The sequence below is a fragment of the Anser brachyrhynchus genome (assembly GCF_964034855.1).
Source record: "Anser brachyrhynchus genome assembly, chromosome: 2".
Taxonomy (NCBI): Eukaryota; Metazoa; Chordata; class Aves; order Anseriformes; family Anatidae; genus Anser; species Anser brachyrhynchus.
The window spans coordinates 140,385,378-140,456,846 of NC_137695.1; the positions used below are offsets into that span (position 1 = coordinate 140,385,378).

A 71,469-nucleotide genomic window follows, 5' to 3' on the forward strand; every position below is an offset into this window, starting at 1 on the left:
GCAAAATACTGACTAAACAGTCATTCATTTCAAGTGAAATACATCAGTGGTAGAATTAGACTGTAGTACTATACCATAAATAACTAACAATGTAAGTTCCCAAGGTGAACTTTATAGTTAGTGATTGTGATCTCTGGATGTTTTAACCTTGAAACACCGAAGTAGTAGCTGGAAAATTCAACAGCTATTTGAATGCCTACAACAATGATGGTGGGTGGAAAATAGAAAGAAAACAGGTGCAGAGATGAGCCATGGTCTAGAAGATTGCCTTACAATGATGGACTATAAAGAAGCTCTGAAGTGTTGTTTGTCTAATAAAAGGCGTTTTGGTTATTTGCTTTCATGATACCTAATCAAAATTATCACGATCAAGTGTTCTAAAACTTGAATACAGGTAATTCATATTAAGGGACCTTTTCTTAAATTACGTATAATTTATTATTGGAACATCTCTACCAACTCAAGTAATTAAATGAAGACTGGATAGATGCTCTGTAACTCCAGTAGTTTAAAATACAGATAAAGCCAGTGCTAGTCTAGTTCTCTGCCTTTGCAGAAAGCTGGAGTCGAGGATAACGACAACCTCTCCAAGCCTTAAAAATGTGTGTGCTAAATGGTCTTTTAGCTCTCCTCTTTCATTTAATGGATTTGTCATAACTTACATCAAAATGTGCATTACGCCAAGTTTTCAAGTCCCAAGATAAATTTAACATACTGAATTGTTTGATTTGTGATATAAAGTGCCTGAAATTTAACAATACAGTAATTTTTGTTAATCTTGTGTATGCTTTTTTTTTAATGTCTTATTTTGCTAACTTTTTACTGAAACTTGGGATAAAGTTTACATAGAGTACAAAATAAAGCTATACATGTATTCAGAAACAAAAATGTTGGAAGTTTCTGAAAACCGAATGGGGGTATGGACAAAGGGGTTGCTACTGCATTCCTATTGGTAACAGTTGAACTGTGGTACTAGCAGGTAACAAGAAAACATCTGCAGTATTTAAAATCTCTTAAAATCCTTTCACTTTTTTAAACTTAAAAAAAAAAATCAGATATGGAGCAGTAACAATGCAACATACTTTTTGTTTGACAATTGTTCAACTGATTTGTGGAGAGCTGAGGGTCTTTTTTTTTCTTTATTGGGTGAAAAATGCATTTGGTTTGAAGATGCTTGTAGCCACTTGAATTTCAGAAGCTAAAAAATAAAAAAATGAAAAGTTGAACTGCTTTAATAAAAATAAGTTTAACGTTCCACAAAGCACGGAAAAAATTCAGTAGCTGAGTAGCATGAGGAATCGCATTTCCCTTTGAAGTTTGACCACCCAGGTTCAAGATGCAATTTCAGAATGCTACACCTGGACAGGGAGCTGCTGCAGCCCTGCGCTGACGCTGGCTGCTTGCTGAATAGGTCTTTGAAGGTATCTGACCACTCCGGCTGTGTTTATGGGTAAAGATCTCTGCCAGTGTTAACCTCTGGTATTTGCAAAAATTTAGATGGCTGGCACCAGGGGTATTTCAGAGTCTCATGGGAATAAATGTTATTTCCTGTGTTTTACTCTTTTTGTGCTTATTCTTTCACTCTTATTTTTGTTCCTTATGGTACTTACATTTTTTTTAATGGACAAAAATTTAAGCATAGTTTTAAAAAAATGAAGAATTGGGCAACCTCTACCACACCTTCATGAGCTGTCTGCTTTGTGTCTCTGCAAGTGGAGCTAGGAGTACCTTTCTGATGTACATCTATCAAATCTGCTTCTGTATAATAACCGGATTTTGCTTCCAATTAAAAAGTATTTGAGATGCAAAGTGTAATTAAAAGATTAAAAACATGCCAGGACATTTATATCTGAATTCTTTGCTAATGTTGTACCTGTATTTCAACTTTGTTCATCAAAAGTAAATTTAAAATAAAAGTTTGCTTTACTTCAGGTCTTGCTGGTTAAAATAAACTAATGACAAACATGAGCTATCTTTATACCCACAACAATTTAACTTCATTAAATGGCTCACAGGTGGTTTCTCAGCACTAACAGAAGCTGGAAAGGAAGAGGTGACTGAAGCGAAGAACCATTTCTGCAAGAAGAGCTGTGTGGAAGACAGCACTTTTTGTGGAATGGAAGTGCTAAATGGGCATCAATACTGGGCATAAGTGAATCAAAGGGACAATGGTCGCCAGGCTAGAACATGCTCTCAAGCACAGCAGTATTGTCATGTAAGAACATCATGTGTTTTACGTGTTAGAGAGGAATATAATGATATTTTAGGACTGTCTGGACACATGAAGTGGGAAAAAAAAAAAAGGCAGGAAGAAATTTCACTTCCATTAAGTAAGTTTGTAAGTTACAGAGATGACGGTGGGATTGTTAAGACATGGCCACCAAAAGGATCTTAACAGGAAAAAATATGTTCTGGGAGGATGAACAAAGCATCCTTTTTCTATGAAGACGTTAGGCATCCCACTTTATCTTCCTAGTGCCTGATCATATAAAACTGGATCTGCCAGGTGAAGTCGCTGAGAAAATTAATATTAAATTGTTTAATTTGTTGATGTCTTAAGCTACCTGGAAAGCTGCATTCTCCCCAGACCTAACTCTAGTAGTATCATACCTACTATCAGACAGTACATGCCAGTCTTGAAGGACCCAGACAAAGATGGAGGATTCGAGGATGCTGAAGCAGGTGGAAAGGTTCCTTGGCTATGGGTTTGGGTCACCAATGTTGCCCACTGGACACAGGCCTCTCTTGGACTTGCTCTCTTTCCAGGTACCTACAGGCAGGGCTGCGACCTGGACTTCCAGCCGAAGAGCATTGGCTGCAGAGATTAACAGTCGAAGAGGGTATCGTTCATGAAATGTGAAGACATGACACTGTGAAAAGTGAGTGAGTGGATGCAATACAAATGCATTGGGCTGGTTCAAGGCAGGACTCACCTTGGAAATTACTTGGAGCTGCTTTTCCTAAAACGTGATTTCAGTAGGGAAGATCATCCTAAGAACAGACACTGAGAGAAGCTGCTAATCAGGCTGAGGTTTCCTAGGAAGAGAAGCAGAAAGTCACCGAGCCAGTAAGGCAAAACAAGAAAGGACAAGCAATGAAAAAACAAGGGAGAACTTTGCCTTTTAAAATAATATAACCTCAACAGCATTAGATATATTCAGGGCACACATACTGAAAGTTTCTGTACTTGACAGTGGGAAACTGTCTCACTCATTTGTGACATGTAGCTTTTTAATCAGCCAAGAGGTGCTGTAATTACAGCAAAGTTACAAGGACAGAAGCACAGAAACCACACAAGAAGCAGTTATGCCACAGAGAAGCATAGTTAGATGAGCACACACTGTAAAAAACATAAATCAAAGAAGGACTCAAAAAGACATTTTATTCACAGGAATTTGGTAGGTCTTCCACTGTTCTGGCCAGAACACAATTTCATCTCCATGTGAGACGATGATTTGGCGTTGTGCTTGACCATTTCCAGCACCATTTCACTAGTGCGATTAAGATGCAAGTCAACTAAGATTTGTAGTTTAGCATATGCAACAATTTTAATGCAAGACTTTATCTGTTGAAGTATCCTTGGGGCTAGCTATGGGACCCTGCTCATGGGAGGTTCAGGCTGGAAATGAAGAGACATTTCTCCTCAGAAGAAGCGGTCAGACTTTGGAACGGGTTGCCCAGGGAAGTGGTGGAGTCACCGTCCCTGGGGGTGTTCAAGGAAAGGTTGGACGTGGTGCTTAGGGACATGGTTTAGTGGGTGACATTGGTGGTAGGGGGATGGTTGGACCAGGTGGTCTTGGAGGTCTTTTCCAACCTTAATGATCCTATGATTCTATGGTGAAAATCTCTCACTGTGCCTGCCCCAGCAGCCCCTGTAACTCCACGTCCCATGGGGTCCATCAGTGAGCAGACGAGGTAGGTGCTGCCCAGCCGGCCCACAGCCCTGCCTGCAGCAAGCTGTGGTGTGTTGTCGCTGAGGCCAGGCTGCCTGGGGGTGGTGTGGATGTGAAAAGCCAGGCCTCAGGAATACCACAGGCTCCACCATCACATTCAACGGGCAGAGCCGTGGCAGCCCCCCCCCACGTTCAGAGCTGTCACTGCCGAGCTGTGGCACTGCCCCCTGCCCTCTGTCGTTTTGTGCAGCTCTTGAGCGTCCTGAACCAATTCATTTGTTTCTGTGGCTTAATCCTCTTCCATCCCCAGTCTTCTGTGTATGTTGTGTGTGTTAGTGATGGTGACTGTAGACCTCTGGTTTCTGTAAGCCATCCTGGAGCACTACGCAAACCTTTCTCGGCCCATAGCCCACACCCCAGCGTTGCCGTGCCTCCCCTGAGGTACCCCTTTTCACAGGGCTTGCTGGATACAAAAAGAAATAAACATTTCAAAGCTGAAGCACATTCCTTTAATCTCAGGATTATCACTAATTTGAGCTACCGTTTTTTGGAACTGGAAGGACAGAGCTATGGCAGGGCACTAGATGAACAGTGTAGCAAAACAAGATCATTCCTTTCACTGAAGAAGCCTTTGTGTCCGAATGGAGCGTGGTAGTTCACATCCTAATAACTGTTCACAAGTGCAGGACCCAAGAAAAGTCAGCTTTTCAGTTCCATAAAAGGCTTCACTATTCGTTGAGGATTCAGACAGGCAAATAATTTTTCTACCATTGACTAATTCACAACCACTCTAATGAACAAATGTTTCTCCTGAGCCTCAGCTCCCCCCTTACTGATGTCGATTCCCTGGAGGTCCATTTGTACCCTTCCTGTGCTCTCTATAATCACCATTGTTGTCAAGAGTTCAAGTGAGGACCGGGCTGAGTAATTTTCCCACTCCCCTATGGGCGTCGAAGCGGCTCTGCTTTGACCAGATGAGCTCCAGACGTCCCTTCCAAGCCAGACACCACTCCGACGGCTGCTACGATTGCGCTGTGCACTTGGTGGGCGGTTTTGCAGCAGGGCCTGCCGGACTTCTTCGGAGTCAGAGAGCTTCACCCAACAAGCAAGTGGAAACACGGGCTTTTCATCATAACGTTTACATGATGGATAAGTCTGGATGGCCGGAATTATCCTTTATCGGCAAGGCATTCAGTTCTCCCTAGGAGTTCTGTTGAAGTTTATCTATTTCTGTCTGACAATGTATGAGCTGTATTGAGTTTAATATATTCAATGCTTAAATTATTATTGTAAAAGCAACAGCTAGAGGGAAACACAACCATAAGTCAGCTGGCTACTTGGAGGAAAAAGGATCTGCTAATAGCTCCACCAGTTTCCAAAAGGACAAGCTTCCTGCAAGACATGCTCTGATATCTGACATATGTCCCATTCTTATTGGTAAAATGTATTAAAGGTTTATCTCGATTGAAAATTTAATTAATCCGAGTAGTAAAGAGTAAAGAGTAGTAATCTGAGTAGTAAAGAGCAAATCCTCTTTCTAGTATTTTCTATTGTGCAAGAATACAGTATTTTTTATGTGAAATAAGTGCTTATTCAGAAGAATGACCCACGTGAAGAATGAATGACTAACTAACTGTATGATTTTTATCTCACACTCAAAAAATGCCTTCCTCCTGTATAGGGACACAGGATTTTCCCTCAGTGGGCAAACCTCTGAAGGGTTAGTGTATGCTTTCATGACAGCTACTTGCCTCTTGTTTTTGATGAATGCTGTCATTTTGCTCAAACCTCTGCCTTTTTCTTTTTGGTTGTTACTCAGATGATCAATTTTATTTTTTTTTATTATCATATTTTATTTTATTTTATATTTTTTTCTCAGCTTGCATAGTGAACTGTTAGCATAATTCGACTTTTACCTGGAGGCAGGGAATCCCAGAAAGTAAAATATTGATACGACTTACACTTTTAAGCTTTTTGCAAAGACTGAAATAGGACATTACTGAGTATTATAATCCAATAAAAAAAAGAAAAAACTTCCTCAAACAATTTTTTAAAATTCCAGTGTTAATATGCATACCTGCAAAGTACTACTGTAACTACAATGCCACACTCACTGCATTTATTTAGAAGCTACTGGAAGATTTTTTAAATAAGTAAATCTGTGCGAGTAAAAGAGCAAAGTAGAGGGGAAGGAGTTTTAGATTACGGTAAAGTATTAAACACACTATATAAATAAAATGCATAAATTAAAAGGTGTTAAAAGGGATCGAGGAACTGATCCCATTGATTTTATGTAGTTCCAAAGTTGTGTGGGTTTTTCTGGAAGAATATGAGATATGTATTTCTTAGACCTGCCATAATTTTTCCTGAGAGCTCTTACTTCGGCTTTCTGCAGCAGCACAGACGGCTCTTTGTTTCCTCCATCAGACAGCCAGGCTGCACAGAGCCACTCGAGAAATACAGCAGCCTTCTCTGAGCTCAGCCTCTCACGCTGCCTTACAGCTTACCCCAAAACATCCGTAAGAAAGTTAACAAGAGCTAAATTATGAACTCCGCAATTAAAGGCACCAAAGGTAGATCAGCAAAGGTACTGGGTGTTGCAGTGCTGAGCACAGCAATGTTAACCCCGTGTGCTTTGCTGCTGAGCCCATGACACACACGAGCTCCCCACAGTAGCACGCAGCCAGGACTGCCACTCAGTGCCAGAATCCCCAGGCACAGCAGAACAGGGACACTTAGGAAGCAGTAAGAGTTAAAGGCAGATGAAAGGCCCAGGGCTTGGCACTTCCCATACTGGGCCCCTTTTGGCTCCGGATCCTCATCATTGAATTAATATTTAGACACCTACGCCTGGTTTTCCTGGTTGTGAAAAGCCAGAAGTAATGTAGTTCCTATCTGAGAAGAAAACATGTCTGAGTGGTTAAAGCTTCTCCTCCCTGTGTAAGGAGGTGATATGTTCCACCAGATCTGTTCGGGGCTCTTCCACCAGATTTGGGTCTACTTCACCAGACTTGTACTATGGACCTGGTCTGTCAGTCCCAGCCTCTGCACTAGCCATGGGCAATGGGTTTCCATTAGAAAATGCTCTTATTTTTTCCTACTGCAGTTGCAGTTGAAGAGGAATGAATGAGCACCATTTATTTACTGGTTCAAATAAAAAAAAAAAAACATGACTCTAACAAACAGTATTTATAAAGTCAAAGAATGTGCAAGAAAAGCAGAGCCCCAGCAACACAATGGGCAGGCCCTTGAATTTAAACCTTTTATAGATGGGTTGAGTGGAAACACTGGCATGTATGAGCACATCCTCCTCTCCAGACTGTGTGGCTGTTTTTTGGGTGCTGAGAGGCTATGTGAGGAGGGGAAAACAATATCAGTCGCAGCGGGAGGACCTCACACGTGGCACAAACCCAGTGTCATGAGCATCTACTACGTGCAGTGCACCAACAGTGACATGGTGAGCATGCCTGGGCTATGCAGCCTGCTTGTCTAGAAGATTTTGGTGACATTTAAATGACAGATGCATGTACCTCCATTGGTAAGGCTGCATATAAAAAATAAAGGCTGTATCATATGGACGCATACGTAAGATAATGGAATCATTGGTTGATATAAGATGGATCCTTGTTTAAAGATGGTCAGCCAAGTTTATTACAACAGCTCCTGTTGCCCTGGAAATATCTAAGGCAAAGCAGATAAGTATTTCTGATTCAATTTGAGGGTCTCACTGATATTTAGCAATAGTGACTGCCCTCAGAAGTATAAACAGCATTTAGATGTGTTGAAAGCACACAGCGTAAGCCTGTTAGACGACAAGAACTTAGACTGAACCAGGCTGGGGAGGATGTTGATATTTCTGTTTTCCAGATTGTAATTTGCCTTGCAAGTCAAATGGGTGCAAGGAACTGTGCTGTACATTTACCACAACTCAAAGCAGATGTCCTACCGTTCTTTGCTAGGACCTTTCTTACAGCACTCTTCCCCTGGAAAAGTGGGAAATTCACAAATTTCGCATTTGAAAGCTTCTAGCCTAGACCTAAACTCTAAGGGTGAGCAAACCCAGATGGGAAAATGCATACAGATGCATGTGCACATTTTGTTACCTAATAAGCAATGGCATTATGAAGGTCTACAGCACTGCTGTGCTGTGTGCTTCTGCTATTGCACACCTCATGAAGAAATACCCTCGGTGATACAAAAGTTCGGCAGTCTGGGAAGGGTCCGTGCTGATGCTGGGGATCCCTAGACACCTGGGCAACAATGCCATGCTTGTGCAAACAGGCAAGTTGCAGAGAAGTCACACGTTACCACCTTCACAGCAGCGCCACCGACCTGGCAAACCGAAGGTTTACCAGCAGTGTCCTGCCATTGCGCAAGAAACGTTCTGCACGTGCACGTTCATGGATATTCACTGGGGCTGCTGCTGTAATTAAGCACGTACATCATTCCATAAATCTCCCCACCTGGTTTAGGGCGGCATTATTATTGACTCGCTGCTTTACGAAGCATGTTGGGTGCAGTGCTGCTCTACTCCACCAGGCAGGGTGTACCTCCAGCTGTACCTCGGAAATACAGCTGGCGTCAGGCCCAGCGTTTGGGCCACTTGGGAGTAGGGCAGCTCGGGGTCTGCATCTCACCCTCCTGCTGCTGCTTGGAGTGGAAAGAATAACAGAATGGCCTGGGTTGGAAGGGACCTCAGAGATCATCCAGTTCCAAACCCCCTGCCATGGGCAGGGACATCTCCCACCAGACCAGGTTGCTCAGGGTCAGCCTGTGCCAGGGCCTCACCACCCTCTGACTGAAGAATTTCCTCATAAACTCTAATGTAAATCTCCCCTCTTTTAGTTTGAAGTGGAGATACCTGCTTGTTAGAGACAGGTATGTGAAGTGCTGCCATGTAAGGAGGCTTTGTGTACACAGGACTCTGGTTGTGCAGTGTGAAAGAGCGGATGGCTCAGCGTCTCGTAACGTGCATTCCTGCAGCAGAAATGTGTGGTTTTGACAAATACTTCACAAAAAAATGTATTGAGGCGTATCTCCCCCTTCTGGAAACCGCCTCTGCAAACCCCAGAGGCTGCAACACACCCGTTATCCTTCGAGTGCCTGGTGCTGCCGCTCTTAATGCTACCGGGCATACAGCATAGCGTATAGCCCGTATACTTCAGCGTATAGCCCATATACCGCTACGACCAAGAAAAGAGGCGTTATTTTAAACAAAAAACCAAAACTTTTATTGTGTCAAATCGACAAGGCTCAGCCGGGCGAGGCGAGGCGGGTGGATAAAAGCCTTCAGGTCTCGGTGCCCGGCAGGGTTTGGTGCCACCACTCCGCCCTCCCTCTGCAGCCCCCGGGTGTCCGCAGCGGGGCCGGTCCCGGCCGCAGCCCCCCGCGGGGCCCGAGGGGGCGGGAGCCCCCCGGCCCCTTGCCAATGGCTGCCGGGGGCCGGCGCTGCCTTGGCCGCTCCCGCTCGGTTCCCGGCCTCCCCGGGGAGGGAGCTGGGGCTGGGAGCCGTGAAAGGCTCCATTTATCCCCTCGCTGCCGCTCTCTCGCCATGCTCCGCGCCCCGCTGCTGCTCCTGGCGCTGCTGCTGGGCTCGGGCCCCCCGCCCGGCGGCTCCGAGCCCCCCCGGGGCAAGCAGAAGGCGCTGCGGCAGCGGGAGGTGGCGGCCGACACGGTGAGAGGGCGGCGGGGCAAAATGGCGGGGCCGGGGGCCTGAGGGGCCTCGGGCGGCGGGGGGGTGGCGAGGGGCGGCGGGGGGGCGCTGAGGGAAGGAGAGCGGCCGGCCCGGGGCGGGGGAGCCCTTCTGGGGGCTTTCTGTGGAGGATGAGGGTGGAGGCACCGGGTGGGCACCGGGGGGAGAGGCTGAGGCTAAGGGGAGGCTGCCCCGCAGGAATAAGGGGTGCGCTGTGAGCCGGGGGGGGTGCCCTCCGCACGCCACTGGGAAAGGGGCAAAATCTGTGGAGCCGTGTAATGTCAGCAGTAAGTGCTGCTTGGTCGCCGAGAGGAGAGGCTACTGAATGAGCGGTGAGCGACAGAAGCAGAAAGAAAGCGAAGAACTGCTCTTTAACAGCCACTGGGTACCGGGAAAAGTGTGTCTGGACGCGTACTCGTTCCGCTTTTCCGCGGAGCCTTTGGCACTTGCGTGCCTCTGCAATTCCACTGCAACCAGAAACCCGAATGTGTGCGCCGGGACTATCCCATCTCGGGGATAGAAAGAAAGGAGAGAGAATTTCCAGTCCCTGGAATGTGAAAAGCAGATGTGAAGCGATTTCCGTGAGCCGCTGGGCTGCCGTTCGCCTCCTGGAGAAAACCCACAACCTGGACGTTTCTTCCACGATCTCCGGCGAGACCCCCAGGGCGATGTGCCGAAACACCACCGGGAGCAAAGCTGCTTCCCTTGCACACCGTCACCCCTTCGTTTTCCCTGCGGCCATTGGATTGCGTGGAGAATAAGGAATGTGCACACGTGGAGGAGCTCGGGGTTTGTGTCTGAGCAGCCTTAGGGCCGCTCATTCGGGGCATTTCTCTTGCTTCGAGCTTTCGGGCACGGCAGACGGAGCAGCGCAGTGCGGGTGGGAGCTTCAGTGCCAGCTCCACACCGAGCGCCTCGGGAGCAGGATGAAGGCAGGAGCGAGATGGGAGCTGCTGCTCCTGCGGGCGTTTTCGTTTTAAAAGATTCTTTATGCACGTCCGGCTCAGGAAGGCATGAGCAATACTCCATCTGGCAAGCGCAGGCGGATCTAGTTGGACTGGAGACCAAAGCCGAGGCAATAATTCCTTTCGCTCACATCATTTTTTTTTCCTCAAGATGCTCTCGCTGGGAAGATTGACGGCTCCATCCCGGCCTTTGAGCCGGGCCTGCCCCCTCGTGGCCGGCTGGCACGGCTCGGCTCGGCACGGGAGAACGGCAGCAAGAGCAGAAAGCCCAGGCTGTACCAAGCGGGAATGCCTTCGCCTAATTCTCGTGATCTTTAGGCTGGCACGTACTTCGCCAAGCGGCCGTCCAGCCATCTGCCTTTTTGTTAAATGCCACCTTCGTGATTCAGACATCCCGCTGCTCCAGCACTGCATTCTGTGGTGACGGCAGCGAGGAAATCCCAGTGCCTGTTACTACTCTAGGGCTCATCTTTCTCCTTACTTCAGCCCCTCCTGTAGCTGCTGATTGTATCCATGGAATGGCTGCAGCCAAGCCTGAAGTGACCAGCACGATCATATGTGCGTCATCCATGTGTTTCACCAAAGCACATTAAAAAAAAAAATCCATAAACCCCAGAAGAAGAAAGCTCCCCAAGAGACAAAGGAGAAGGGATGGGGAACATGAGGTTCCTGGGGGGCCGACAGCTTGCAGGAGGGGCACAGTGACACGACCTGCTCCTTCTCTAGGGGGCTAAAAGGGGCTGAACAGACATCGGTACTAGGTGGGGCAGAGCTGACCAGAGAGCTGTCTGTGAAGGTTTGGGATGGGGTTGGCAGATGGGGAAGTGTGCTGGCAGCCACTGCTGTGGGGAGGGCCTGGGTGCCTCCAGATGCACAGCTCCTCAGGGAAAAAAGGGTGCCCCGTGCTGCACGAACCACCTGCCCAAGCAGGGCGAAGCCAAATCTTAAAAGGTATGAAGGCAACGTGTACTAGCGTGCAGCCTGGGATGGCAGCATTTGCCCTTTCCGGTACCATAATGGTTGGGGATTGCGAGCGTGCCACCATTTTGTGCATGTGCTTCCAATGCTGTGCGTGGGAAGCCTGGGCTCGGGTTATGGCAGCGTGCGGCTGCCCAAGCCCCCGCCAGCACCACCATGCTTCGTGCTGCACACAGCACGGAGCAGAGCAACGCATAGCAGGGCTCTTACAAGTCAACTGATCGTTTTTGTTTCGGCATTTGAATGTTTTCAACCTTCTGATGTTTTTCTATCAGGGTTTTTAATCCTTTGACTGAGACCATTTCTATTTTTAAGTTTGATTATCATTTCATAAAATAATTGGAGTCTTAATTTACAGCAAATTCTGCTGGCGTTGCTTATCTTTTACATTTTATTTTTCCTGCTTTTTCCTCTCCTGGAACCATTTTCTTGATGATCCAGAAATAACCCATTAGCTTGTGTCACAACAAGGTATTTTGTATTTTCGTTGTTGTTTGATTAACTTGGTTATCCTCAGAGTTAATGGATGGTGTCGTCAAGCTCTGCTCTGTTTTTCAGTACAATGGCATGTGCTTACAAGGCCCCAGCGGTGTTCCTGGACGGGATGGAAACCCAGGAACCAACGGGATCCCTGGGACACCGGGAATCCCAGGACGGGACGGGCTGAAGGGGGAAAAGGGAGAGTGCATGCGAGAGAGCGTCGAGGAGTCCTGGACACCCAACTTCAAGCAGTGTTCGTGGAGTGCACTTAATTACGGCATAGATCTTGGGAAAATAGCAGTAAGTTAACGTTACCTAGGACGCTGCACTTTGCCAACTTAGGCAGTACCACAGCAGTTTTAAAGTCTGACATTATGAGTAGGGTAGCACAAATAGTACACATTTCCTGTTGGAGCATTTTTTGACACATACATAAGGGTAAACTTCCCAGAGGTTATTTCAGATCCATCTCAACTGTGTTTATCAGCTGTGTGCCCAGTCGATAATTTCCATAATAACGTTTCAGAACGATGGAGCTGGTGTAAGTAGTTTTTAGCTATTACTCCAAAGAGGATCAACATTGTTCAGGAGCAGACCTAAGCGTTGTCCACATTAACCCAAATGTTCTGTCCACTGCTGCAGCCCCTGAGTACAAAACCTTCAAAAACAATGGTGCAAGGGTAGAAGAGGGGAGGAAATCCCACCTCCCAATTCCTACCTCCCAATATGAGCTATGAAGCAGTGCCCAGAGTGGTTGGACTGATTGAACTCCTACTGTTGTGGCTGGAGTGAGAACCAATTTATCTAGAAGTTCTGGTATCAGAGGCAGAAATTGCACTGTCCACGTATACAAGGACTTGAGTGCAGCTTTTGGACAGCTCATATCCCCTTACATAAATCCCAGAAGGTTACTAGGTTACCAATTTAACAGCAGGTATTGTCTAAATAAAATTAAGAATTTCCATAATTCCCCTTCTCCATTATCGGCTATGAGGTGCTGTTTCTGATTTGCATCTTTGCATCAGACACTATTGGTCATTTTTTTTTTTCTAAAGGGAAGGGAATAAAACTATTGGCCAAAACATTCTGAAAGCCATTCTAGGGAGTAGGTTCAAAATCAGAGTTTGCTACCAAAACTTTTTTGTCCCTCTTAGGAATGTACGTTTACAAAGATGCGCTCAAACAGCGCGCTCCGAGTTCTCTTCAGCGGATCACTTCGGCTAAAATGCAAAAATGCCTGTTGTCAGCGCTGGTACTTCACTTTCAATGGAGCGGAATGTGCTGGGCCACTTCCTATTGAAGCCATAATATATTTAGATCAAGGAAGTCCAGAACTGAATTCTACTATTAATATACACCGAACTTCTTCAGGTATGTATGCCAAGGCTGCACGAACAGCAGTGGATTACAGGCCAGTAGCAAATTTAGTTAATAAATGCATCTTAGGAAGAGGGGCCCAGTGTGAAGTTGATACCTTTTGCTGGTTGATACACTCTGAGAATTATTTATAAAACCAAAAGAGTTGCATTAATTTATCAGGTTTTAACACCATTGCATCAGAGGTTTAAGCTGTATTTTGCTCTCAGCTTAGAGCAAAGCTAAAGTATCATGAAGCCAGCAGCCCAGCTCTTTGCAAGGGGCCCTTTCTTCTCTGTAGTATTTCATGACTGCACGAAATCTAACATCGGTTGCTATGATAGGTTTTCATTCCCCCAGGGGTAGGACACGCTTGTTTTCATTAACCCACCTCCAATTAGTAGTGCTAGGGGAAAAAATAAGTGCTAAAAGGGAACTTTTGCAGTGCCGATCCAGGTACAGCTGTGGGCCTGCCCCACTGACTCTTGTCACTGCAAAAATGGTGGCTGGATGGGATTGAAGCCATATCCCAGCTGCAGATTTGTAAATCTGGACATTTAAAGTAGCAGCTACACCTCCTGTTCGGCTATCCTGAGGGTTGCTTTCCCCCAGCTTCATGTGCTGTAACAGACATCAGGGAGAAGCATGGATAAAGGTAGCACACAGCTCTGAAACTTGCGTTGCCAAGTAATACCCAGGTTTTATTTCTAAAAATGCTATTTAGATTTAACTACATAGCATGACCTTGCAATGAACTGCTGTTCTTAAGTACTTGTGTCCACTGCCAGTTCCAAAATACGGTGTGTTTGTGTCTGCTGAGGTAACGTGGTTTTTGTCTTTAACCAGTGGAAGGTCTGTGTGAGGGGATCAACGCCGGCTTGGTGGACATTGCCATCTGGGTCGGGACTTGCGCCGATTATCCAAGGGGAGATGCTTCTACTGGATGGAATTCAGTCTCCCGTATCATCATTGAAGAATTGCCAAAATAACCCTACCTTTTTGTAATCTCTATTTTTATTTTGTACAATTTTCTATACAAATTAGAGTTGGATGCAAGTTTTTGACTAAAAGGCACCAAACTCTTTCTTTTATAGTGTTTGTCTACCTTTTTCTTTTTGCACATTGCAGAGGTTTTTTATAATAATCATTTTAGAAAATAAATATAAAAAACCTTCATTAACTTTTATAATTCCTTTTTTGATATATGAAAATATACCAACACCATTTTAGGAGTTAACTGTAATTTTTTGTATCAAATAAATAAGACCTTTTACAAAAAAAAAATCCAGGCTATTTTATTAGTCAGCAAACTGTTCAAGGTATTTGACACGGTATTATAATACACAATTCTTTTCTTTTAGAACACTTCTAAGTTCCAGCCTTGGCTTTAGTCTTTGAAACGCATACCCAACACCTACTCCTATGAATGTGAATGTAGAAGCGGATGCTCTGCTAAGTCTTATATCTCTCAACAAACTTCTTGTGACTTAACTGTCACCTAGATGATGAGTGGTATTAAATATGTTCTGAAAAAATAAGTAGAAAGAAAATATCTAAGCTTTCCTTCCTTCCGTCCTCTGCTTGAGGCTAGGTTTCAGTGCAAACATTTATTATTGATCTCCACTGTCATCATGCAAAATCTGAGTAATTTTACAGTTACAAAACTTAGGTTTTATTTCTCCAATTAATAATTCTGAATTTAGCCTGTCAGATAGATACAATCACTTTGGTGTTAAAGCTAGATATGTTGTTTGGAAGATACACAAATAAAGCCGGCTGAAAAGCCTTGGCTTTCCAAAGAGTGTACTGCCAAACTGAAAGAATGATGTTGCAGATATTTGAATGCAGCCTCCAGACTGGACAAGAAGTAATGAGGAGTGACAACATTGATCATGGCACATCTTCTACCTAGTGCAGCGTTAACAGAAGCATTTTAGAGTACTCTCTTCCAAATGCTACAGATGATGTACTCAAGTCTTAAAAAAGAAAAAAAAGGTACAGATTCTAAGGGTAAATAATATCCACGTTTACATTGCAAAATCAATTTCACATTAACGAAATAAAAAAGAAAAAGCATGTATAACATGCAGAAATACACCCTGTCCAGAAACTAAAAGGAAAAACATTACACCTGAGATATTTATTTTAGCTTTTTAATACAAAATCCTGTTTTTTCTTCTGAGCTGGTTATAAGATTTTCCCAAGGCATGTCTCAAATTGATGGCTCATCCGCAGCTTTGTTAAAATGCTAGAGGAACACAACTGCAGCTAGCAGAGCATTCAGGTTCTCCCTGTTGCAAGCTTACATGCGATACTGCTGCAAGCCAGCAAATAGCACAGCTGGCATTTATGTCTCTGAAGAACTGCCACTGTTTTTATTGGCTGGCAAGAGGGGTTTTAGGGCATATGAACACAAACTAGTTACTGTAAGCTAAACTATGGCGTGAATTTAGAGGATGTCAGTTAACATACAGTCACTGATTGTGTACACACTTGGAGACTGTCTTTACATTTATCCTGAATCACACGCACCCCGCTCTGAGTCTGCAACATGCTAATCCAGGGCAGTCAGTGCACAACTTTTTTTATTTTCGTATGGTTTATTCCTATGTCTTCACAATGTATTTTGAATCCTGAATACTAGAAAACACAAACCCAAATAAAAAATTTCCAACGAAAGGCAAAAGAAGGCAGTAGCTGATAGGGCTCTATGCAGTAATTTGCATGGTAAACTTCCAGTAAATTTGATCTTCAGTTAAGTGTACAGGGAAGCTTTTATAATTAAACAAACAAACAAAATAAATAACAGATATAATGGTCACATGCCCTTTCAAGTGAGATAGCTTAATGTATTATCAACTGTAACAGTAGAAAGGATGGGATTAGGGAGGAAAAGGAGTAAATTATTTAAAAAGTTAAGCATACACAAAGTGTGATGTGGCAATAGTATCAACAGAAACAAGCAACAGGACTACAGAATTGAAATTCAAAATACTAAGCAGTTTCTGTAGTTTTCCAAATTTAGAAGTTAAACCAATTCCCTAATTCCTGCTTCTGGTTAGTCTTGTGTTAAACAGGAAACTTCTCTAAGAGATTATTCAAGTGTTTTGCTGAATAGTATTTTCTATTCTTTATGAAATTGATTATTTATCCCCACCTGTTGAATAACCTTTGCTAACTTATTTATTCCTTAGTTAAGTGCTACTTTCTAGATATTTATTCATACATTCATAATAACAGCAGAAGGCAGATGCTATGCTCAGTAATGTACTTCCTCAATGAAGAACTAAAAAAGAAAAAACAACACCTAAGTTTCCAAAAAGTACATATCCATGACAGCAATTACTGCCATAAAAATAAGCACTGTTATTCAAATTTACTGAGATGTACTGTAATTTTGCTTACTATTGTGTTAGCACTTGGTATATTCTTAGTCATTTCCTGAGACTAAATCAGAAGACATGAATGATTTTTAAGAAAGTCCTGTGCACAGTATTTTTAGACTACCTATGGATTTTTTTCAAAGAATATTATTCAAAATGAGTAGTCATATTTGTAGTTAAAGTTGCTTGAAAACTGTATCACTATGGGATTACTAGGAAAAACCATACATATATTTTTTTAAAGTAAGCCTACTTTCAAATATTCATTTACTTAGTAATATTTGGTCAGATGCAACAGTGACAGAGACGGAACATCTTGGTCAGAGTGGGGAGGGAAGAGAGAGAAAACGAATGAAGTAAGTTGCCAGCGATGCACACAACGGACTTTGGTTTGGTATTAAAACAAGCCAACAACCACACCGCAAGTCTGTCTTGGTATGACTCAAGAACTGGATTTCAATTGGCAATTACTCAAAACCAGGAATGGACAGCTGACTGTCTTACAAAACATTTGAGTTTCCAAACTGCACCCCACTGAGACAGCATTTTTGTGTTGGATAAGTGATGGAATGTGGAGCACTCCATAATCTAAAACCTGACAGATAACAGAGGTGGATTCAGAAGACACTGCTGTAAACAAATACATACATATTTTCTCCGTAAGACTCAGATTTAAGGAAGTTCTGATGGATTCCAGAGTTGCTTTTATATGAAGTTTTCTGTAGCACAATCTGACCAACTGTTATTTTGCGACTTGTCAGAGCAGATTAGCCCATTATTCCAGGCAGGCCAGGATGAATTGAATTGTTGCACAGCTGCCTTCACCCAGTCACAATGCTACTTCACAGTTGCAGACATCTGTTCCAAGCAGACACTGTTGATTCAGAAGAGAGAGAAATGTAGCAAGGCAGGAACTCTCAGCAGAGGAGATGTGGGCAGGGTTTTAATTTCTCCAGGTTCTTTCCTCAAAATATTAAATCAATTCAGTGTCAAAATAGACTGCTGAAATAAATCTCTTCCAGATCATAAATATAAAAAAATAAAGGATAGATTCCTTCTGAACACAAGCTTATACCTTTAATTATTTTCTTTTCTAAAACCAAGTAAAAAACCAGACACATTTTCATAAACTACAAAAGTAATGCAGCAAGCAGGAGTCACTCTGATCACATTGGGGATAATTCCTTTGTAAAATCCATGAATTCCTTCTTTCCTTTAACGACACAGAAAAACATTTAATTAGTATATTTTAATAGAAATCGGACGTAAATCAAAGCCTGTTATTTTTCTCTCGCTCTCTCACTGAGAGAAATGTACTTCAGATTAGGAATAACAAGTTCAGAATAATTTCTTACTAAAGTGTTTACAGAGTCAAAGCGTATCAAATCTTAACCCTTCACCTTCCCTTCTGTTAGAAAGTTTTGAAGACTTCTAATTTCAGCTTCCTATTTTCTAGTTTCATATGGACCTAGGACACCCAGAGTGATGAGTAGTCAAAGCAGATCCTGGAAGGTGCTTGGGTGTGGTTTATACACCACTCTTCTGAGTGCTCTAGGTTGCATTTGTGTTTCATGAGTACTGTGGTGGGCTCAAAATGTCTGCGTACATTCATGCTTTGTAAGAACTAATAAGCCTTCCTGTAAATTGCAGCACTGAAGGGCACAGCACTGAGATATCAGAGTTATTTTCACTTAGAATTGGCTTCAATTGAAATGGCTGCAGTGTCTCTGAGCCACAGGTGGTTCTGGAACAACACAGCCTCACTCACGCAGCACCCCTTAATACCCCAGGAGTTAGCTGACCCCGTTCACATCCCTCTAGCAGTATGCTGCAACCTAGAAATACCGTCCAAAGCAAGATTAACATTGGTTGCACGCTGCAAAGGTGACTAGTCCTAGTAACTACGGAGTGCTGTGTTAAAACTCTTACACGCCTTATAGAGCTGAGCGAAGAGGGTTTGTGAGAAGATATGCATAGGTGTGAGGTAATAACAGCTCTCTAATGATCCTCCAGGAAGGCAGGCCACAGGGTACTGCGGGGACATCAGTGTGATCAGCCCTGGCTAGCTCACTTCCTCCTGCTATGAATTTCGATCAGCCACAACTCCCACCAGCCCAACTCTTTTGTCATATATGATGACCTAAAGCAGTTCAAATGAGACTTGTTAAAGAGACCCCAAAGAACCAACTCAATGGCGTGTTTTTAAACCTTCCTAGTCTCTAAGCAAAATTTGTGGGGAAGAGAATAAGGAGGCAGAGTAAACAACAGAAGTTTGCAGGCTAGCACTGACCCTCTCCTCTCTCTTCCTTTCTCCGTAGATTACAGCTATTAGTGGCAGAGCCCACAAAATGGCTTCATACAGATAACCAGTCAGCATGGAAGCAAGTAAACACGGTGAATCAGTAAGACTCACTTTCCACGATGCGAGTTTTTAATGCTGCATGCCTACCTCCATGTCCTGCGGATCACATCAAACACACCAGAATATGTATTATGCTGATCTTGAAGACGAGCTCGTACAACTTGATAGGGATAAGTTGCTGACACAGCAAATATTTTGGATACAGCTGCCATCGTTATGTATTCTGCAGTGTTCTAAAAGAAAAAAAAAAACAGGCTTGCCTTAACTATGGTTTAAAATAGCCAATTTCCCAAAATCTTGTTTGATTTTAAAATTTTAAACTAAACAACAGATTTTTTTCCATTTCCAATAAACTCATTTCAAAAATTGGCAATGTTACAGAGCATACAGAGTGCCTTAGGTAATTCATTGTAAAATGCTTGTTGTGCTCTCTCATTCTTATCAAATGAAACTCTTCTAGAACTCTTTCAGGTGTTCCAAAAGTAACAATAGCTTTGCCCAATTTGCACCTGACTAGTTTTATAGGTAGGTGTTTAGGAAAACTGCGTATGATTCCACATAGAAAGACAATTTTCAAAAAACGTTCCTCCCCCTAAAATTCTTAAACCACTTGCCAAAATAACCTGATTTCCCTACAGAAAAACAGCAGCAAACAGTTGCTTGTTCCTAAAGTGAAAAATCATATTTCCTTATATATTTTATATTTCAACTAATGCATCAATACAATAATACATTGTAGACTTGGCCGTTCTATAACCTAGATGAACGGAATAAATCTCCACTTGTTCACATGCCAATGAATGTATTTTTGTTCTCAATAATCTTACCAATTTTGTATCTGATACTCTGTTTCTATACTTGTTGTATCTCAATTTCAAATCTTCATACGCCATGAATTGAAGTGCTCCATGTGAAGTTCCAAACAGACCAGGCACAAATCCCTAAAAAAGGGAATAAACCAAGGTTGTAAAGCAATCCACAAGAACCATACGACTTGACAGAGTTCAGTTTATACACATAATATATCCACCATTCCTTTAAAAATCGTGACTGCACCGCTCTTGCTGTGTAGTATGTTTCAAAACCCACATGTTGTTGGTATTCTTCAGGGTGGGCATTCAAAGTGTAATGCATGTTACTTTTCTTGAATGACGTACAGGCTAAGACACCTAATGAGGAAGAAAGGTAAAGCAAGTGGCCTAGGGACGCCACCTAACAGAGCACAAGGACAGGTCTCAAAAAGCTGGTAATGTGGATCAGGATTATAAAAATACGATCAAGCTGATTTGCAAATCAAACTGCCAGGGACTGGAGGTAAGCTGTTTAATACCCACCCGAGACCAGTAAGGCAATTACATAAGCTGGGGTCTCAGTGAGGAAGGCTACTAGAAGTAGAGGTACAAAAACTCTTGTGATCAAGTCCTGGAGACAGATAGATAAGTACATGTGTTTATATATATTTATATACACATAAATGTTTATATATATGAATCTATAATATATTTACACACTTGCACAGTAGAAAGCTGAAGTGCACAGATGGAAAGGTAACTCATACAAGGTCTTATGGATGATTTACATTAAAAAAATAAACCTATAATTCAGATCATCGGTTTGAGTGCATTCCTCACCCTGCTCAGAGCACATCCCAAAGCAACGCAGCAGAACAAACTGCAAGAACAAAGTCATGAAGCAGTCTGTGAAATGCTGACAGCTGTAAGGGGCAGTAAGGGACAGTAGGAACTTAATGTGGAAATTTACAAAAACTGTTTCAGAAAAGTTGAAGTGAAGGGGGAAAACAGGTATTTTCTGAAGCGTCTCTAGAAGAAAGAGAAGGCAGGAGTAGCTCAGTTGAAAATGAACTGACAGCTGCATGGGTTCTGAGAAGTTCTAATTCTCTTGTTAGAGAGTTGGTCACTTACACTGGAAAAATACAAATAAGTGGGGAATAATCATCCTGGCTGCAAATGACTTATAGGAGCCAAAAGCTTGCTGAAAACTGTCGCAAAGGGAAAATTATAACAGAGCAAATGATCAAAACGTGACTAAAAAGGACTCGAGGAACCAAAACGTCTCAAAACACTGTGGTATTGAACAGTTTTATCTTCTTTTCCATGACCAATTCAGGAAAGACAGAGGAATATAAAAGATGTGTCCAGGCACAAAACTGTATTAGACTAAACTAGAAGCCCAAAATGTTGAATACAGACAGATCAATAAACTACTAAGAACCTGGAGCAGGAGAAGAGAAGGAAACCTGGTAGGAGTCAACTGAAATGTCTACTGTGTAACTGGACAAAAAGATAAATTAATTCACAAACTCCTAACTTTCAGGAAAAAAAAAAAAGAAAACAGCAGGCATAAAAATCACACTGAGCCTCTATCACTCAGAGATTAACTCTCTGGAAGCTACAGATTTCTTAAATTCAAGATAATATAGTCATGCAGACAGTGATTTTTAGGACCTCTCTGTAATAAATGAGTATTAATTTCTTCTCACAGTAAAAAACAATGGTCATAAATTAATCATCAGTGACCACGAACTGATCAAGTGAATTAGGGACTAGCTAAAGTCCCCAGTTCACAACCACTAACCTAGAAAGAATAGTTCCCTAAATATGGACAAGTGGAATTAAAAAAATGCCTCAATTTTGTCAACTGTGAGCATAATTACAGAATTTTGTGGAGTTTGATGCTACAACAGATGGGAAAGGACAACTCAGGTTTTCAGAAATCCTCGATCAGAAAGAAAATTAGGTAGTAATATAAAAAAGTAACAGGAGGAACAGACAAAAAAGTATTACTGAAAATATCAAAGAAAAAGTTATCTGGGTCAGCAGAACCAGGAACAGTATGAAATGCTACAGTGATAGCAGGGAAAATCTTCACTAACATACACCCATTACTAGACAGTTAAAAAGTTATGAGACAGAGGAAACAATTGCTTTGTACTAGGAAAGAATTACAATGATGTATTTATATCATAGGAGAATGAGGTAATATTTTCCCCACTAATGAGAGAAGAATGTTAAACATTTAAGAGTGCTAAACTGTTAAATTTAAGCCAGCAGATTGGATAACTTGTACCCAAGAGTCCTAAAGTATCTACTGATGAGATTTGGTAAATGAATACCAGAACACTGCAAGTCTTGTTGTGATGGGGAAAACTTCCAAACACTGAAGGACTTTTAGTGTTGAGCCAGTATTAAAAGATGCAATAAGGAAAAGTGAGACAACTATCTGCCAATCAACCTCAGCATAATAAAAGCTGACACAGCTATTAATCATAAAAAAGGAGGATTTCAAGTCCACGTGTTCTTAGGGAAAAGTGTTTCAAAGCAAAACTGATTTCTTCTCAGTAATGAAATATCTGCCTGACGAAGTTTTGGAAAGATATTCCTACCCCTTATTCTTGCAATTTCACGCAAATAACTTTCTTGCCATAAAACCTGATAAAATTTGACATTTGTTTTTCATCTACAATATGACTGTAAGGATATTTTTTAAAAAAATCATTTCTTTATAGAAATCGTGTTAGTTTTTATATTCAAAGCCTATCTTTAGAAGACTTTTTCTGTAAGAGATGAGCAGGAACAATCTTTGCTCAATGAAGAATTCAATGCTTGAATTCTGTTTTGGAAGATTAGAATAATGGACAAAATTAAATATGTAATTAGAAACGTAAATGGTAACGTATTTAATTCTGACCAATAAACAATGTGGAAAAAATCATACTTTAAAGTTCTCTTAGAACAGCTACACACACAGAAGATCCAGGGTAGGAAAAAAGCATCCAGTTGGTTAGAATTTCAAATGTCTCCACCAAGACGAAAAGAAACCTAGGCAAACGTATACAGAGGAAAGCCTATGCTTCTTAGTAAAGCAGGGAACGAGGTTCATTTGGTGACGAGGTACTCACAACACTGCCTGAAGTGTCTGAGAGAGCTCATGCCAGAACAGCCTCTGGTATGTTTTGAGAGAATGTAGCAGATTCCCCTTGCAATCTGTGTAGCACCATCTTCATTTGGGATCTCAGCATGCCAATGCCAGCAGTACCGGAATGCCCTGCTCTGACAACTCGTGCAGAAAGACACTGGAAGAATGCCACTATGCATCTCGATTCCTTCAAGGCAAAGACTGATGACATCTTTTATGTGAAAGTTATTTCTTCCCTCTCTCTCTGTCTAGAGCCTGGGGCCACACTTAAAGTCAAGATGATCCAATCCCAGTTGATTTTGCAATATGGAAAAACAAAGACATAGAAAGTCACTTAGCTTATAAACTTCACACTTGCAAGGAGGAAAAGAGCACAAGCAAAAACCATAGCAAATAAAGAGAGCTAAATGTCTTAAGACATTAATGGACTGGAAAAAATACTTTATCCTCGGATTGCAGAAACTTGCCTACCAAAGGTGAAACTGTTGAAAGGAAGTGTCCAGGGTGATTGTAAAATATATTTTCACTTGGTAATGAGCATGTAACACTACTAGGATTTTTTGTTGTTGTTAGCATACTGCATTATTATTCTCAGTCTTGATGACTCTACATTTTTTAAATCTTCTTAAACTTTCCACATTTCCCATTTATATTACTGCTGTCCATTAAGCATTGCTCTAATTGCTGCCTCTACATCATCACTAAAAGAGAATGAAACTGAAAATACAAAGAATCACACAAGCCAAGAAGAATGTTAGTTACATTCTTGATTGACATTTTTTTTAGTCAGCCACTCCATACTAGACAGCTAACAATTTCTCAAGAGCTCAGAGATACTGTATGTTTTTCCTGAAGTGCAAACTCCTACAGTCAAGATTATTTTAAAATGTTTGGTCTCTCCTGCCTTAAGACTTGAAGAGAAACATACAGCACTTAACATGGTGATGGTTGCATGACATTCAACTTCATTAGGCAAAACCATTTTCAGAGCTCAGATCTCCAACAGATCTACTGGGCATCTTCAAACTGCATAACCCCAAAGTGGTGGGTTTATTTTTCAGCTTGGAGTGCAGCAGAGCAGCTCCGACCCCGGTCATCTGGGGGACTGAAATCAAAGGACAAAGCCTATGGATGGAGGGTGGGGAAGATCACTGACTAGATGATTACTGGGATGACAAGAGAAAGAAAGGCTCCTACTCCTCTTTTTAAATCCAGGCCAAGTTCAAGCAGCATAAATTATCAGGGAAGCCAACTTCAGATGAACTACAGTTTAATAAACTAACAATACCTAACAGACAGCTTTGATCCCTACTAGAAAGGCTGGTGCATCCTAACATTACTAGGCTTTTGCCACAAATGACTAAAAAGAATTGCTCAGAACATCAACTGCATCTTGTGCAACAGAGAGCAAGATACGGAATTGCTTGGAGAACACCACCATTCTTTGGAAAGCTAATCTCAAATACATCAGAAGGAAACAACTTCCAGATTTTACTTCCAACTTGCAGTGGCATTTTCCTTATCTGCTCTAAGGAACTCTTTCTGAAATTAAGGTTAAGAGGAGAAAGACATTCATCTGCATTACAGCTCCTGCAACACAGGGTGATTGATAAAACTTCAACCCTTGAGTTTTAAACCAAGCAAGGAGGAGGAAACAAAAGTGAACTCCCTCCCAAAAGCAGAAAATGGAAGAAGGCCACATTATGGACAAGTCAAAAAGCCACCTGAAGATGTACCTTCTTCCCCAATACAGACAAGGTTGAGAGAATCCGGATGTTAAACAGAAGTCGATCAGTGTGAATGGTTACATAGATCAATCAGGACCTATCTAGGTTACCTTCTTTTCAGAACAGCTAATTGAGCAGGTAATTTGCTCCTTCAAAGGAATTACCTGGTTTAACTACCCACTTGCAGATTAATGTTATAAAAAAGGGTCTAGTGCTAAAAGTAACACATACTACATGCATGAAAAATCTGAAAAATAACTCAATAGAAAGAAATCCTAACAGAGGAAATAGATTAAAACTTATCTACGTGAAAAAGAGCAGACATCCAGGCAGGCAAATCAGAAATCCTGACAATTTCAATTTAGGAATGAGCGTTTTGTTCCTGGCGTCAGAATTTGGTATTCATCAGCATGTGGCATACTAGTCTTTAGCAAAAAGGACTGTATTTTTCACTGCTAATAAACAAAGTTAATGTTCAATAATCAGGACAATTCCTAAGAGACAGTGTTCTTGTTCTATAGCATTAGTTGCAAGAAAAGAGCCAGACTGGACTAAAATAGGTTTCTTCACACCTTCCAGGCACTGATGAATGCATCTTGATGTCATGGCCTGAAGGAAGGGGGAGGCAAAAAGTCCAAATCCAGTTGCCATCTGTTTCCCTAAATTAAACGGAACAAGAACCCCACACATATGCAGACCATTTTTAGAAGTCTGTAAATTTTATGCATCTAGAGATGACAGATTACAGACCAGAATAACTAGGGGGCAAATGAGCACTGGTGAAACCGTCCATTGTAGAAGAAAAAATTAGCAAGTACTTTAGTCATATGTTACATTGCACAAGATGTCAGAAAGACAGGGATAAGAGATGAAATGGAAAAAGTCACTAGCAGCAATATAGATTACACTATTGCTGCTCTCTTATCCAAATCCTAGTTTGGGGGAGACTCAAAAAATTAAAGAATAGCTTGTAGTTTACTCTCATTTCAGTATTTTCAGAAGACAGCTTAGACATAAAGCTTACACTTCAGTGATTTCCTACATTTCAATACTGTAATTCCTCTTCTGAAGTTTAAGCCTGTTTGCTTGATCTTTGCTTTGACCCACAGAATACAAATAAGCTAATACAAAAAAAAAAGACACGCAAGTTGGGCTTTTTTTTTTTTCTGTAGACAAGCATTTAAAGCCACACAATGCTATTGAGGGGTGCCAGCCAATCCTGGAGTTTTTTCTTAAATGTTGTTACCTTGTACAAGCCACGTATGCCCTCTGTCTTATATATCTTCATAAGAGCATCAGACATTCCTCTGTATTGCCGCTTTGATGGATCAACACCAGCATCATATTGTAATACAAGTCGCGTCTTCGTTACCCATATCGGGTTCGTAATGCAGAGAGTCATGGCTCCTGAGAACAGATGGAAGTTAGACTGATCGTTAAGCCCACGCCAAAGCTGGTCCCAGTTTGTTCAGTTCAGTGTAACGCACGCTTCTACAATGACAAAACTACTTATTCTACAAGAGTACTCATATTACTTGAAAGAGGCAAAGTTTAGGCACACCACTGTTCTCTCTTTCTGCCTTTAAAGCTCAAAACTAAGTCCAACATACTCCTGCTGGGGCTGTGTCTATAGAGCATCCAGCTTTATGCACATTCACAGCACATCCCCTTTTTTCCCCTCACTGTTCCACACTCAATAGTGCAACCTGTAGTAGACAGAACGTAAGTATTTTCATAATGTACTCCTAATTACCTTAGTTAGTCTCCAAGCATACAATTATTCAAAATTCAGTGGACATCTCAGTCATGGGAAATTGACTTAATATTGACAGGTTAACACAAGCAACCTGTTGTAGCTTTAATGCAGTTGTAAAGTGACATTACTATTTTTTGCATCAAATGATATGCATTGTATTTCAACAGTAAGCGAATGCTACAACATCCTAATAAAATCTTCTCAACTACCTAGATTAAATAGTACACAGAAGCATGTACAAGAAAGTAAGTCAGAAACAATGTATTAAAAGTCATGATGGTTAAAGTTGTATTTTGATTTTGGATCTATAGTTTCAAAGAAAACCTGGACCTTAGATAATGATTTTCAAAGACCTATGACCAATTCATTTACTTTATTAACTTTAACAGGCCTACACTCTTTTCCAGGTCTAAGAATTTAAAGTTTAATGAGTTAACAAGCTAGTAACAGCTGATTTATATAGCTGTATTTTGGGACTCAATATAGTACTAAATACAGAAAGCACTTATACATAAGGAAAACAAGGTCAGAAGGGATTTTACCAACTGCCACTACTGAGCAAAACTGAAAGGACCACAGTTAATTATCCATTTATCTCAGACATCATTAATTTATTTACAGACAATAAGTGATTACATTTGGACTCAAACACTTACACTTGCCACCTGTAAGAAAGAACAGCATTGACACACAAAGGCAAAGAGCAGCATATGGACAGGCTAGCAGAAAACATTAATCTTCTCTGTATTTAACTCACCAGCCTCTGCAGCTGACACTAGGTGTTCAGTTGCGCTGAGACTCTCCAGCTTCCCTTCCTTCTTGTAAGCTTTGATGGCATTGTAACTGGAAAATGTATAATATATTTCGGTAAAGGTAAAAACAAATCTGTCTCACTTAAAAAAAAAAAAAAAGCACAAACAAACCCACTACCTGATTCTCATTTACCATGAGGGAGAACAATAGCTGGTACATAACCTTTGAAAAGATTTCTAAGCAAACTATCATTGTTTGCTTGATTAATTGATTTCTGAACAGTTAACTCTTTCAAGTCAACTGTGGTAACACATACTTAAATTGATCAGGGACTACTATCAGTATCAATGGGGCTACATCCTGAAACAGCTATCTCAAGAAGTAATTTCTAAAAGAAACCCACCAGACAGCCTACTTTTTATTAAAACTAACAGAAGTTTTCACTGAGTTTTCATCTCTTGATCCAGTTTCCAGCGTTTGAGGTTTTAAAAGTGTCACTAGGAGCTGAACAGTCAATAGGAGCTCACAACGAAGCTTGAGGATTGAAGTCCAACGAAAACAGTCTAGACAACTGGCAAGTGAGCTTTGCATAGGAATACCAAATAACCATTCTCAAAAATGTTTCAATTAATAGGGACAGCAGTAAATCAGGTCAGTTACACAGCTAATACAGTAGAAAACACTGAATATTAAAAAATAGTCTTTATAAGTAAAGGACATCAACAAAAACAATGAAATAACTGTTAGCAGAACTATTAAAAAGCAGTTAAATATTTAGCTTTAGTAGGAAACTTTATCATGTCCTTTACTTCTTAACATGCCAGTTTAGGTTCTTATTTTCTGTGAGGCTTTAAGCACAGTTTATTTGCGCTTTTAGAGGACTCTTCACAAGTGATGTCACCATCTCTCAAGTTCCTTAGTGTTTTCACAGCATCAAGGGGAATGCACTGTACTTGACAAAGTAACAGGTCTCTGACTCAAATTGCTTACGTTCTGAAACAGCAAACCGTAATGACGGGTAACGGACCTGGATGTACTAAAAGAATCGCAAGTTTATAAGCCAGTTAGGACATTTTTTTATATACCCTCACAGGGTAGATGGAGTTTATATCTGAACAGTACATTGCACAGGATCTGACACATTTTACAGTTCTACTTACAAGAAAAAGTAAAGTCCCCAGGAAGCCCCTGCTCCCAGCATGTTGGGAGTTACCCCTTGGTATAAGCCTCGTAGTCCTTCATGCTTCCAGACAGTAGTCATGCAGTGGAGGATCCCATTGTATTTTGGCCTCAGCTCCAATCCATCACTCACTGTGAAAAAAAAAAGAAATTGCAGTGAAAAACACTTGCCGGCAGCATGAAATTCAGCTGTGTGAAAGCCACCCCAGCAGTTCACAGCCTCCAAACAAAGCTGCAAGTGAACGTAAAAGCCTAACTAATCAGCTGTATTTTAAAAGTATGCACATGTTGGGGCTTACAACTTCAATAAATCTAGACTTAAAAACTTTAAAAAAGAAGAAAAAAAGTTTAAAGCTCTGCAAGAAGAAAGTTTCCATCAATCTCACAAGACTAACTGCACTAATGCACATTTTTGGTGAGCAGCAGCTTTGACCTATGTTGTTTTTTTTTGTCCTTTCTTTTTAGCGCCCAAAGGATTTCACATCATATTTCAAGTGATACGTGTGGGCTCTTTGACAACAGGTTTCTACAAAGAGTTTGGTAATGCCCCATATAAGAATTTGTAACTTAAATCTTCTTTTGAATGTTCTGTGAAGACCTGAGTATTTTCAGGAAGCCATGTCTTATTGATTCCAATGTCAGTTTTCACCAGAACTCCCAAAGGTTATTCCCATCATCAATTCTCATGTTCTACTTCTTTTCTCACTGAATTGATTGAAAACACCAAATATGCACGCTTTCACCCAATAACCAAACAGCTGTTTGTCCAAATATTCAGAAAATGTCACTGTCAACAAGACAAAGAATGCCCAAGTCTTTGTTTGATAGATTTATTTTAGAGCACAGATTTCATACAGCTTAAAGCAGTAGCTACCATCGTTCCTGTCATAACAGCAAGACAGTTTGTTGGTTACTGACAACAACCTAAATTATTCTAGGATGCCACTATAGCAGGCACTTTCATTCTTCATATAGACAGAAGGTTAGACTGAAACTTTACGTATGATTAATCGTGAAGTTTCACAGTCAGCACAGTTTCTGTATCCCCACCAGGACACGATGGCAATCATTAATTTCAGATGTTTTCTGTTCAGTGCCATATTCTTTATTCACTCTTCCTTTGAACTTTGTGTACGGCGCTGTATGTTGTGACAGACTTCAGAACTAAGGATAAAATGTTTTTTTCTGAGTATATTGTGACAAGTCCTCGATATCTTAACAATCACTCAAAACTAGAACATAATTAAATGCCTTTTCCTCCTACTGAATGAGCACTGCTAGACCTTCCCATTTTATTTTTTTACCATGCTGACATTAAATCAGGCTTATAAGCACATTAAACAAGGTGGAAAATCAGAGACATGAATGCAAGTCTGTCAATGATGCTACCAAAGATCTTTATAGCATTGATTTCTGATCTCAGCTTTTTCTTCCTGGTTGAAGACAAAGTATAGGGATCATCATTTTCAAACCAAAGAAGCATGTGAAACGATCCCTTTCTCTCTGTACCGTCTGACTGAAAAGCTAGCTGGGGCTAAGGCAGAGTAAGGTTAACACTGGAGTACCAACAAATAACTCAGATCTTGTTCAAAAACTTCTCAGTGTGGCCTCCAACAATGAAAAGATAGAGCTGTGGACCACTCACACACAGCAGGGAGGTAGAGCTTACATCCTGAACTGACATCTAAACCCAAAGCATATCACCAGGTTATTCTCTCCTGTGCCACAAGGTGCAATAGCTGGGTATCACAAACCAACACACGAGCTATGCTGTTAAAACGTGGACTTCAGATCTCAGTGACCTGGAACAAACTTTTTTTTGGGAAAAAAAAAAAAAAAGCCATCAGTCTTAGTGAGTCCAAGCAAAACCTAACAGATGGAAATCTGTGACAAAACTGAAACCATCATATAAAAGCATAAAGTAATTCTGGTTGGAAGGGGCCTCCAGAGGTCTTCTAATACAATCCCCAGCTCAAAACACATCTAATTAGATCAGGCTAATCAGGGACATGCCCAGTCAGTTCTTGAACATTTCCAAAGCTGAAAAGATTACAGCCTATGAACAACCTCTTCTAGCATTTGACTACTTTCACGGTTAAAAAAATAAGTTTTTCTTAGTAGCTAACCGGAATTTTCTATGTTCCAGCTTGCGCCTGTTCCCTCTAGCCCTATCACTCACTCCAAGAAGAACCTGGCTTCACCTTTTCCATGTCTTCCAATGACACAGACTGCAATAACGCCTCCCTTTAGCCTTCTCTTCCGGAGCCTGACCGGCTCGATGATCCTTGTGGGTCCCTTCCAACTCGGGATATTCTATTCTGTGCTCCTGTCTGTCCCCCTGTGCCACGCGCTCAGCACCTTGTCCAGCCCGGTGGCCTCCCCTGGCATCACTCCAGCACGTCAATGTCGTTCCTGTACTGGTGAACCCCAGACAGGACACGGTGCTTCAGGTGTCCTACGAGCCTTAGGAGCACTGGACGGAGAGAAGGGACCGCTTCTGTTGGCTGCACCCTCCTAATGCAGCCCAGGATGCGACCGCGCTATGAGACAGCAGAGGCTATTTAAATCCAACTTCGCAAAAAGTCTGCTGAAAAACGTAACGCATTAGGTTTTGCAAGACTTTTGTTCAATAGTTCAGAATTTATTTTTGATACCCGCATACCTACTTAAGGCATCAACCCAAAAATACAACAAAACCTCTATAAAAGAGAAGATGTAAGGGCAAAACGCTTCTTATATTAATGACAAAACCAACAGGAAGATGCTGACCTAAGGAAGGCCGAAGAAGCTAGGGCTCTCCGCAAACCAACACCCCTATTGTTAACAGCCAGCCCAACAATACAACCGTTGTTATGTTTTGACTGTTGAAAACCCCCTGCACGAAGGCGAACTTTGAACGCTGGCTGCAGACAGCCCACCCACCCGCGGCCTCCGCGTGTCCCCCCCCAGCCAGCAGCCGCCCCCCCGCCGCCCCCCGCCGCCCCCCGTCCCCGTCCCCACCTGCGAAGCGGATCTTGACCAGGTCCAGCGGGTGCAGCACCAGCGTGGACACGACGCCGCCGCTCAGCCCGGCCGCCAGGCTCTCCAGCTGCACGTGGCGCAGCAGGGACCGCACCGGCACCCCCGGCGGGCCCCCGGCGGCGGCGGGGCCCTGGGCGCCCGGCGCCGCGCTCATCGCCCCCCGCAGCAGCAGCAGCAGCAGCGGCGGCGGTGGCGGTGGCGGTGCCGGTACCGGTGAGGGAGCCGCGGGGGCCCCGCGTCCCGTCCTGCGAGGCTGCGGCCGGCCCGGCCCATCCGGTCACATGCAGGAAGGAGGAGGGAAGGAGCCGGGCGGCGCGGCGCCATGCGGGTCAAGGTGCTGAGCCGCAACCCCGACGACTATGTCCGGGAGACGAAGCTGGACCTGCAGCGCGGTGAGCAGCACCCCCCCCGGTCCCCTTGCCTCCCCCCCCTCCCCGGACCTCTTCTCCCCACCCGGTGCCCTGCTCCCTCCCCAACGTGGGCCTCTGAGGCGGAGGCAGCGATCTCCTGAGCCCGGCCCGGCAGCACCGTGAAGCCCCGGGGCTCGCCGCTGCCCCCCGGCCGCTCGCCCGGTGCCCCCCCCGGGCCGCCCCCGGTGCCGTCCCCTCGCTGCGCCGCCGACAAAATGGCGGCGGCCGCCCGCGGCCCGTGAGCCGGGCTGGCCGCGCTCCTCCCCGCCGGGCTCCCCTCTGGCGTGGTGGTTTCGGTTTTTTCACTGTAGTGTCAGTAACACGGTTTGTAAAATCGCCACCCTTTGTCAGGAGGAGCAGGAGTGAGTCTCGGCTGCGCTATATCAGGCTGGGTTTTGAGGACAGGGGACCTATGGTATTTTAAACTCTGCGTACATTGTTATCAGATTGATTTAGAGGCAGGGGGCTGTGCTGTGTGAAGGGGTGTCGTAACTGGCACTTTATTGTTATTTATTTACTTATAACATGGAAAAAGATTATTAAAGTTACCGACTGGGACATCTGAATACATGTTACCTATCGTACGAGGACAGGCTGAGAGAGCTGGGCCTATTTGGCCAGGAAGAGAGAAGACCGAGGGGAGACCCCATCAGTGTGTATAAATATCTGAGGGAGGGTGTCAAGAGGATGGATCTGGTCTCTTTTCAGTTGTGCCCAGTGACAGGATGAGAGGCAATGGGCACAAACTGAAGTACAGGAGGTGCCGGCTCAATATGAGGGGGCACTTCTTTACTGTGAGGGTGACAGAGCACTGGGACAGGTTGCCCAGAGAGGCTGTGGAGTCTCCTTGCCTGGAGATATCCAAAACCCACCTGGAGGCCATCCTGCGCAATGTGCTCTAGGTGACCCTGCTTGGCACGGGGTCGGACTAGATGGCCTTCGGAGGTCTCTTCCGACCTCAGCCCTTCTGTGATCTTTATTTTCCAAGCGTGATTTGTATGTAAGTTGTTGAATCAAATTCTCTGTCATGTTGCAGAGTGATATCCAGCTCCTTTTCATCAGAGATTTTAGAGGTCTTAATATACTTTGGAGATCAGCAGACTGAACTAAGTATTAAGTCTCGATGATTGATCTGTTGACAGTTGCTTTGCTGAGTTTTCAACCCTCTTGCATAAAACAGAACAGTGGTGACAGAAGCCAGGAGCACCATGTCAATATCCTCTATCTTTCTCATTTTATTGTAAGGTATTATCTACAGACAGATGCAGAGAGACCCTTGCTTGATACATGTAAAAATCTCAGTGTCACAGAAAATTCTCCACAGCAAGAAAATCAACGAGAAAAGCTTTCTAGTTCAGTTCACCTTGACCTACATTTCACATTATGGGTTTCTAATGTCTGTGTTACTCTTACTGCAGTTCCAAGAAACTATGACCCCGTATTGCATCCGTTTGAGGTTCCACGAGAGTACACCAGAGCTCTGAATGCAACAAAGCTAGAACGTGTGTTTGCAAAACCTTTTCTAAGCTCACTTGATGGCCACAGAGATGGAGTTAATTGCATGGCCAAACATCCAAAGAGTTTGTCTACAGTACTGTCTGGAGCGTGTGATGGAGAGGTAAGCTGCAGTTTTAAACCACAATAAAAAAAAAGTCCCTTTCTTCCTTCTTTTTCTTTTTTAAGTGCACCCTAGTTACCTTTCTTTTGTGTTTTTGTTGAGCTACGATATTCAATTCTGTTCAAATGTGATCGTCTCTCAGAAGGTGCAGCTTACCCAGTTTGGGAGAGTGTTTCTCAAACTGCAGGTTGTGACCTCCCAGCACACAGAGGGTTTCAAAAAGCTTTAGGCAGCAGCTTTAGCTGTGAGAAGGGGATTTAACAATTCCTCAGGATGGAGCAGTGAATGTGAATATTTGCAGTCCATAATGACTGCTTTTTGCTGTTCCACACCCCCTCCAAAGAAGGTGAACTGCTGCAGAGTTAGAAGATAATGTGAAGTCAGATGAGCTAGGAGGAAGGGGCATGCAGTCAAAACCTTTGTGGAATAATAATTTAGCATATTGAAAAAAATGCTAATCCTATATTTGTTTGTAATATTTTAGATAAATATTAAAAATTGCAAGTAAGGTTACTCTAATTGGAGTCATTTGCATAAAAAATATATACTTGTCTTCTCTGTCCTCTTACCAATACCTTCTTCATTTGATAACATTTGTATATTTTAAAGGTGTCTTCTTGGTTCCTACTTGCTTTTTGCTTTTTATAGAACATACACGTCATGTTAGTTGTGGAGACTAACCTTTTCAAAGAGGAGAGGAATAAATTTATATGAAACGTTGGACTGATTTCTTATACACTGGTAGAGCAACTAAAGTATGGGGTACTAACAATACATACAAATGTAAAAATTGAGCTCCTCCATTACTTTTTTTTTTAATTATTATTGAATGGGCCAAAATACTTTGAAACAGAAACCTCTACAAGAGGTGGGCATCATTATAAAATTGAATAGAGCAACTGGAATGAGAACATCCTCGTGGTTACAAAGGTTATTTCCTTGTGCTTTTCTCTTTGAAGGGGTGTTTTTTGCTAAAAGATAACAGCAATGATACAATTTTAGCAAGAATTCTAGTTGAAAAATAGGGGAATGGAAGAATAAGGTAGGTGTACAGCTTGGGTGGGAGGATGGGGTGAAAAGCAAAGAGCTGCACTTTAAAAAAATTTTTGTGAAGAAGGGAATAAATAAGTTTTAATGTTATAAAATCTGGCCAGTGTTCAAGCCAGCTACGCCATTTTGTTACAGCATATGTTATCTCTTGTACTTATAAAACTTAATTAAATAACTACAGAATACTTTTCCATTTTTAACAGGTTAGAATTTGGAACTTGACCAAACGACAGTGTATTCGTACTTTACAAGCCCATGAAGGCTTTGTTCGAGGCATGTGTGCTCGTTTCTGTGGTACATCATTCTTTACTGTAAGTATAGTGTCTCTCCTTAATACAGTCTCACAATGCAGAGTGCCTATTCACCATTTGTTTTCCAGTGAGCAACTTATATTTAAATACTGCATAGCAGAGAATAAGTTATTTTAGAATTTGAACTAATTTATTCAATATGTCTGTGAACCTAACAATTCTGTTTCTGATTAAAATACTTTCAGTGTTGTGATATGGATGTTGTTCAAGACTATGGAAAAGATAATTACCAGATTATTGCTAAAGGAGCCATTTAATTAGAATTTGAGTAATCTAGTTTTCATTAAAGAAGCAGGTAATTATGTTTGTTGAACAATTAGATAGGCTAAGTTCATTGGAAGACATGGAAATGGTTACTTCTCTGAATATTTCTGTAGCTTGTGATGAAAGATAACCTGATCTATTCAAGATGGCTTTGGTTTTTGGTTGAGTAATTATGTTCAATAAGGTGATGTTAATAAGACTTTATTCATTTGTATCAACCACAACTAATTCAGTTGCATGTAAGCTGTTTGGAAGTAGTATGTCTTCCTGTTTGCACTAGAACAATTCTAAGATAACAAAATAAAAAGAATTGCTTTTAAGACTAGTGTACTGGGGTTTTGCATCTTTTGAGCTCAACATAAGGGAAATCACCCACCTTCTCCCACAAGAGCTATTTTAATTGCTATATATTTATTTTTCCTGAAGTAGATACCAGGTCATGAGGACAGTAGTTACAATGCTGGGAAAGTCTCAGCAGAAAATTCCAAATGACTCCAAATCAGAATCCCTTTTTGACAATCTCTCTACCTGGGAATTGAGAGAGGGGAAGAAGAGAAGTAGTGCTATCAGGAGAGGAAGTTAAGCATGCATAGCTAACTTATTTTTACAGTCTGTTTCCTTGATCCAGATCACTGTACAGCCACGCAAAAGCTTGTGCTGGCATAATACAAGAGGTAGCATGGGATGAGGCACAGGTAATTGGAGCAACTGAGGTGGACTGACTTTTAGCAGTTTACATGCTCATTAAATTACTTCCAGAAGATAAAGTGGAGTTTAAGGTGCCATCTGATTAAGAATCACAAAATGTAACCTAAAATAAGCAGTCACGTTACAGCTTACCTTTTTTTTCCTTTCAACCCTGGTAGTATCTCTGGAGAATATCCAAAGTGACAACTAGATGAGAGACTTTTTTTTGCCAATGTTTAGACAAACCTTTGTTTAAATCAAACTTAGCATAAAAAATCTACATGTGAAGATCCCATTCAAGCAAAATTTGTTTAAATATAGCCAGATATAAAGATGCTGGAGCAAAGTGTGCAGATATGAGTGTCCTTGGCTCTGGAAATAAATCAGCAGGGTATACTGTTGCATCTTCATCCTAGCCAAGCACCCATACAGCCTCTTGCCTGTTTTTTCCCACTCCACAGCGGTAGGATTGGGAAGAAAATAGAAGAACAGAAGTGAAAAAACTCATGAGTTAAGATAAAAACAGTTGAATAGGTGAAAGAAAGAGGGGGGGAAAAAAAAGCAAAACCAATCAAACAAGCAACAAAAAAGAAATCACTTACCTACTTCCACAAGCAGACAGTCTCTGAGCAGCAGTTACCTTGGAAGCCAACACCCGCCTCCTCTTTTCATCTTCCTCTACCCCAGTTTTTATTGCTGAACGCCATGTTTTGTGGTACGCAGTACACCTCTGGCCAATTCAGGTCAGCCGCCTGCGTCTCCTCCCAGTCTCTTGCCCACCCCTAGCCTAGTTGTGGATGGGGGTGTCAGGCATGACAACCGACAGTGGGCAACCAGAGGGAGCATAGACACTGTGCAGACAATAGCCAAAACGTTGGTGCTGTCAGCACTGTTCTTGCTACAGATCCAAAGCACGGCACCATATGGGTTGCTGTGAAGAATGTTAACTCCATCCCAACCAGACCACGTACCTCTACTTTGTCAGTTTCTATTGAAATAACGCAACAAGGAGAACTAATCTGCCACTTGGAGGCATGAAGAGAGCACTTTACTTTTGTATATATAGTAGCCTTTAGAAAGGCTGCCTGTATTTGCAAAGATGACTGGTAAAGTAGAGGGAATATATTTTTGTAAAACCATACGTGCTTTCTCCACTGTTTCCAGGTTGGTGATGACAAAACTGTGAAGCAATGGAAAATGGAGAGCCCGGCATATGGAGAAGAAGAAGAACCAATTCATACAATTCTTGGAAAGGTAGTAAATCTAAGTGCTGATTTCCCACTTTTCTTCTTTTGAGTTAAATTTGAACCAATTCTCATGTGGCTTTTGGAGGAGAGAGAAATAGGTTGATATCACCTGTTACCACAATGTGTTGTAAGGTGACGGCATCAAATTTTATAATGGCGCTTTAAGAGTATCTCCAAGTTTTTATTATATTTATTTTACATGTAGCTAGGAAGGAATATCTCAAGTGCCATCAGAGGGTGCTTAGATCTGTCTATACTAATCATCCCATTTCTCGGAACTCGTCAGATCTTACTGTTGTCTGTTTCCCTTCATCTGTTGTCAATGTTTAGTCTTCATTAAATAACTTTATTTTCATGCCATACCTCACAGCCATTCAATACAAAATTTTGACTTTACATTTTAATCTACTTTTGTCAGAAATAAATATACTTCAGCACTTTGAGCTGATGGCAAGCTTACTTTAAGAAAACTGAATTTTTTTTATAAGTAGATATCTTGAAACCCTTTAATTATTTTTATGTGTAGGAGATACTTTTCGCTTCCTAATTGAAAATTAACTGTACTCATAAAATTCTCATTTGCTTTAAAGTTGGCCATACTTTGTAAATGGGCTTGTAATGCCATCTCCATTAGAAATTAACAAGAAATGCACGCATGCATATTAAATGAGCACAAAGGAAAAAATGCAGAAAGCCACCCTATTGTGTAAACGTACATCTAATTAGACTTGGTTTCCAGCAGCAGTGGTGACTTGGTTCTCAGTAATGTAAATGAATAAAAACATGAGAGGTGTGATATGTAATGATCTGTTGATTTTTGTTATTGTTGTTGTATAATAGAACACACTTAGGCATTTATTTATACATTTGGTTTTGTAAATTTTCTTTTTTTCTTTTTTTTTTTTTCCTTTAAAGACAGTGTATACAGGAATTGATCACCACTGGAAAGAAGCTGTTTTTGCCACTTGCGGCCAGCAAGTGGACATCTGGGATGAGCAAAGGACCAGTCCCATGTGTTCATTGACATGGGGTTTTGATAGCATAAGCAGTGTAAAATTTAATCCTATTGAGGTATTTTTTTGTTATGTATTGGAAATCAGTGTTTTTTCTTAATCAGTATAAGATCTAAACTCTGTTAACATTGTCTTTAACTGCTTTTTCCAAATGTAAATTTTGTTAAATGTTTTCACATAATATGTAGGGGGTTGTATACATATATTTTATGGCAATATTTCCCTAAAAAATAGTACCATATATTTGCATCCCTTTATCTTTTGTTTCTGTTAATGGGGGAGAACAGAAAGAAAATTAGGGCAGTCTCTGTTCTGCCCACAGCAATACATATCCTGAACCTCAATTATATCATGTTATATGATGTAGCAGTTGTGTGGCTGTGGAGCTCTCATCTGTGGCAGTGCTTATTGCTTGTGGCAGCAGCTTCTCCCCCTCTTCGTGGCAGAACAACCACATCTGATCTGCTCTTCTCCAGCAGTTCCTGTATAGCTCTTGGGTGGGCTGTGTTGGATGAAGTGCAGAGAAAGTGCTTGTTACTTGTAGAGAGGACTGTGTGGATTCTGAATTTTACTGGGAAAGTTATTTGAAGTGTTTTTGCTTATTAATTAGCTACACATAAAGAACAATTAATGTATTTTCTTAATTGGAAAAGGAACTGCTATTTGACTACCAGCGTAGTGAAATAGTTTAGATATCTAATGTAAGCTGTTGACTATTCTCTAAAAATCTTTATAACATACACTGATTATTTATGTATTTATTTATTTAGACATACCTTTTGGGAAGCTGTGCTTCTGACAGAAATATTGTGCTGTATGATATGAGACAATCAACTCCATTAAAGAAGGTAATTTATGACTTTAATTTTTAACAGAAGGTTATGGCAGTAATAATTAATATGTAAATAGTCTAAGTGTTGATGAAGATACAGAAGGGGAAGCTCTGAACAACCGAGTTTTCATCATCTTTAATTTTGAGTCTTTTAACTCTGTTTGAATTAATTTTGAATTCTAAACCAGAGTTAGAAGGGCCTTTTTCTGCATTCAGGCGGGCTGTCATGCTCACTCTGTTATAATTCTTGATAAAGTGCCTGATCTGACAGCAATTTCACAATAAGAACTTTATGTTCTTGTATTGCATTGTGTCTCTGTGTGTGTGATTTTTATTTTTTTCTCCTTGCTTGGAGGAAACAAGGTAATTTCTAAGGCATTTCGTTTCTACCAGTGGAGAGCCTTGCTCTGCATTTAAAAGGCTGTTTTTCTTTCACGTGGAGATAAATCCTTCCCTATGCACCTAGTGTAAACATTTCAGAACTCCTTTGCAGTGAAATCAAAATTGTATTTATACGTATGGAATTTTACCAGTGACATGAAGATCCTTGTTAATCTTTAACAAAATGTATGTGTTGATTCAAAACAAGAAACCAGTAATTTATATGGAAATATTAACCTGGATCAACTGCTGTATTTTTGAACCCCATAGCTATCTTTACAATTTTTCTTCTTAAAATACAATATTATGGCTCGTGACTATACTCTCAGTATCCTTCTGGATGTTACATACTGTCTGTAATGCAGGTGCTCTAATATACACTAGAACATTATAATGGTCTTTCACGTGGTTATAAAATAGGAATGTTGTTGGCATAACAGTGTTTCTTTCTTTCTCTTCCTGTGCCCCAATAATTTTTAGTGAAGTTTCATTTGGGCCGCAGAGACAGTACTTTAAAAAATCATCAGTAATGCCAGCTGGAGACCTGAGTGTCAACACAGCCAGTGCTATAGATCTGCAGTTACAAGTTAAAGGGATGTAGTTCGAGCATTTGTGAACTAAGTTTGTCTAACAATGTGATGTTACTTATATGCTATGTATATAAAAGTATATATATGTGCACATATATACCCATAATGTACCCATAATGTATATAATAGGTGTATGTACGTATATATATCTCATGTATAACTAGCAAGCACCATGCTTAGGCATGTTTCCTGCCATAAGAGCGTAACTGATGAGTGCTTGCTTGCATCTGTGGATGCAGTAGCTTCTGTCGGGTTCCTGCTGGGATAGGAATGATTCCCCTGTGGAGGAAAAGGTTTATGCCTGTTTCTGCCTTGAGAGCAAAGAGCTCTGTAACTCCCAAGAGAAGGATGTCCCTTACAGAGGCACCTTGCCTACGTACAGTTCCTGGCACTGCTGTTTTCTGCGTAATAGGTCAGCAAAACAGGTTGCACACTATCGTGAATTTGGAACTCAACAGGGGTTGAGTCCATTTCCTAATGGAAATAGGAGTACAACTTTCCACATCATGAAGCAGTAGCTCTCTTGCCCAGTTTTTCTGCCCATGAAGTCTTATTCAACAGGCTTATGTTTCAAAGAGGAACAAATAAGATGGTGAGATGCTCCATAAATAGGAAATCATTAATTATCATTAATGGTAGGATGAAGGGGAGCACTCCTCTTGTATAACAAGAGGAAGACATTTATTAGGTGGTAGAGTGCTTGGAAACTGAAAGACATGCTTGTGTAACCTGTAGGATCACAGAAGGAAAGAACTTGGGACGTTTTAAAGATAGACTTTCACATTTAAAGAGCTTATGGAAACTGTGTTATCCATTGCCAGAAATAGTAACAATCTGAGATGTTCACCTCAATCAAAAGCCTTGTAGATAGTAAAGGACAGATTAATTACTTGGGTGGTCTGGTTTTGTGTTGAAGTAATCTCAGAATCTCCAGGCTCTTTCTTAGCAAGTGCTTACAGTTAGATAAAACAAGGTAGCCAAGTCTTGGGAACTTAACGTATTTGTAATGTCTTAACAGGGGCTTTTTCCTAAGAAATGACTAACCATATCTACAGTTGATTAAAAAGAGTTTCAGAAGATGGTTCCTGCTACAAGTTTAGATAGTTCTGAAATGCTCCTACCATCTTCACAGTGACTTAAATTACTTCCAGCCCAGGTTGCCATACATATCTGTTACTGAATGTAATGCTAGAACTGTACAGGCACTGTTTTCATTCCAAATGCCACTGCTGCAATAAACTCAATGCTTTAAGTTTGGGTGGAGGAATTACGAAGCAATATGTGGAGCATGAACTTTGACCAAACCTGACCCCTTTTGAGAAGAAGCTGGGTTTTCCAGCAATATTAGGTCTACTTTGTGTTATGATTTAAAATATTTGTTTTACATATAATGTGTTTCAATTAGTGTTGTACTCATTTTGCAATGCCTAGAAAACTTGAACTGAGAAGATTAAAGAACTCTTCTTGATCGGTAGCTTCCCATATGTGTATATATATATATACACACACAATATATACACACAAGGTTTATAATTAGAAAAACAATACTGGAATCGGAGTAAACTGTAGTTGTCACACTACTGTAAACACAGGGCCCTTCAGTGGCCTATCCTTGCAGTAAAGTCACTTTTTAAAATAGAAAGCAGTTCACACATCTGATGATTACATTCTGTTCTGGGTGCATGTAATTTCTGAAAATGAGCGGTATTTTGCAGTGCAGACTTCATCTCAAGTTGAGTAGAATAATGTCATGTAGGAAATGAGGATTTATGGAGAATGAGAGTCGTGAGACTATGCACACACTTATAAAGTCACGATCCAAATCTTTTTGTGGGGATTCAGTAGGGGTCATCACTACTAACTTGCTTTGAAATTCTATTTTTTTAAAATAATGAACACAATCATACAATTATATTTTGTTGTATGCCTACATATTTATGGTGTTTGGTATAGTGAAGTGAGAACAGAAATGAGTTTGGAGTACCATAGCATAAAATAGACAAATTTCAGAATTTTCAAGTAGGATTATGGCTGGCCTGCATTGTTATGGAAAACGTGCAGGTTGTTAGTAAGTTGAAATTATTCCTGACACAAAGTAGACGTATACCGTACGGGAGTTCTTTTTAAATTTTGAAAGCTCCTTCAAGACTCAGCAGAAGCCAAAGCTGATGTGTCATACCAGGTGCCACATCACCTCCTCCTGCCCCACAGTGGCCCAGCAATCATTGCCTCCTTCAAGGTGGAGGCATCCAGCATGCAGCTGCTGGAGAGCTCTTTCCAAATCCACTGTTCTCTGGTGGAAGGGTGTTGTTAGTCAGTCGTCAGCTGCACTACTCCTGCTTCAAGCCAAGGCAACCTCTTTGCAGTCATCTGCTTAAATAGCAGCAAGTAAGTCTTACCAGTCTGTAGCAGGTAACTCACAGCTAATACAGTGACAGTGGGGAGTAAATTCCAACAGAGTAACTGCTGCACACGTTGCGTGACACTTCAATGAGAAATGGCACCTGGTCTGGAGAATTCAGGAACTGCAATTTTAGAGATAAAATAAGGAAGGGATAGCAATAACTGGGAGGACAACAGAATGTTATAATCACTTCGCAGATTCCAGATCATAGCATTGCTTAATGACCGTATCCTTTGAAATAACCATTTAATTGGGCATGTTTGTTTGTACAGCACTTAACTGAAGTTTTCTGTGAATACAATGGAGTGAAATTCTTATGATGATCCCAGTTTAAACGAACAATAAGAAGGACTTGCTTCCAAGATGATTTATAGAAGAAAATTTAATCGCAGTGTAGCATGAAGCAATGGGCATGTGATGAGAGCTAGGGTGTCTCAGTTCCAGTTGTAACACTGATAAGTAAACATTTATGTCGCTATTGCTCTACCATAATTCTGTATCTAGAAAATGTTTGTTTGTCTCCATGATATAAGAAGCTTTGAAATATAGCCAGTATTTTATTGTCTGCAACAAGGTAGCAATGTGTAAATATCTTCCAGGTTATCTTGAACATGAGGACAAATACACTGTGTTGGAACCCCATGGAAGCTTTCATTTTTACTGCAGCAAATGAAGATTACAAGTAAGTGTGATCCTGCTTTTTGATAATCCTGATCATGTTATGTTTTATTTTCTGTATCTTAGTGATTTATCGTCATGTTAAAATGACTTAAAAAAATATATATAAAAATAAAAATAGCGGTAGACTGCCTCTTTCAGTACCGGAGTGGGGTGGGGTGTGGAAGCACTCTAATTTACAAAAAATGCAGTTAAGTCTATGCAAGCATAGTTTACAATAGGACCTGGAAACTAAATAATATTGCCAGTCCGAGGCAATATAAGTATTTATTTTCTTACCAGCTCATGAGAAGCTTGATATATTGTACTGATCAGCTATTTTGATGAGAACGTTTCTTAAAATTAATCTTTTGTGAAACAATTCCAAAGACTGCAGTACTTATCCTTTCAGCATCTCACAGCAGTATTTTACTTTTGGGCAACAGTATTCATGTGAATAGCTAATCTGATATTGAAAAAGCTGTCTCTTCAAAACTAGGCCACTGCAAAATGTGCTCCATATCCTTGTTTCCAGGAAGTCAGTGATCTAACAATAGATCACTGCTTTCTTCTGGAACACAGGGATTTTATCGCTTATCTTAAAGCTGTTTTTCCAAGGAAATAGAATCTGGCCCAGACCTTGAAAATGGGTGTTGTATATCATGTACTGCTTTTCACATTTTTGGTTATGGCATAGTAAGGCTACCTAGTCTGTTTATGTCATTTTTTCCCTGCACTAAACTGAAATTGCTAGCTCTTACTGTAAGGGGCAATTCCCTTCTTGCAAACTAAAACAATTAATGAGTGCAATGGCAAATGTACAAATCAACAATATGCCTGAAGTGTTAGCTAATTACATAGAGTAGCAGTTTTGAATGTGATGTTAGCATACTTTTTCTTGGGGAATTCAGAAGGAAAAGGAATAGTTGCCAACAAGCAATTGAGTAAAAGACATTGAATTAATTCCAGCTATGCATTCATCTGCAGCAAGGAGGGTGAGGAGCCTGCTGATAAATTACAAGTTTTTAATACAGTAGTTCTACTAAATAGCATACTTAAATCTGGTTTCGTTAAATGCTTTGTCTTTAAATCGTCTTGGTTTATTGGCACGGAGCAAATTAATGATCCGCGCAGTTATTGTGCCTTGGTATGTGTCAGTAGGTTGTTGATTCTAAGGGGTATGGGTAGGCATCACCTGTTCTTCCCAAGCTCTGAAGTGCTTAAGAGCTAACCAGCTGAGGTCCAGCAGCTGTGTTAATATTTAATGTAAGGCTTTTCTACAGACAGTGCAGTTCTGCTCTGCTTAAGAAGTATCTCTGTGTGTTGAAGGACAAGCATTACTTGGACTCTACAGAGTCACTGGTTGCCTGGTATAAAGACCATCAGGCTGTAGGAAAGGGTGATAAACAAATGGGAACTTCACAGTAGACTTTGAATTACTTGGAGATCCCATTATGGGAAGACTTAGAAACCTTGCAGAGCTGAGAGTGTTGCCCTAATGAGAATAAGTGATTCAGAGATGCTTGTTCAGGTTATATACTTACATCTGAAGACAGAGTGTGGTTGTTGGAGAAACAGGTCAGTCAATGACCCAAAAACAGATGCTGAAGGGAGTGGTGGAGACCTACCTGTTCTTTGGGAGTGAACAAGAAACCTGGGTCCTGTTCAATAACTAAATCCTCTGTTTAGTAAACTTTTTTCAGCCTCTAAGCACTACATCATTCTTACCTTTCGTGTGAAGTATTTAGTTGTCACCTGATAATTATTTCCTGATATTATTTCACTTCAACACCTTTTACCTTTCATGTGTTACTTGCAGTTTTAAAGAATTCCCTCTGCAGTGTGATCTATCTTCAAGTATGATTTGTGTATGATTAAAGTAGCAAAAATGTGCTATTCACTTACAAGTGGTTCAGATATTAAGCTGTTCATATGTTTATTTTAAAGCTTATATACTTTTGATATGCGCTTCCTTTCATCGCCTGTCATGGTGCATATGGATCACGTGTCTGCTGTTCTTGATGTGGATTATTCACCCACGGGGAAAGAATTTGTCTCTGCCAGCTTTGATAAGTCTGTCCGCATTTTTCCTGTGGACAAAGGCCACAGCAGGTGAGTGATTTTACACCTCTCTCTCTTGCTCTCATGCATCCCAGTGACCTCCCTCTCTAGGCCTCAAAATTCTTAATCGTTCCCATCTTCGTTGAGGCATTCACTTTCTGTGAATGTCGAAGTCTTATTCTGTATGTACCTCGAGATTGACAGGTCAGGTAATCAACTGGTAATTCTGGAGAATGTGGTAGTGTAGAACTTGTGTTTAACAAATAACAGTGCTGATGCAATTTTGAATTAAAATTAAGGTGGGGTCTTCTCGATACAATGTTTTATTTGTCTTTTTAATGCAAAGATATCCAGAATGGAGGCTGTGTTCCTAAAGAAGCATTGATTGTTTATGGGTTGTTTGTTTCCTTTTTTATGGTGTGATACCACCTCTTGTATACGTCTGGGTTTTAGCTTTTCCCCTGTTAATAATCTGCAAATTCACACTTTTGTTATGGCAGCATAGTTTCCTTGACATGATTGCTTTCCAACAAGATGCAGTATCAGTTTTGAATTACTGTCCTTATGCATACTCGCTTGTGTTTTACCAAGATAAATCCTATATTCTTCCCCTGTCTGTGTATCTTTAGTGTTTTTAGGTCACCTTGTACTGTATGTGTCACCACCGAAGTTTGCAGGCCTTAGAATATTGTAGAGCTTGGTTTTCTGGGACTAGCTTCATCCTATACGGATGATTAGTAAAGACATCCCATGAAAAGCACTGTTAGTGTGGGTTCCTGAGGATCAGTCCGGGACATTTTGGTGATCCTATTCAGTGCACTTTATTACTTTTTGTTCATGCTGTGATAGTCAGGTTTTGAGTCATGTGACAATGCTTTGAATACAATTCAGTTTAAATTAGTTTCTCATGTAAGATTTCATAAGGCACTGTATTAAATATTTTGCTGAGGTTCAGATTGGATCTACTGCGTCTCCATTACTATTATTATTTTGTTTTTCAATTTGATGAAAATCAAAGCAAGTTATCAGGCCTGTCTTGTATCATTTGTTCTTCGTAAAACTACCTTCATTATTCTCTGTCAGACTTTTTTTTTTCTTTATTAACTTTACTTTTTCTTTTAGTTGCCTTCTGCTGTCGTCCCCCCCCCCCCCAAAAAATTGTGACTAGTTTAAGTCTGAGGTGGTTGGGGGGGGGTTGAGGAATATTTAATACTGATTGGGGGAGGAATATATTTTTGTTACTGTTCAATATAGTTATGTGTGCATTATTCAGCATGTCTGTATGCTGCTATACCTGTTTAGGGACTGAGAAGGGTTGTTTCTATTTTCTTTCATAGCTAATTTACAAGTAGTTCTACTTTTTTTTCTTGTTTTGTAATAGTATTTTAAATATAATCACGTATTCTATCTCTTTTGTTGTTTTTTTGTTGTTTCTTTTTTACTTTTTTTCCCCCAATTCTTGTATTATTAAACACCATGGTTCACATCTCTTGATTTCCACGGGTTTTCCTTTCTCTGGAATGTTCGTAAAAGTGGTGCTAGGCAAAGTTAAAGCACATCATTGAAGGAAGTGAGCAGACCCCATAATGCGACAGTAGAAGAGTAAAAGGCTTTATTCCCCATTACAGCAGATTGTTGATAAGGAAGGCATTTTTCCATTTTGCTCTCTTTTGCTCCCCTTTCTATTTTGCTCCTTTTTCTCTTTTTCTCTCTTTGTAGTTGCTGTAAATGTAGTGAGGAAGAGCCTTACAAGTGAAGAACTTAGCCACTTATAAGCTGACTAGGGCGTTCTGGGACACTTAAAATTCTTTAAAAGCTGGACTTATTCAGAACTGCATAGTTGAAATGAATCCTGTGGAATAAAGAGAGGTCTCCAAGCAGAAGATCTGATCCCTGTTGGAAAGCTGAGGACACTTGAGTGTATCTTTAAATAAGGATCCTGACTGTGTTCCAGTTAACTCAGACTTCTGATCTCTCGCCAATTCGAACAACTCCTAACTTCCATTGCTTTCTGTTCTATTTTAAAAAGAAAGCTTAAGTTTAGAAATTGAGTAGCCTTAAGAAATAAGATCTATTATGAAGTTGATTTAGATTCTATAAATTCTTGGTAAGTGGAACCAAATGTCTGTGTGAGGTTTTTTAAATGACATAACCAGGTTATATGGCCATCTTCTTTTGTGTGTTTCCTTTCCCGGAGAATGGTAGTTGATAACTGGTGGTGACAGCAACGGGAGAGACAAAGGCTGAAAATTCAGAGTAAGGAAAGGTAAAATACTTAGTTCCACAAAGGTGTGTGGAGAAAAGTCTGTTACTGAGCCAACTAGTAAAATGAAATTAATACAGAAATGCTTCTGAAAACATGTATGTACTTACACAGTATCAAACGTCAATGTCAGCAAAACCTGATGTGAGCAGTGATGTTTTCAGAAGGTTCTTGTGCTCAGTCTTTCACTTTGTTGTTTTTGTAGAGTATCACTTGAGTGTGAATTAAAGTGGTGGTTAAGCTTATTTAAGGTAGTCTATTGATTACGTTTGTTTTTCTTGCAACTCCCCACAGGCTCAACCACAATCTAGTTTTTCATGGCTCTTGAATAGTCATTGTTTCTGTATTTCCTTTCTGTTACTACTTGGGTTTTACTTGTAAAAGTAACTGAGTAGAAGAAAGAGAAAGGTCTCTTAGCTGCACTGTATGACAGCTAAGACATGACCCCTACGCAAAAGGGGTAGGTACAAAAAGAATCAAAAACATATAGTAGATTTTGCCTTGAACGGAAAACTTTCTGCTATTTCAAAGGTAATGTAGGAAAGGTGATAATAAAGTAAAAAAAGTAAAAATTAAAAAACGTTTTTCTTCACTTTAGGGAGGTCTATCACACAAAGCGAATGCAGCATGTCATCACTGTAAAATGGACTTCAGATAGCAAATATATTCTGTGTGGCTCAGATGAGATGAATATCCGTCTGTGGAAGGCTAATGCTTCTGAGAAACTGGGAGTGGTAAGATACGTTTTGTTATCACAAGGCGGTGCTTGGTGGTTTTTGTTTTTTGCTATTACAACTGGTTAGTCTGTTCAACTTCTAAACACTTGTTTCTAAAGGGAAAATGTAAAATTGTAGTTTGACGTTTGCATTTAATTTGAAAACTAACATACAATAATACAGCTCATTGCATTTACCGTGGCATTTAGTAAGATTACATGCCTTTGTATTGCTATACAGGTTTTTGTGTGTGGGTTTTTTTTTCTTGTTTAATTTTAACAATAATCACCACTACTAACTAAACCAGAGTTTTCTATCTTGGTGCTACAGGTGAGTAGTCATCCCTCTGTACTAGCAAAAAAGCACTAACTTCTAGTTCTAGAAGCTAGCCATACACAAGTGATTCTTCTGAAGCTTAGGGTTACTACTTTTAAAAAATTTTAACTGAGTGGATCAAGTTTAGTGCATTCTGTGGTAAGCGTATGCATTGTAAAATAGATTACTTGCACCAATGCATATCAGAGGTTGTCATTAAACTATGTAACTCTCAAATATCAAGTGGTCAAGCTAGTCTGAAGTCCTTTTAATTCAGTGTTTTCACTTTGGTTGAAGCCTTCCTAGTAGGAGCAGACATCAGTCTAATGAATGCATGTCTTTTTCAGTAACACTTGTTCAAATGATTATATATAGATAAAACCAAAATGTTCTATTGCAGTTAGCAGTTACATGTATTCATCTGCACAGCTGTATTAAAGCATTGAGTAACTTTGGAGAATGAATTTGACACTTTGTCCTCTGGGAGTAGTCCCTTTACGTAGCTTCACGTTGTTAGGGTACCTTGGAGGTGCTTACATGGCTCTTTCTGAGCCCATCAGAAAAAGCAGAATTGTCGAACAATTCTTGGAGGAATTCCTGCTTGATCTTGGGAAGGAGTGAGGGGGGAGGAAAGGGAAGCCGTAAGTCAGGGAAGAACATCGTACTGTTACAGGGACGGATCTATTCCGTAGTTGTGGCTGGGGCTGCTCGAGGTGAAGCTCCATCAGTGATAGCTCCTGCATAGAGGGGGGTGGGCTGGGGCTGGCGGGAGTACTGGGGCTGCAGCGTGGAGCAGGAAGGTTCGTGGGCTGTTGTGCTCTGTGAAGGGCTGCATGTGGAGCAGCACTCCTAAAACAACACGCTTATCTTTAGCCATGACTCACCGTAGGTATTCAGGAGCCCCGTTATCTTTCCCATCCTTGCTGTTCAGCTATATTTTTTCTATAGCCTGTACAATGTGTGTGGTTACAAACTCTTATTTAGGTTGAATTTCTTTAATGGACTAACTCTTCTATTGTGTTTAGGATGTTATTTTTTTCCTATTTTGAACTGATCCTTCGGATTTTTCCAACTTGAGCTTCAGTAAAACCTTTAACACACAAATATCAGCCCCATACTTGCTAATTCCAAGGACTCTGCGATATTCATTACAGGCTTTACTTTTTGATTTAAATTTTATGTTAAATTTACTCAAACAGTGCAGTATTGGGCAGTATTGTTACGTGTTTTCCTGTTGGCGTATCCATAGTCTCACAGGAAGACCCTTTTCATCTGGTTTTACAGTATTAGCTGAAATTTTCTGTCCTTATTAACTACCTTCGTGCTCGGTACAGAAGGACCGTTCTGTCTCTCTAACATGCTGTTCCAGAACAGAATCATCTGTGGTATTTCTGACATGCGCCTTTGTTCTGTACCCTTTTTGTGAAGGACAAGTGGGTAAGAAGAATGTCAAAACCATGATTTTCACATAGAATGATAGTTAGTATTTTAAAGTACATTACGTTGACTACTAGGTGGTAATGGCTCCTTTTTTATGAAAGAGGAAGGATGCTTTGCTCTGGGTAGTAACTGGGAAAACCAACACAACGTCACAGGAATGTTACGTACCAGAAGGACTACTTAGCTATTGTTCCAGTATTCAAGATGTAGAGTGGTAAGTTACCTTCTGCTCTTTTCTGTGGTATTTACATCAGTGACAACTGGCAATAGGTGGGTCTGGAAAAGGCACTATCAGTTACGACTTTCTGGTACTGGGTATGTTCTGCACATTAACAGTCTTGTGTTCCTTGACCTGACAGTGAATCCTACACAAAACACCCTGTGTTTATGTTTTTAAGCACACCATTCCTGCTTGACGTGCCTCTTGGGGGCCGTGCAGAGGATTCAGTTCTGCTACTAAGGGATCATAGGGATACAGTTTTCACAGCATCTCCTGGAAAGAGTCCAGCGGAGGGCCACAAAGATGATACGGGGCCTGGAGCATCTTCCCTATGAGGAAAGGCTGCGAGACCTGGGTCTGTTCAGCCTGGAGAAAAGAAGACTGAGAGGGGATCTCAGCAATGTGTATAAATACCTGAGGAGTGGGAGACAGAGGGATTTGGCCAACCTCTTTTCAGTGGTTTGTGGGGACAGGACAAGGGGCAATGGCCACAAAATGGATCACAGGAAGTTCCGCACCAACATGAGAAATAACTTCGTCACGGTGAGGATGAGGGAGCACTGGAACAGGCTGCCCAGGGAGGTTGTGGGGTCTCCTTCTCTGGAGATATTCAAGGCCCATCTGGACACCTACCTGGGCAGCCTGCTCTAAGGAGCCTGCTTTGGCAGGGGGTTGGACCTGATGATCTCTTGAGGTCCCTTCCAACCCCTACAATTCTGTGATTCTGTGTTTCTGGCAAAGATCTTCAGCCACCAATTCCCAAGAAGACTAAGTCAATAGTTACCTTGAACCTGTAGGTCAAGTGGCATGTTACATTGTGTTGTTCGGTTTTTTGTTTTTTTTAAATCAGAAATGAAAACTCATCCTGTCATTAAGAATACACAGCTTGTCACCTTCCAATATCAAGAGGCATTTTAAGAAAGCAAAGCTATTTAGAAATATGGGAAGAACTTAAAAAGGACAGTGAATTATGTAGAAAAACTGCTCTCGTTTCACATGGGTGACACTAATGAACTTGCGAAGAATTATGTTATAATAAGAAGAGAGAGTGTTTCACAGCCCTGTATCTTGTGTGGAAATATGTTCAATCACGATGTTGTTGAAGCCTTGAATTTAGCAAGACGCAGAATATGAATATTAAATTAGTAACTGTCCAGAGCTGATAGAGTTGCTATAAAAGATTTTGGAAGCACTATGAAATTTTATTTTATGTGTTTAGGGAATAATTGCTACAAGGACTTCGGGTGGAACCTTCACAGCTTATCCCATTCTTGGATATACCTTGGGAATGTCATGTGGTTGCAGGCAGCTGTGCTAATCCTTGCTCCATCCAACTTGGTAGTTCCTGTAGTTCCTGCAGGTTTTAATGTTGCAAGTGTTAATGGCTGTTTATCAGATTCCGCTGCTTTTCTTTAGCACCTGCTCTTTTTTTTTTTTTTTGAGGACTGGCGTTCTTATCTCCATAGACATGTGCTAGCTCATTTTATAAAAGTCCGGTTCTCCCATAGTCTGTGGCTATTTTTTGAACATTTTGAATATTCAAAGCTGAACACTCAGTAATTCTGTCGGAAGTGTCAGAATGTGTCTTAAATGCTTAGTCGCTTGGTCTGCTATTTTTCTTAGCTGAGAAGATTTGATTGAATGACTCATCCAAAGGTCACTGTATTTCTGATATAATGCCAACATCTTGTAATACATTGTATTTAAGATGGATATTTTGGGGGTGGGGGTGGGTAGCAAAAGAAAAGTGGTAATCCAACATTTTTATTTTTTCTTTTTCGGTCACTTAGTCTTGTTTTCAGCATTGCCGGGATCCAAGGAAGTTAGGCTGAACACAGTATTTAGGCTGTGACTGATGAACACTTATCCAGTTGGAGAGTTGTACCTTCTGAACTGTGGCTACCCCAGCAGTCATCAGTTCTGACATGCATGTTTCTTTTGGTTTTTAATGTATTTGGCACTGCAGTCATTATTTAAAATCAGTGAAACATTAAAGGAAGAATCAACGTCTGGAGGAGCCAGAGGCATGCTGCGTCTCCACTCACTGGCAGTTAAGTCTGCATGGGTTTTATGTAGGGGTAACAAAACCCAAATCTTTCTGTTGGCTCTACTGCAGGAGTTGTTTTAAAATAATTTGCAATGTTTATGTTTTTTTAAATAAAATCTGATGTATTTTTTCCCAGTAACAGTCTGAAGGTAAATAGGACTTCACAGGTTTTATTTTTAAGGCAGTAAACAACTAGCTCTGCGTGTCCTGAAATGAAAGACCCAATTACAGAAGAGTTTTTTAAGATACTCCAGACTGTTTAAATACTGTACTTTATGGACTTGACGTGTACCTGAACTTGGCATGTTAAATATATGTGAAGCTTTTGTGCTTGGGGATTTCTGAAAAGGGGCGTGCCTTTGGATTGGAGAAAAAGGGAAAAGAGCCTTGTCTGAGGGAAAAGGCTGGAAAAGCAGTAATAGAGTAAATTTCAGTTAATAATATAGAATTCATATAATTAGTACAAAGAAAGGGAGAGATTTTTTTTAATCATAGTGAAAGCAATGAACCATCAGTAAAACCTGAAGGTGCAGTGTTCTTCAGTACACTGACATGTCAGAAAAGTCCTGCACCTGCAATTTTTTTTTTGTAATACGTATGAATGTCAGTAACATTACTTCTGTGACTAACAGCAGCAAAATTTGGCTCTGTTACCTTTCCAAAGTAGCTAAGGATCAGGCAGAGTGCCGGACAATTGAAGAAGAAAGTTTCATGCTTGTGAATGATTTGTGTCTCAGTAAGTGTAAAGCTGGTGTGAGAAGTGGGTGTAACAGAGTTGGAACATCAGTTTTCTGCTTTCCTACAAGGTGCAGAAATGGCTTTTGAGTAAGAACCGAAAAAGATTGGAGAAAGTGCAATTACAAGTCTCGGTGTTGATCTAGCGAAGTGCATCAAAACTGTCGAAGTAGTTGTAGATCCTTTCAGTCTCCTCCTAGTGCGCAGTCCCATTGTGCGAGATGAGGCTGATAACAAGCAGCACCAGGTACTGAGTGACACGGCATTCTTCTCAGTGATCTGCCGATTGTGATTCAGTGCACACGTAGCTTCATCCCTTTAGCTACGATTTTGTGCTCTCCGCTTCTACATCACCTTTCTTTTTTGTTGTCCGTTTAGATGTAAAGAATCTGTAAAGTTTTTGATTCCAGGAAATAACAAGTAATAAACTTAATGGCAATAAATTTAGAAGAATGTTTTCATCAAAGCAGTGGAAAAATTTTAAACACAAGCTACAGTGTAGAAAATTGCTGGGATATGTTTGTATTCTAAAAATATGTTGCATCTGTGCTCTGTCTGCCCTAACCTAGAAGGGCAGCCTGGAGAGGGTTGATAAACAGCCATTTCGTATTCCCGTGCTGAATTAGAGGAGTCTAGTAGTGAGTGGGATAAAGTGCTACAGATGCAGCCCACTTTAAAAGGAGTACGGTTTCTGAAAGGTGATTGTAGCTCTTCAGTCAGGGCTCCAGAAAAATGCTTACCTTCCTTCTGCCTGGGGGCGTGCGAAATAACTCGCCTCTAGCATCTGGAGGGAGGAAAGAGGCATAGGCAGTTCTTAAGGACGCATCTTCCTCTTGCTAACAACTTGCATTTTAGGGTTATTTTCCCCGTTTTTCACTCTAGGTACTGGCTGTGTAGTAGAGCTGTTGTACTGGCACCAATCAATTACTTTTCTACCACATGATTTCTGTTTTCCTCATGTAGGAAGGAAGTTCCACATTCACGTTAGGATGTATGGAGAAAGGGTCAAACATCATCTCTGAGCACGTCTTTCACTCATGATGTCACGTAAATCCAAATTTTTTACACTGTAGAGTGTTCTGGTCCCCGTAAATGAAATCTCGAGTCCTGCTAACCAGCGCTGCGTTTATGGCATCTTCCTCAGCCCAAAGCAGTACGGGAAGCTGGTCTCCGCAGCTGTCTGGGGTGACCTTTGTAGCATGACTTGCAAGAAAGAAATTGGAATTCAGTACTTTATTGCAGTCCGCTTTCTTGGCTATCTGGTATTTTTGGTAAATAGAAACTTGTCATTAATACACTTTTTCCCTCCCCCATCATATAGAGGCACAGCCTGGCATATGGGGCATCGGTGTTTGGTGGTTGGATGAGAAGGCACCAGCTACGTGCCCTTCTAGAAGCTGCATGGCACGTGAAAAGGGAATGAGACTCAAACATAACCACCATCTAATCTATATTAATTTTTTAAATAAGATGTCCTGGGTGTATCTTTAATTTACAGATTCACCTCTTGTCTGTAGAATCATCAAGGTTACGCTAAATCAGCACCAATTTGCTCTTTTAAATTAAAGAAAAATCATTGCATTTAATTAAAATAAAAGCTCTTTAATTTGGTTTGTGTTGGCAGTTTTCCGCAGAGTGGGAACACCTGGGATTTATTGAGAAAGAACCATCTATTCAGGCTGGCTCACTAGAGTAAATTTCACTAAAAAGGAGATAGTTTTATTGGGTTAGGAGTGTAGAATTTACTCACTTGCAGTTTGAGAGGTTATGATAAATATAAGTAAAGCAGACGGATTTAATTTTGTGAATGCAATGGTGTGGGCAAACAGAGGTTAAGAATACTGTGTGTATTGGGTGCCTGAAATAAGTTTTTTGTGGGTGATGAGCAGCTCCACGTTTTGTACCTGGAGAAACCTCTTTCATATGGTTTATGTTTACCTGCTTTCAGACAATTTTTGGTCTTTTTTTTGACCAAAATTGTCTGAGTATGATAAACATTTTCAGAATTTATGAAATATTATAACAGAAATCACTTCTAAAGGTAACCTCCGGAGTGGAGAAGAAATAGCCAACTGCTGATTTCAAAGGCAAAAAAAAAGTGTGCTTTGTAAAGTAGGTGAGATTTCCAGATTTCTTTTCTGTAATAAAGTGTGTGTGTGTGTCTGTCTGAAACAAGGGGTCTGTTTTCTGTTTAGAAAGTAAGGAATTAGTGAAACTGAGCCAGTTGCAAAGATGGATTAATAGAAGTTGTCTGAACTGTTTTGTCTTGAAGGCTTTATGAACAGTTAATAGTGGATTAAATAAATGGAGGAAGGTAAAATACACTATATAACTCCAGTCTTTTTGGAGGGGGGGTAGGAAGGGGATGATAGGATGTAGATACTTTGCTATAAAAAAAAACAACAAAGTGGTTTGGGGTATAGAGGACTTTTTTTTTTTTTTCCCTTCCATGAATATTCACTTGCTGCTTTAGTTAAATTCTGAAAGCACTCTAGATTAAAATGCGGCTGAAATTCCCAGAGACCACACAAATCTAAAGACAGATACTGCTGTTCCTCGTGAAGCAGTGCATGCTTTAAACAGAAACACAGCACACACAAATTTTCCTCGTGATAAACAGGGACTAGGACCAAAAGAAACATGCCTAGTTGAAAAACTACTTTCTAAGTTAGCTGTAAGGAAGAGACGTCTCTCAGTTTCAGCCTTGTTAATGGTGTCTCGGATATAATGGTAAACATGGATGAAATTTATGTCCTTTCGTAATAGTACTATTTCACCTTTATTTCACGTGTTTGTGATACTATGATATTTTTAGCTGTATGATGAAAGCCGGAACTCCCTGTGTGCCATATAGGCAAGCTAGTACTTGAAATCTCATATGTACAATGCGCTTCGTAATGGATCAAGGTGCTGGATAAGATTTAGGCCACATAAAGAGCTGTCTGTAAAGCAGTTCATGAAGACAATTCATTACAGCATTTGTACTTATACTGACTAGTGACTAAAATGCCTGCAAATCTTTAACAGCGGAAGTTGATCATCAGCATTGGTTAGGAGAGCAAGCGGATTGATCAAAGAGGTTTTACTGTCTGCCAAAGTTCAGCGTTTGTAGAGAAACTGTAGAGAAAATCCTGACAGTTAAGTCCCTGTTCTTTTATAACATGCTTGTCTGTGTTATTTTCCTTGTAGCTTGCACCACGAGAGAAGGCAGCTATGAACTACAATCAGAAGCTGAAGGAGAAGTTCCAGCATCACCCGCAGATCAAACGCATAGCTCGGCACCGTCACTTGCCTAAAAGTATATTCTGCCAGATCAAGGAACAGCGTATCATGAGAGAAGCTCGTCGGCGAAAGTATGTCTTCCTCTTCCATCTTCTTGTCTTTGTATTAATAAAATGCATCACTGCAGTGCTGTGGTAGCAACGTATGGGAGTGTTAGAGCTACAGGGTGTGGGAGGAACGAGTATGAGCTACTTCTAACGTCTGAAAAGTGATCACGAACTGCTGGATGGATTAACCTTTGGTTATAAAAAAAAAAAGGGGGAGACAGGTGCCAGTATCAACAAGGACACTGGCTGCTTCCCAAAAATGTGCTGAAGAAACAGGATTGAGTATCGTGTTGGAAAGAGCCACAGTGCTCCGTTACGTGTGACATGATGCAACACTGCAGCAGAAACAGAACGGCCTGTTTGAGGTGTGGGTTATTGGGGTTTTTTAATGCAAACTCCAGGACGAGCGTTTTCAGTCACCTGGATCGCTGTCATGTTGGAATATTGGAGCAGAAGGTGGCATACTTTGCTGTAGCCATGAAATTAACAATAAAAACAAAAAGTAGTGGGTTTTAGTCAACTTTCTCAGCTACCTACAAATCTGAGCAGCAAATTCTGCTAACATGAAAACGAAGAAAGCTGTGCTCCCAAGAAAAGAGTCAGTTGGAAGCTATTCTGAGTTAGCCAATTTTAAAGATACTTTTTGAAGGGACAATCCTCCTGCTCAAAGGACGAAATGTGTTGGTTTTGGCTAATAAAAGCTAAGCAATTCTTAAATTATTATTATTTTTTTAATTTCAAGTAGTTTCTTAAGGAGGAAGCTGATATTTGTTAACTCTTTGTGATGACTACTGAACTGTATTTTTCTGCTTTCTGTTTCTAGGGAATTGAATCGTCGCAAGCACAGCAAACCAGGATCTGTGCCATTGGTGTCAGAGAAGAAGAAACACATTGTAGCAGTAGTGCAATAATTGTCTTCACTTGTACAAAATCAAGACTGTTAAAAGTTTCTGATATTAATAATGACAGTTGAATAAATATCTTTTTTAGCTTATTTAAAATTTGTATAATCTGGATGAAAGGTGTCACAAGTTACATAAAACCCAAAAACTTCTTTATATGAGACTTATTGTAAGCCTCATATTTGAAGTTTGCATTACAAAAATAAAAGTTTTACAATTCTCAAGGTACTTGTAGCCCAAAGTTCTTTGTTGCTGCTGTTGTCTGGGAAATGCCTTGCTTCTCCTCCAGTGGGATGAGCTTAGCTTTTACTGGCAATATTGGTGAGGTGCTCAGACAACTGTTCTGGAATTCAACTGGGCTTTTTTGGCGGAAGCCTTCTCCTGCAGAAATGAGAGATACTAAATTACCATAAACATTGCTTAGTGTTTTCCATAAAAAAGTTTTTCCAGCCTTTGTACTACTGTGCAGTCGGTAACTGCCCTTCCTCCTGTCCCTTGAGTTTATGCACAAAAGATAACTTATGAACACAATTAGAATAAACTTCCTATTTTAACTTTTTTGTTTGCTTTAAACTCTGGAAATACCATTTTGAGTGCTTCTAGTACCGTTTAGGCAAGATTCCTGGATCATCGTGGCAAAATTACGGATTTTTGGTTATAAGAGGCCATAATGTGTCTTTTACTCTCTGGATCACATACCTTATGGGGCAATGCAGGAAGAGAAGCAGATCTGAAGAGCATAAGTAAGTAGGATGACGAGAAGCAGTAGAACAGATCAGGGAATAGCCTAATGCTGGCTGTATGCCTCCTGTACTAACACAGTGCTCTCTGTGCCAAATACACTTCATTTCCTTCCTGAAACATTGAGAAAATTGATGGAGAACGTGCGGTCCAAAGTATGGCTTGTGAAACAGCTGTAGTCAAGTCCTGAGCAATTTGCAAAACCAGACTAATATTCTGGAATTTGATTAAAATTTTCCAGCCTTGGCTGTTTCAGTTGAGTTTGTAGTTTGTTGTTGATTTACCGAGTCGTGTTAACCTTTGGTGTGAACAAGCCCTGCCACCTGACGTTGGTGCAAAATTCTGAACGTAGCTCGAGAGTTTTCAGTCCTGAAGTGAAGTTGGTCACAACATGTGATGGTATCAGTGTGGAGCTCCACTGCGTGGTAGAGGCATGACCAAAGCATCTCTTCGTGTTCAAAGACCTTTCTGCACTATTGGTTTCAGCCAGGCCCCCAAGTGGAGCAACTCGAAGGATCAAGGTTGGTTAAACTGTTGCTAGAGAGATTGTAATGGCATTGTACAGAAAAAAAAAGAAATTGTAAAGGTAGCAGAGTACTCGGAGGCCTCACATGTTAGTGTATTTTGATATGAATTCCTTTTCTTTTTCCAAATTCAGTGTACAGAGATCTTAGCCTTGACATCGAGTATATTCAAGTGGGGCACCCTCTCGTAGCATTCCAAGAAGAAGTCTGTTTGCAAAAATCGAGTCTTCTTACAACTTCTAGAAGCGAGTTATTTGTAAAAACAGCGTAGGTGTGGGCTGGGGCTTTCTGGTTGGAAGTCATTTGGAATTCTGCAGGTTTGCTGTCTGTATGCTCAGAGGATCCTTGGCCATGGGCTTGTATGCCTGTTGTGCTCGCTGATGTTGATTTGTCCCTCTTAAAAACCCTTACAGTTAGTCTCCAACACCAAAAATAGATAATACCACAGCATTCAGAGTATTTTGATTGATTTTTTTTTTGTTATAGTAGTCAAGTGCTAGCTCTGTGCTTGCAATAAGTGCTCACACAAGTCTGTCATGGGCCATCACTGAAATGGTTTAGAGCTTGTGTTAAAGGAGCTGGAGCACTTAATTTTTCTGCTTGTTTTTTCCCCTTGATTTGAGAGATATAATCAGGCCTCATCTTAATCACCCTAAAGACATTGCCTACCTTTATCCAAACCGTTGTATACAAAAAGGGCACGGATACATGCAGATGCACGTGTGTGTACTTGAGTCTATGTGGAATGAAATTGTTAGCATCACATAAGGTACAGAAAATATAAAGAAACTTGAGTGCTTTTGAGATTTTGATTTGATTGATGTAAAAAAAAATGTGTGGGGGGGAGGTGATGGACTATTTTCTAAGCCAAATAGAGTGCCCGCATGCCTGTTGCTGATTAGAAAAGATAACATCTGTATGTACAGTTACTTCCAGAAGATATTTAAAAATTGTTTCAGAAGAGAAATAGCTTTTGATATAGAAATATTTAAATCAGTGTTTATACCCTTGGTGCATTTGAGCTGTGTGATGATAAAGCATCTATGGAGCCACGCGCTGGTTTGGTTGGGGTAGATTAATTCTCTTCGTAGTAGCTGGTGTGGTGCTGTATTTTTGCATTTGTAATTAAAGTAGCGCTGATAACACGCCAGTGTTTTAGTTGTTGCAGAGCAGCTCTTACCCTACACAGAGCCAAGGACTTCCCAGCTCCTCGTGCTGCCCGGCCAGCGAGGGGACCGGGGGTGCCCCGGGAGCTGGAGGGGAGGTGGGTGAGCGGCTGCGTGGTGCTTTGCTGCCTGGCGGGGTGAAGCCGCAACCAGTCACCAGCGCTTCACGTGCGTTACCACAGCCGGGCTACATACTGATAGAGGTTCTTGAATAAAAGAATTCATTCTGCTGTGTGTGTTCTAGATATCTGGTACAAACTAAACTGCCACTCAGGGTGGAAATAGATAGAAGTTTTAGAGCAACTGAAATGATTCCACAGAACGGTTCCCCCCGGTGTCTGTGTGGGCATTCTTCACTTTCTCTGCAGTAGGTGAATCCCACAGCCTTTGGGACCTGGGTGGCTTTTCCCCTGCCATCTCACTGTGACTCTGTGTCCCCAGGCCCATGTAACAATAACCATTACCATGCGGTACCCCTGTGCACGCCTACACGCAGCGTGCGTCTACGTGCAATGCAAACGATAAATACAGGGCCAGGCACAAATCAGCCCGGGCAGAGAGCAGCACGTTCAGTGGCACTTGTGTAAACGCAAGCTGCACTTGTGTGTTACAGCTCCATCCTGCTCCTTCTCCAGCTGGTCAGGACCCACGTTCCCCTGTGCACTATGCGCACAGGTGGTGTAGGTCTGGGGGTGCCCAGCCCCACAGCTGGCATTCAGCCCCCGGTCTCGCCCAGTTGCTGGCCCCTAGGCCCTCAGGTCCCTCAGATGTGTGGTCCTGCTCCAGCGGCTCGCGATCATTCCTGTTGGCCTGCTCCTTGGCATGTCTGACTTGAAGTTTGCTGGCATTGATGCACACATACACACAAGACCAGTCCCAAATAGGGTTTAACTGGCACAGGTTGCCCAGAGAAGCTGTGGATGCCCCATCCCTGGAGGTGCTCAAGGCCAGGCTGGATGGGGCTTTGGGCAACCTGGTCTGGTGGGAGGTGTCCCTGCCCATGGCAGGGGGCTGGAGCTGGGTGGGCTTTAAGGTCCCTTCCAACCCAAACCATTCTGTGACTCTATGACTCTGGTGCTCAAGCGCATGGCTCATGCGTAGAAGTGGAATCAGTAATGTGTTGGCCTGTGACTTGTCCCCCTTTATGATCCTCATCTTCTATTTTCCCATGCTTGTTTCTCCTCAGTCTACGTTGGTTCCTTCCCTTCCCTACTCATATTTGGTATTGCACATTACTGTAATCCCCCTAAATCCCATAAGAAATTTTACATGGTCCCTAAATTCTCTCTGTTTTGTTCCTAAATTCTCTTCCCCGTGTATCCTGTAAGAATCCATTAGGCAATAACCCCCTCTGTTTGCACAGCTTTCCAGGAGGGTTCCTGTGCTTCGTTTAGTGGTTTTGCGCCATTTGAATCATCTTAATCATTCTCCTTTGGTTTTAGGACAAGTGTTTTGTTTTCCATTAATTCATTAATTGTTCTTCTGATCCTTGCCACATCTTTGTGTTTAATTTGCTTACCTTTAACCAGGTAACTTAACACACTCTGCTATATCCAAATATCTTTGTGGTGCTTTCTAATCCTATGTATTGAATTAATAACAGGGCCGTTGGAGTTGAATTCACCTTGTTTAACTTTAGATGTCTGCAATACAGGTGTGGTAAAGAGCTTTGTGTTCCTGAGCTCTTTTTATACTTGGTGGAGATAAATAGGTATTTTAGGGAACGTTTCTCCATATTTTAAACGTTTATGTTAAGATTTAAAACTTTGTTGTATTTTATGAGTAACACCAGGATACCACAGACAGCTAGTTAACCTGTGAATCTCTAGATTTCGTCAGAATCACACACAGAGGTGATTCAGCTTAAGAGGAACAAAAGCAATGAAAAGCGTTACCCGACACTTTCTGGAAGTTCTTGTCTGCTATGCGGCATCACAAAAGTCTAAAACCTTTGAAGGGAGATGAATGAGGTGCTGAAGCTGAGGAAAAAGAAATCTCTGTGGCTAGTAGTTTGTGGGAAATTTGAAGAAGAGCTTACTGTTGTACCAGGGAAAGATGGAAAAGTATTTGAAGAAGGTGGGCTTTAATTAGGAAGAAAAGACTTTTGTGCTCACCTAGGGCTTCTCGGACATAAAAAGGTATGTGAAGAAAAATAGGACAAAATCAAAGATCATAGTTCAATGCTAGCAACTGAAAACGGTTGAAACTGGCATTGCTTATTATATTGAAAGGGTACACGCTTCTGAGTTGAAGATCATGTTATTTAGACATAGTCTGAAATTTAAGGATTTATTTTCAAAGGTGATGAGCAGTTGCTGTAATACTGACTGTAAACAGAGTTGGTTTGTTTTTTTTTTTTCATCATCTTGAAAATTTGATCTGGGATCTCTGTGGATCTTGGGATATGAAGTGGGAGATCTTGATTTTCAAGTTTTTGCTATATGGATAAATGTTGGCATTCTTAGTGTTTTTTATTTTGTCCAACTCTAGAGCAATTTCAGCAGATGCAAACGTTTGCATTCTCGGAGGGCAGATGGATGTGATCAGCAGTTCATAGCATGTTGCATCATGCTTCCCGCTCCGAGGGCCAGGGTGGGCAAGAACAAAGATCTTCCAGCAGACAAAAAGCACTGCTGATTATTAAGAAGATAAATGGATGGAGGCAGCGTTTTGACCATCATTGTAAAAATGTGATTAAAAAAACACAGTATGATAGAAAACCACAGATTTAATATAGATTTACTGGATGTGCTGCACTCACGTATTTATTAAAAGCTTCTAACGTGTGTTCGAGCAGAAAGGAATTGTTTGAAGGTGTGTCTTTTTTCTGAGAGCCCTATTGTAGAAAACAGTTTTTGTGTGGTGGCCTGAGAATGCCATGAATTTACAAAAAAGCACGTAAAAGCTCGTTTGTGCGATGGCACAAGGAACGAGTGACTGGTGGGAGGTGGCAAGGGACAGGGGATCTGTTAGTTCTGCTATGAGGGGCTGCTACATCGGACTCCTGTGTGAGACAAGTCCTCCAGTTCGTGCTGATGGAGCAAAACCCTTCCAGCAGCTGTCCAAGACTCGGTCTGAGCGCTCCTGCTTGACTCTGGAGCAAATATTCCCGGGTAGGCAGGCAGCAGCAGCTCTGTCGCTATTCATTTCCCTTTTCTTTCACTTCGTCCTGCGAGAGCAGATGTTTGCTGTTTTTCTGCACTTTGGGATCTAAGGTAGAGATTGAATAGGATTTGAGGATGAAATCACATCTTTGTATTTGTAAAATTGGCTCTATCAGAGAATTACAGATTTTTCCAGCAGTACGGTTTTCTTTCTCTTCTCCTTTTGTTCTCGTCACATCCCTGCTTCCCTAAAGAGCACCTCAGAAATTCTTGCTTTCTCTGTGGTTCCCATTGGCCTTGATCTATCATTTAGCTCTTGCGAACCAGAAAGCACAAGTACCTCTTTCATGAGGTTATTTCTACCATTTAATATGACCTGGTGGAACATTACCCCGAATCCCTTTAAAACGCTGATCATTAAGCTCTGGAAGGCCTATGGTTGCTTTAATCATTTTCAGATGCCTCCAAACCTACTCCACGGGGCTTCTGGTGTGCGTAGAGTTTGGGATGTATTAGCGGAAAGGCAACCTGGTATCAAAGATGCCCGAGGCTCAGCAGAAGGGAGAGCCGAGGGGAAGGATTATTACCAGCATACAGGCAGGCTTTACAAGCTGGCCGAAGTGCTGGGGTTGGGCACAGCAGGAGTCGAGCGAGCTTTAAGTCACAGACGGAAAAGGAAGGAGCATGTCAGCAGTTTTCTCACTCAGTTTGAGTAAAGGCGATAGGGAGAAATCGCTCTCTCATGACGTACAGTATGTAAGGCAAATATCTAAAATACCTTTTTTTTTTTTTTCCACAAATGGGATAATCCAGCATTTAAGTCTGAAGGCAAAAGATTCATTGGCTCAGCTGGATATCTAAAGGTATCGTATTTATAGACCGGCTATTTCAGGATTGGAGCCTGTGTTCTTTTGCATCACTTAAGGCAAAATATAACCTTGGCAAACAAAACCACTGGCTATATTTGCAGTGGCGTCATTCTCGAGTGAGTACTTAAAATCAGAAAATGTTAGGACATCCATGATAAGCCACTGTTTTTACATAATCCTGTCAGTTATAGCTGTCTGGTGGCTTCGGTAGAATATCTTGAACAGAAAATGTTCACTATCAGAAGTTAAAGCACCATGGAGTAGGTAACGGGATTATGATATTGATGTCAAACTGTGGAATAAACTTAATGCAGTAATTGGGTGCCTAAATGTGATTTGAAATCGAGGTTTCATCAGAAGGGTTTTTTCCTGCCCCAGGAATAAAAAGAATAAAAACAGAAATCTGGCTCAGTGACAGTTCTTTAAATTGTGGACAATGCACAGTAATTTGCTTTAAAAGACAAATACCTTTATGGCTTTTGTGTCTTATTCTGTGGAGAGTCTTTTACGTGAACTGCCCTAGATGTAGATTTTCACTGAACCCTATACATGGAAGAAACATCATAGTGCATTTTGGGCTGAGTCAGAACTCAGTTGGCTAGTCAAGATAAGGGGTGCTCTGGTGGTGGCAGACATGGGGAAAAAATGAGGCAGAAATATTAGAACTAAATGCTGAAAAAAAATATTTAAAAAAGTTTTGTTAAAACGTTTAGTAACCAAAACCTTCACTCACGTGATGGAAAGAGCTGATGGAATAGTGAATAGCTGAATCTTTCACTAAGAGACAGCTGAAGGAAGAAGCTGCACATCAGTCAGGTTCTCGTTTTATTGGGCATTCTTAAATCAACCCACTTTTCATACCTTCGGTAGTGTAAGAGGTCAGCTCTCTTTAAGCTGTGCTATCACAAGCCACTGCCTTTGTGTTTTTCCAAGTTTTGCTACAAAACTGCTGCTTCAGTTAACGCTTGGGTTCCCCTGGCTTCGCAGATGCCGAAACTCATGCCTTGGGCCATGAGGTGAAGGAGTGCCCAGTCCAACAACGCGGCGTGCCTTATCCTGTGCAACCACTTGTCTGTGAGTAAGCAAGGGAAATGCCCACACCGAAAGCAGTTTTCCATCCTCCTGCCCACAGGTGTATGTTTAATGCATAGCTACAAAAGACTCCTCGCTTGCGGAGGGCGTTAGGTTTCCCCGCTGGAGGCTCGCCATGGAAAAGCAAGGCTTTCCACTTGAGTCATTTCTCACAGTTGCACTCGTGCACAAGTGTCTGTTTTATTAAGTGAGCTAATAAACAACAGGACTTCCCTCTTACAGAGCAACGCGGCCATCTGAGGCCACGCTGATGTCCATCACCTTTGGTTTTTGACTTTTTGCCCTCAGGAGATTTTATTGCATTGGTCACGTTCTTTTTCCAGTTCTTTAGCCATGAGGTTTTTATTGATGTGTCCAGGAGGCAGGTGTCATCAGCAATGTCTAGATCTACACGTGTGTGACCTGACCACCGAATTTCACTGTCTTGAAGATCTCTTGCCTCTGAAAGCTAAAGGATATGAAAATCAATATGATAAATTCACTAATAACTCTAGACTAAGAGGTTAGACATCTTGGCTTGTCTTAACGAAAAAAAACATGGAAAAAAAAAAAAATTTTTTTTTCCTGTATATTAGGGACACTGAAAAATTTTGGAGATGCTTTTGAAAGGTTTTTTAAGTCAACAGAATTTAGGGTGCTGGTTGTGTGGCATTTGTTGCTGTTGTGCCTTTTTAGTTCAGTGACAGTGCACAGCCTGACAATAAGGCCAGCGTAACATCAGGCAGAGAAAAGCAGCCTGTTGTTCTTAAAGGTGCCTGAAGGTGCAGTGTTGTAAATCCAATTCAGTGTAGTCAGTAGAAGAATTTTCTTGAGAAGACTGTGTCAGTTTTACAGTCACTAAAATTGTCTTTTGGTAAGTTTTTGAAGGTTTTTCTTCCACGTTCCTCTACAGTGGAGTCATTCTCTTGTGCTCAGTTCGAGATTTAGCGCATCATTTTCTGTTCCTTTTTGCTGCCTTCTTTGAGCAGATCTGATCTGTTGTTTCCAACACCATGCCTTACAGTTCTTCATTTTTGTAAGCTACTTCCAGCTTAATGCAAGATGATTTTCTCACAGTTGCTGTCTTATTTGAATTACCCGAATTGATTTTTTTTTTTTTTCAGATGACAAGGCAGTTTCAGTATGCAATGAAATTGTCTCCTCTTTAATTTTCATTTTTTTGGATGATGTTAACATTTCATCATTTGTTTTTATTAGCTCATTCTAGCTATGATTAAAATCACCTGCAAGCTTTTTGTGGCTGGAAGACAAACCTCAGAAGCTGCTTTTTTGCCGCCTGCCAATGTGATTGTCTTTTCTTCACAGCCGTGTATATTCCCTTTTGCCACTTCTAACACCATTTTGCCATGAGCATTTGGGAGGTTCTGCTTGCCTGGCCCTCTCTTACGAAGACATACAGTCCCATTGCAGGGAGACACCTCTCCTTCCAGCTGCCAAAAAATACTAGAAAATTCTTAGTATTAAAGTATGTTTTACTTCAGATACTCAAAATTAGTTTATGCCAAAGCTGAAAATTATGCCTGTCAATGTGGAAAACTTGTTCTTTTAAGAACTGACATTTAAATTCCAAGAATTTCAGTGGTGATTTTCTAATTTGCTTCTTCTGCAAGTATTTGCTTTAAATTTGTTTTCCTGATGGCAACACATACTCCATATTCACTGTCATCACACGCAACTTACATGCCCAAACGTTCGGAGGAATGAACAAAACTTTCTGCAGATTAAAAACTGGTGTGCCTGTGTTTTTCCTTACCACCAATCCGATGTACTTTTGTGGGCACGAGAGCTTGTTCTTGCCATCAACAGGTGATTGCGTTATCGAAGTTGGATGAGCTCTTCATCGGCGCTGCTGTGTGAGCAAATTCCGGGTTTAGCCTGTATCCAGCCGTCCCTGCTCTCCCATCCTCACCCACCCAAGGCAGTGGGGGTGTGCTGCTGTTAATGGGGGGTCTATACGAGGTTTTAGAAGATGGTTTTCTAATGTGGCTGTGCTGGGAGGGTTTTCGTCCTCACCTACTACCCCGACCTGTGTACCTGTGCCGTCACAGTTGATCGGCTCTTACCCCATCTTTTTGGGCTCTTTGCGTGGTGTCACTCACAGTCGGGGCAACTCTCTCTTTCCCTCCAGCTGGGGAACCTGAGTAGTTCATGATTTTATTATTGTTCTTCAATTTGATACAATCTGTTCCTGACCATCTGTACCCACTCACGCTGAGAATATCAATACTGTAATTTTCCATCTCCCTCATAACTTGAGCTGATTTTTCCAGCTTGCAGCATCGTGTGTACATGCCAGGAGCTTGTACATAATGTGGAGCGACTCTGGAGCAGCAGCTACTTCACGGGTCCGGCTCCTTGCAGGATTGGACTGGTGCTTGTTGCACAGGTTCATTTGGGACTATCTACTCATCCAAGGAATTGAGATGGAAATTGTCATGGAGACAAAGTGAAGACTTAGCCAGTAATATTTTTGAAGAGGGAGGTGGTCAGCCTTGCCTCCAGCTCCCACGCGTGAAGAACTGGGAGAGGAATTTCTGTCTGGCCTCTACCGTGGATGTACCCGGCCGTGGTGGACCTGTCGGGAGCTTACATAATCCTGCTGGCATAACTCTGGATCAGAGTCTCCTAAGCAACCCTAACACAGCAAGGTACTAGTCACAGAAATGGGGAAAAATATGTTTTTGACTCTGGGAGTGTGGGGGGTGTGTATATACTCAGCATAATGCTGGCAATTTATATTTTAGTATACTCAGAATTAAGCAGGTTAAATTAGCTTTTCCTCTGTTTGTTCGTAGCTGGTGCTTAGAGGATTTTGAAAATCCTATTCTCAGCCATCAGCTAATTTCATTTACATCGAAAATACCACAACTGTTATGTGTTGTCTGGTGACCTGTTTTTTCAACGTTTTTTTAAATGCTTTCTTTCTGCTTGTAACATTTTGAAGTAAAATGCTTCTAAATGCTATGTGAATAGAAATCTGATAAATTTGTTCCTTTCATTATTTAGTTAATCCTTCAGGTCCTGCAGATTCCTACATTTGCGTGTGTGTGTGAGAGAGAGAGAGAACGAGAGAATATTGGGGAGTATAAAGATGCATAATGGACTACAACAAGAGGTTTCAGTGATGTTATAAACCACAGGAGTGATGTTCAGATAGATTATGGTCCAGTTAACAGAAACTCTCAATAGAATTATATCTTTATAAATCAAAATTTGTCTGTTGCATATTTTCTATATGTGGTTCTGACTCATGAATCTATGCCCTGTAGAAATTTCTATTCCTTCTTGAGTCATGCAAATGTAGCTTCCTATCACCCCAGATCTTGCTTTCTCCAATGATTAGCCCTGTTGCACCCTACTCTGTTGTCATGTAGTTTTTACTTCATGTAATGTCACCATTTGGGAAATATATATATATATAATGTTGTTTTTTTTTCTATTTCAAAAATAATGTGGAATTAATTGTGCCAAAACTGGAGAAGTACAAGAGGCAATCACTACAAATTAAATGGACAAAACAGGAAAGAAAAGTTCATAAAACCAGGATATTTTATGCTACTCTGAGGATGAAGATCTAAATGCAGCAAATCATTGATAAACGCACGTAGGCATCACCATATAAAGGGGCAATACATTTCTCCATATGAAATGGTTTAGTCAAGTAACAAACAGGTTAACCCCTTCTTCTTGAAGCTATTTTATGAGAATGTTAAGTAAAGCTGAGACATCTTTGTGTATGCTTCTCATTGTGTGCATGAATAAAGGAAAAAAACCATGCCACAAAGCAATGGAGTTAAATAGTTGCTAGATGCTAAATCGTGGCAGTACAGTCTTCAGGGACACAGCAGATGAATATATGAAAGCCTAAGAAGCAACATGGGGTGCATAAAGTCACAGGAGGCAACTTTCTAACCAGAAATGAGAAATAGTTCCTCCTGAGAGAAGCAAGAAACCACGTGTCCAACATGTCCTCCTTGCTCTCAGGGCGTGAGTCACCAGTGTCACCCTCGGCTGTCCTGCAGTTAGCTGCTACTGCCGGTCAGATGCAGCACTTCAGTTTTTATATCTTATGCTGCATCTGCTGATGGAGATAAAGAAATTAACATTTTCTTCTCTAAGATAAATGTTGAGGTGTTGGCCGAAGGAAGTGCTTTGAGTAACAGCCAGATTGGCAAAATCTGGCAGCCCATTTTGAAAAGAGATTGCTCTATGCTCTGCTGCAGACGATGCCCTAAATTTTGTATTGAATTGGTTGTCTTTGAAGCCAGATCTAATACCTCATCCCTTGGTCAATATCCATTTTGCCGGGCAGGTTCACCAAAAGCATCATTGGTAGTTTGCAACATGGCGAATGGATCTCTGGTCTGTACAGTTAGTAAAAGAGAGGAGGGAAAACCACCGTGTCCCTTGTGTGAATCATTATTTTATTATTATGGTATATTATTATTAAAATAGTAATTATCATCATTATTTTATTGGAGAAGGCCGTTGCCTGTTTCATTAAAATTAGATGACAAGAAGAGGAACCAGCTTTTGAAACCAATTTGTCAAATGGTGTCCTGTCCTATGCTCCTCTTGGGGCACAGTGATTTTTAAATACATAGCAATGCCTTATTTCCCCATTTTTTCTAGCGTCTCATTTCATTTTTCTATACTTTTACACTGAGGTTTACATATGGGTTTACATACAGGCTTTATGGTTTTTGAACTTCTGATGGCCATTAATGCTTTTGACAATGGTGGTGTATGAGGGGTGAATACCTATGAAATCCTTAGTATCACCAACAAAATGCCAACAACTTTTATTGATGGTTTCTTTATTGCCATTCTTTGAAGTAGCTGGCATGGGAGAATGCACTCACAGAAAGGTAGCTAATCATCAGAACAGCTCATACACAAGACAAATACAGGGAAGAATGCATAACCAGAGAAATAATAGAAGAAGAATTCATTTGGATATTACTGCCAATACATTAGCGGATAATAATAATAATAACAACAACAACAATAATAAATTATTTATCTAGCTGCTGTTACAGAGAGAAGCACAACAGTAATGAGACGAGCACTGTAAGGACAGGACTGCATTACTGAAGTAATTGCAAATATCTGAACCCCTGGGCAGCTGGATACCTGCTTGCTTTTGCAAATGCAACAGGTTTATTGCCTCCCTAAATTCATGTGTAGAACAAATTCAGCCTGCTAGTATGGCTGATGCTAGAATGCCTGCTCATTTTGCTCTGTGGGAGAGCACAGAAATTTGCTGTGGATCCCTCCCCATGCAGAAGTAGAGACGAGGCTGGGAAGTCTTTCTGTGCAGTGTCTCCTGTTTGAGCTTATCCATACACCAAGTCTATAGCATTACCCTAAATTGTAGCATGTTGTTCAATGAAATACAGGCTACAGAGCAGTTTTAACTGAGCGTTGTGTGATTTCTAGGTGTTGGGGTAGTTACTGTTTCTGTTCTTTTCCTTTCCAAGTCATACAAATCCTGCTTTTGAAAGTATCACCTACTAATTTTATAGTAGCTATAGTCCCTTTTAAAGGAGGCAGGCTAGGCTTTAACAGCTGATAGTCTAAAGTACTGTCTCATTCCTTCTACGCATTCCTGGTATGTCCCTTTACGTTTGAAGAAGGAAATTCACTACCTTTTACTTTGGTATGCCTCTTTGAAACGCAAGATGAAATACTAGAAATTTGCTCATTTATTACCTCTTCTCCTCCATCCCTTCCTTCTCAAGACAATTTTTCATACACAATGCTTTTTTTTTTTCTCTGCCCTCTGTGAAAACAGATGTTTCCAAGCCACTGCTTCTTCCACCTCACTCTCATCAGGAAAAGCTGGAAATAGAAGTAAAATATAAAGTGAATGTTTATTAATGTTTTAGCTATCTTTGCTGTCTGCCAGCAAACCAAAAACATGTTTTTCATGTTAACCTGTATGAGACTGTATACTGAGGAAGGTATTAGTAATAATGGGTATATATTTTCTTAGACTAATGTTGCTAGTAAAAATGGACAAGCTTTTGTGCACATAAATCCCTTTTCAGAGTGTTTTGATTTCCTATTTATTAGGAAATTATTATGAATGTAATTATATGAATGTAGCTAGCGAATGAATCTTGTTTTAATCATACTTGTGCTTTTAAGTGTGGCAGAATCCTGTTCTGGAGAGCAGACAACAAAGCAGGCACGGTAGTGTTACCATGCATTTGCTGACTCTAATTTGGCCTAATGCAATTTTTCCCTTAGCCTAGTAAAATGACAGAGTTGATTAATGTTGATTAATACTGTTCTTCATAAACTTTTCATGCTGCACAGTTTGATTTTATCTGAGGTATGTCAACTAGTATCAAGGGGAGTTTTTTTTTTGGAAAACAGTATTTGAAAGAGTCAAATAAGTGATGTATGATCTCAAAACACAAAAAATAAATTGTTGTCCAATTAGACATTAGCTTTTGTCGTTCCAGTCTCTGGAATATACAGGGGACTTTCACAGAATACTGGCTTCTTACTTTAGGTACTGTAGTTACAATTGTAATGAAAGACTGTTTGAATAATAATAATAATAAAAGTCTTATACCGTTATGCTTTTAGAAGTAGTATAGTAATGTTACCTCTTCTGTCTTTATCTATTATTTGAATTAATTGAACTTCATGATTAATTTTCTGGTCATTTGGCAGATGTGAATCCTAGATAGGTAGATTTCTAGATAGAAAATACCATATGCTAAGCTTTAATTATCATCCCTTTCAGGCATATTTTCATTATCAAAGCTGCTGTATTCCAGGTTTGAGAGAATTAACCTTAGCTGCAAATTCAAACAGCTAAAGCCCAGCTGGCTTTGGGTTTTGAGGAAAATGATCAAAGTCAAGCCAGTGTTTTCTCTCTCTTGCCAACAGAGAGGCCACAACCTACATTGGATGCAATGAATGAAGGACCTCAGTAAAGAATCATAAAGTCTTAGAATGGTTTGGGTTAAAAGGGACCTTAAAGCCC

At 40.9% G+C, this 71,469-nt stretch overlaps 3 protein-coding genes across 4 annotated transcripts; 2 read left to right on the forward strand and 1 right to left on the reverse strand.

Moving 5' to 3' along the window:
* Positions 1-9,259: 9,259 nt before the first annotated feature.
* On the forward strand, positions 9,260-14,648 carry CTHRC1 (collagen triple helix repeat containing 1). Its single transcript, XM_080580686.1, has 4 exons — positions 9,260-9,567; positions 12,087-12,308; positions 13,163-13,379; positions 14,211-14,648. Exons 1-4 carry the CDS (start codon positions 9,322-9,324, stop codon positions 14,351-14,353), a joined length of 828 nt encoding a protein of 275 aa, XP_080436812.1. The 5' UTR covers positions 9,260-9,321; the 3' UTR covers positions 14,354-14,648.
* Positions 14,649-15,931: 1,283 nt separating this feature from the next.
* On the reverse strand, positions 15,932-31,635 carry SLC25A32 (solute carrier family 25 member 32; the record flags this gene model as incomplete). The annotated part of the gene is made up of 7 exons (XM_080580685.1): positions 15,932-17,960; positions 19,197-19,342; positions 19,937-20,050; positions 26,019-26,179; positions 27,286-27,371; positions 28,442-28,592; positions 31,461-31,635. 7 exons carry the CDS (start codon positions 31,633-31,635, stop codon positions 17,825-17,827), a joined length of 969 nt encoding a protein of 322 aa, XP_080436811.1. The 3' UTR covers positions 15,932-17,824.
* A 63-nt stretch (positions 31,636-31,698) lies between these two features.
* Positions 31,699-57,197, forward strand: DCAF13 (DDB1 and CUL4 associated factor 13). Of its 2 annotated transcripts, none has more exons than XM_080580681.1 (11): positions 31,699-31,873; positions 33,310-33,509; positions 34,763-34,870; positions 36,986-37,075; positions 37,984-38,139; positions 38,852-38,929; positions 42,888-42,970; positions 44,893-45,057; positions 47,868-48,003; positions 55,932-56,095; positions 56,895-57,197. In XM_080580681.1, exons 1-11 carry the CDS (start codon positions 31,804-31,806, stop codon positions 56,980-56,982), a joined length of 1,338 nt encoding a protein of 445 aa, XP_080436807.1. In that variant the 5' UTR covers positions 31,699-31,803; the 3' UTR covers positions 56,983-57,197. The 2 variants fall into 2 exon arrangements, with proteins under 2 accessions (XP_080436807.1, XP_080436808.1); XM_080580682.1 differs by lacking the exon at positions 31,699-31,873 and adding an exon at positions 31,990-32,253.
* Positions 57,198-71,469: the final 14,272 nt, after the last annotated feature.

What these genes read in the sequence shown, in the direction of transcription:
- CTHRC1 (XM_080580686.1), top strand. Translation starts at nt 9,322, where the DNA reads ATGGCTGCCGGGGGCCGGCGCTGCCTTGGCCGCTCCCGCTCGGTTCCC. An exon ending in GGGAGGTGGCGGCCGACACG is followed by an intron (nt 9,568 to 12,086) that starts GTGAGAGGGCGG and finishes TCTGTTTTTCAG; the next exon opens with TACAATGGCATGTGCTTACA. An exon ending in TAGATCTTGGGAAAATAGCA is followed by an intron (nt 12,309 to 13,162) that starts GTAAGTTAACGT and finishes TGTCCCTCTTAG; the next exon opens with GAATGTACGTTTACAAAGAT.
- DCAF13 (XM_080580681.1), top strand. Translation starts at nt 31,804, where the DNA reads ATGCGGGTCAAGGTGCTGAGCCGCAACCCCGACGACTATGTCCGGGAG. An exon ending in AATCAACTCCATTAAAGAAG is followed by an intron (nt 38,930 to 42,887) that starts GTAATTTATGAC and finishes AATATCTTCCAG; the next exon opens with GTTATCTTGAACATGAGGAC. An exon ending in AGAGAAGCTCGTCGGCGAAA is followed by an intron (nt 56,096 to 56,894) that starts GTATGTCTTCCT and finishes TTCTGTTTCTAG; the next exon opens with GGAATTGAATCGTCGCAAGC.